The following is a 72,089-nucleotide window of genomic DNA, read 5'->3' on the forward strand; positions in this document are numbered from 1 at the left end:
AATGTTGAAGGGGAAGGAAGAGTGGTCAAGGAAAAGAACTGGTGAGGTTTAGAAAAAGGGAGTAGAGATGGGAAAATTTGGAAGGCTTCATGCAGCCATAGCCCCTTGTTTTGGTTGACTTTTCCAAATTTACTACTTTTACTAAATTCATCAGGCCATCTCCGTCACCCCTCTTCCTTCCCCTTCAACTCTTCTGCCAGGAGAGGGGCCACTGGCTCCCAAAACTTACAAACTGTAATACCCTCTATATGATTGTTCTCCTGCCAAAGGTTGCTGAGTAGACTTTTTATTTATTCAGTTGCATTATATTTTCAAAAACTGATTATTTTCTTCTAATAACTGCTGTGTTTTACTTCTTGTCGTCATTTACTAGGTGAATTTGAAATTAAAACTACATTGATTAGGCCATAATTTGAGGACTACTTTCTCTGAACAGGCTAAACTCTTCGAGCATAGTTTTTTCACTGCATTCTGAGGAATTTTGCCAGCTTCAGCCAATATTGGCTTTTTGTCCTGAAAGTGGATTCTTTGCTCATAATAGACAGCTGACTGCTCCTCTGGTTTGTTAATCATATGCGGTATGGCCTCCACGTATTTCCCTACCAGGTTTTTACAATTACCAGAGTTTGCAATGTAAGCTAATTTAACCATCTTCCCAGCATCATCTTCAACACTGATATGATGTGGACATCTGAATTATTTGCATAATGTCCCCGTTAACAAGATGCTGTTAATGTTTTGAGAGAAAATGTGTTTGTCGCTACATGTAGCTATATATATGTCCAATGTGTATTATGTATTTTGCTGCTGTGAGAGCAACTGTGTTGGTTTCTTCCATGCATTTGACATTATCCACATATTTACTTCAGGTTTATACAGATTTTGTCATAATTAAAAGTGAATAGTGACTTGTGTGAAAATACACTCCTGGAAAAAGAATTAGGTAAACCCTTTCAGAGGTTTCCAATTCACTCAAGATTTGTTGAAACATTCACACTCAAGATTTATTGTTGCAACAGTGTGTATGGAGTACATGAAATGACTAAATTTACAGGTTGGTAGCCGAAGTGGTACTGAGGTCTCAGATATCGGTCCATGCTGAAATTTCCATTTTAGTATGTGGTGCAGCCTCCAAATGTGTCAATGCGGATACTGACTCTGGCATCCAGTCCATCATACAGATGGTGAATATTGTACAGGAATACACTATGCTACACCTGCCAGACCTGTTCTTGTAGTTTTGTAAGAGCTGTTGGAACAAGAAATGACTTGTGCCATTCGTCAACCATCATCTCCAGCTCGGGCTCCATTGGGGACAGGTGTGGAGAAAGTGCTGTCCCAAGAATTTTCTTCAGGTCTTGCAGAGCATGTTGAGTTCCATGGGCACTGTTTGGGCTAGCGTTATCCTGTTTGAACAACACATCATTTTCATGGTGCAAGAATGGCAAAAAAACTGGGCTAACAACATTCTGCCCATACAGATCAATGGTTCACATCCCTTTCATAAATGCAAAGATAAACGAGAATTGTAGCTTATCGCAACCCCAAATGTAAGGACTGTGGTGGGACCAGTGTGCCTCGAATGAAATAAGTTTATGAGACATCGCTCACCAGGTCTGTCATACATGCAAATGAGCATCACTTGCTTGCAGGCAGAATCTGCTTTCATCATTGAAGTCTATCACACACCATGCTGTCTTCCAAATGATCCTCTGATAGCACGAACAGTGCAAGTCGATGCTGTGCCATGGGTGGAAGATAGGCTAGCCTGACTGCTAATAACCAATTTTCAACAGTTCGTGTTGGCACATATGGGCTCACAAGACCTCTTATCTGTGTGTGGTAGCTGTACGAACTGCCACTGTAGCCCTCACCATATGTCTGTCTATACAGCTGTCTGTGCGGGGTGTAGGTCCAGGATCTCTTTCATGTGAGTGACACACTGAGGGAGGTGGTGCAGTGGTTAGCATACTGGACTTACATTTGGGAGATAATGGTTCAAACCTGCGTCCAGCTATCCTGATTTAGGTTTTCCATTATTCACTTCAGGCAAATGCTGCGATGGTTCCTTTGAAAGGGTATGGCTAATTTTCTTCCCCATTCTTGCATAATCCAGTGGGACCAATGACCTCATTGTTTTGTCCCTTCCCCCAAATCAACCAACCGAGCAATGGGTGTGACAATACTCACATGACCACTGATAAGAGTGTCATTAGACAGCTGACACAACACATCTAGTCAGTCTCCTCTCTATGACATGCAACACACAAAGGCTCTGTAGTCAGATGTGCTTGACAAGTAAACGTGCTGCACTTCATACAAACTTTTATCATGGAGTTGCCTTTTTTTTCCTTCCACACACATGTAACACCCATTCTTCTTCATCTCTGATGGCTCTGGTGTGTCAATGACAGCTTCTGAAGGGAATTTCTTTCTTAGGTTGGAAATCATCTCAATGAGGACTGATACCTGAATTTCTATTCTTCAAGTGTTCATTTGCCAATGGAAATTCTTCAGATAAATACATTGAATTATGACATTTCTTTCTGGTTGCGAAAGTGAATACAAAATTTGGCAATTTGGCCCAGTTATGTTCAGCATAAGTGCAAAATGGCTAAGCAGGGATGGCTAGAGGACAAATGTAAGGATGTAGAGGTTTATCTCACTTGGGGTAAGATAGATACTGCCTACAGGAAAATTAAAGAGACCGTTGGAGGAAAAAGAACCACTTGTATGAATATCAAGAGCTCAGATGGAAACCCAGTTCTAAGCAAAGTAGGTAAAGCAGAAGGCTGGATGGAGTATATAGAGGGTCTATACAAGGACAATGTACTTGAGGACAATATTATTGAAATGCAATAGCATGTAAATGAAGATGAAATGGGAGATAAGATACTGCGTGAGGAGTTTGACAGAGCACTGAAAGACCTGAGTTGAAACAAGGCCCTGGGAGTAGATAACATTCCATTAGAACTACTGACAGCCTTGGGAGAGCCAGTCCTGACAAAACTCTACTATCTGGTGAGCAAGATGTATAAGACAGCCGAAATACCCTCAGACTTCAAGAAGAATAAATAAATTCCAGTCCCAAAGAAAGCATGTGCTGGCAGATGTGAAAATTACCAAACAATCAGTTTAAAAAGTCATGGATGCAAAATACTAACGCGAATTCTTTACAGACTAATGGAAAAACTGGTAGAAGCCAACGTCAGGGAAGATCAGATTGGATTCCACAGAAATATTGGAACACGTGAGGCAATACTGTCCCTACGACTTATCTTAGAAGAAAGATTAAGAAAAGGCAGACCTACCTTTCTAGCATTTGTAGACTTAGAGAAAGCTTTTGACAATGTTAATTGTAATACTCTCTTTCAAATTCTGAAGGTGGCAGGGGTAAAATACAGGGAGCGAAAGGCTACTTACAATTTGTACAGAAACCAGATGGCAGTTATAAGAGTCGAGGGACTTAAAAGGGAAGCAGTGGTTGGGAATGGATTGAGACAGGGTTGTTGCCTCTTCCCGATGTTATTCATTCTGTATATTGAGCAAGCAGTGAAGGAAACAAAAGAAAAATTCGGAGTACGTATTAAAATCCAAGGAGAAAAAATAAAAACTTTGAGGTTCACCGATGATGTTGTAATTCTGTCAGGGACAGCAAAGGACTTGGAAGAGCAGTTGAACAGAATGGACTGTGGTTTGAAAGGAGGATATAAGATGAACATCAACAAAAGCAAAATGAGGATAATGGAATGTAGTGGAATCGGGTGATGCTGAGCAAATTAGGTTAGGAAATTAGGTTAGGAAATGAGACACTTTAAGTAGTAAAGGAATTTTGCTATTTGGGGAGCAAAATAACTGATGATGGTCAAAGTAGAGAGGATATAATATGTAGACTGGCAATGGCAAGGAAAGTGTTTCTGAAGAAGAGAAATTTGTTAACATTGAGTGTCAGGAAGTCGTTTCTGAAAGTATTTGTATGGAGTGTAGCCATGTATGGAAGTGAAACATGGACGATAAATAGTTTGGACAAGAAGAGAATAGAAGCTTTCGAAATGTGGTGCTACAGAAGAATGCTGAAGATTAGATGGGTAGATCACATAACTAATGAGGAGGTACGGAGTAGAATAGGGGAGAAGAGGAGTTTGTGGCACAACTTGACAAGAAAAAGGGACTGGTTGGTAGGACATGTTCCGAGGAATCAAGTGATCACAAATTTAGTATTGGAGGGCAATGTAGAGGCTAAAAATCGTAGAGGGAGACCAAGAGATGAATACACTAAACAGATACTGAAGGATGTAGGTTGCAGTAGGTACTGGGAGATGAAGAAGCTTGCACAGGACAGAGTAGCACGGAGAGCTGCATCAAACCAGTCTCTGGACTGAAGACCACAACACGACACACATGTTCAGCATACTATAAACTAACACCATAGGCCAACTCCTAAATTTGGAAACAGCATAACCTATAATCATTTTATCCACAGTATCCATTCCTCCTTCAGTGTGATTGTAATTTAATAGTGATACCTGGATTTCCTGTTTCAGGGTTGATATCATGCATTGTGGACACGAGTATCAGTGAACAATTACTTTTTGTTGGGTACAAGACAAGAGATTTATTAGCTTGGAAGCCAAGTTTTGAAACTCCACAGGTTGATCTCTTAGATGTGAAATTCAGGAGGGATCTCTCTTTCCTTCTTGTGAAGAGTGCCTAGGATGGTCAATTTTTTTCTCTAACATGTCTTCCACTACTGGCAGCTTGTGTACATTTCATCGATTGTCACATAATCAGCAGGATTATATGATCACTTCAGGTTGATTGCAAAGGAATGTGGACACTTTCTGACAGCGGTTATGCTGTCAAGTTTTTCCTTTCATTTTGAGTGGAAATATTAGCAAACCTCATACAATGCATTACAAGCAGAAATCTGTTGTAGCTCATTAAGGCCGCATATTCAGTGGCTCAGTCTTAGAGTTAAAAATGACAGAGCAAGTGCTTGAGTGTCAGTCACCTCTGATCTCTCTGAAGATGGCTGGATGGTATTCAGCCAAAATATTACAAGAAGAAGAAGAAGAAGAACAAAAAGCAGAATTTATGTGGGTGAATGCCAAAAATTTAATGGAACAGTCTTTACACCATGACAATTTGAAGAACCGTGGACACCAGCTTGTCACAGATTGGGTATTTAGTTTTGCTTTGAATGGTGTTACTTCTTGCCCCTGGGTTATGCTTACTAGTGTTAGTGACTAGAGCATTCTTCCTTGCAAATGCTAAAAATGCAACAGTAGCTACACAAATGTGTTCACATGGTATTAGTAGGATCTACATAAAATAAATATTAGCAGAAATGAATGTACTGGGATCATCCTTCACTCCAATGAAACTTTTGAAGCAAATAAAACTGTCTAGATCATTAAAAATATGGTCTTTGTTCATTGTCTTCATGAGATATCTGCAATAACGATTAAAGGAACATAAAGAGTGATAGATGCTTGTTAACGACATTGAGCTCAAAAAATTTAAAAAGTAAAAATTATTTTAAAGGTTCACTCACAAAGAAACTTCGAACTTGTGAAGCATAATTCAGTGTCAATATTGAAATCTATGTCTAATCAGCACGTCACTTAATAACTGGTTGAAAGTTAATACAAAGATTTGAGTTCTAGCTTACAGGCAGCACTGATGTGGGAAACATTGCCTTCTAGTTTCACTTTTTTATTATTGTATTTTTCCTTCTTCTAGTTATAATTATTAAAAAGCAGAAATAAGTTAAATTACAAATATACACATTCAAATTATAAAACAGGGTTAAATTCAGTAAAATTTCTTACTAATGGGACAACTTTTTAGATATGACATGTAGTCCATGTACAGTGGACCCAAACTTACCAAGTAATCACTGAATCTGTTAATATTATCTACACATCAGGCACATGAAATGGCAGTATTTAATAATAATAATAATAATAATAATAATAAATAGAAGTAGTATTGTTACAATTAGGCTTGTATAATGGATAGAAAAACTGTGCCTTATGAACTAAAGCTTACCAAAGAATACACTAACAGATGTAGACTTGTAAAATAAATTATTTTCTTAATAGAAAAAAGAACCTCACTATTAAATTCAAATATTTTGAAGGCCACTCTATCTTGTGGATGAACCAGCAACTCACTTCCAAGTGTTGGTCATTTACTGTGCAACCAGCAGTGAATCCGCCAGACCAGCAGATCTGAGGTGAGGTGTGGCCCAGTCAGCAGCAGGAGAGCATGCCACAGTTGGCATACATTACACCAGCAATTCTGGATAAATGTCAAAAAACCATTTAGGGCTAAATTTATTTTGTTTCGTTAAGATTGTGGACCTGTGTTTTTTTGTGGTTCAAAATTTCTAGGTTCTCCCTTTGGGGCTCTACACCACACTTCCATGCTTTCATTTAGGTGACATAACTTATGCTTCTCCATTAGAAGTGCATTGTATATGCACTTCCTTTTCTATCATAGGATTACTCCCTAAAACTTGTCATGGGTCTGCTCCTCATTTGTCCTATATAAAACTTGTCTCAGCCATTTCAGTTTATTTTGTATACTCCTGAATTGCAGTATTTGTCTGGCTTTATCTCCATTTTTGTGGAATAACCTATTTCCCAGGGTAATATCATCTACCAAACGCTTTGGGGACATTTTTGTGTAGATATTACAGTGCGGGATTGCACACAATCTACAGAATTCTAGCCTTAATCAAATTTATGCTGCTGTGATGTTTGACATTCCTAACAGAGAATCATCCCACCCCAGAAACATATCGATCATTATAAGCAAGTATCCTGGTTACAATATGGTGTGTGATTTAAATATTATGTAATCACAGGAGATGGGGTCAAAAGTTCTCTCTGTTTCCGGAACACTAATGTAGTGCTTTATCGCTGATACTTTGCCATGAGGATGCCATCTGCTGAGTGCAGGAATTAGTGGATCGTGGAATGCTCGGTGCAGAATCCACAGAATCCAGACTGTTCTGGGACTAGGGTATTGTAGTCTGTAATGAATTACTGGATCAACTGTATCTCAGTATGTTCTAGTCCAATCTCATTCCTTATTTTCTCATTCAGAATTCTTGAACTTATGGGAAGAAGCAGATTGGGGTTTATGGATGGTGATGGCCTCAGGTGACTTAACCTCAGAGGAAATGGGATATGGTGGCCGAGCAATTCTAGGCGCTTCAGTCTGGAACTGCGCACCTGCTACAGTCACAGGTTGGAATCCTGCCTCGAGCATGGATGTGTCTGATGTCCTTAGATTAGTTAGGTTTAGGTAGTTCTATGTTCTAGGGGACTGATGACCTCAGATGTTGAGTCCCATAGTGCACAGAGCCATTTAAATTTGAATTTGAAACAGGACAAGTGAAGGTAGTGGTTGTATACTCCGGTAAGTAGTAACAACAGAATATGCTTTGCTCATGTAAATCATTTCTGATGCAAACCTCAAGTTGCTTAGCATTATCTGGTCGCCGGTGTTGCAGAAGTGCTTCCACTCCATCCTGTTCCTACGAGATCCCTAATCTGTGGGTGCAGGTCCCTGGCACCAGTTTCAGAAGAGCAAGCATACATGTGAGAGATGAACATATAAAACTCGATAGCAGAGTTGGTCATTGCAGTATTTTCTCCATGTATTGCCTTACCATGTTATTACATTTCTCTGAGTTCATAATGCAAGTTCATTTAAGCACACTCCCAGCATCATCTTCAACACTGGTTAGGTCTGGATAGTTAGATTAGGTACATAATGCATCTGTTGAGTTAATGTTTGTGTGTTTCTGTTAATATTTTGAGAGAAACTGTGTTCCTCCCTAAACATGGCTAGGTGTACATCTGACATGTATTTAGAATTTTCCTGCTGGAGCAATTGTATTTGGTCTCTCCATGTATTTAGCATTATCCTCCTGTTCAGTTAAGTTTTGTACAGGATGTATCATAAGGAGAAGTGAATGGTGAGCAAGAGTGAAAATATATGGTCTTGCCACTGCCTCATATGGAATACTGTCTGGCTTAGTGAAAATTTCCATTAAATGCAAACTTTCCTCATTTAATTGTGCTAAGATTTCATCCATGGGGTATTTGAACAGGAAGTTCAATACTACTTCATGACATTACTTGGCAATATCTGTTTCACACAATTACCTGTTAAAGGAAATGTACATGTGTTGGTCATGGATAATATTTGAGCCTAATTAGGTAATTTAAAAGTTTATCTTCAGAAATTTTATACTACTTAGTACAAATATATTTGACTTAAATCAGTGGCCATTCACAGCTACTTCTACAGTTACATCACTAAAGACTAACTTACTAGCTCGTGTTTGCAGGAATGTTTTCCTTTTTATTGCCACACACATTTGTTATGTATGAGGCGGAACTATGGGCCTCGTGGGAAAAGTGTGACCCGGTTGAGTCACGCAGTTTGACTCTTAGTCTGATTATGCGGTGTGGCCATTAATTGCAGCGTTGATCACATGGGCTTACATGAGGATCAATGAACTATACTTGATGGGATGTATCTGTAACTTAGGTGGTTAGAAAGTTAGTAGACAGGAATACAATTAAATACTTAGCTTTAATTCAGCATCAGCAGTGAACGTTGATCTTGACTTTGTACAATAATATTTAGAAGTGTAGTTATAGACTGAATAATTCTTTACAATTCCGATTGCTTCACGCATATAGATCAATTTTCAATGTGTAAACTGTAAGTGGCACCCGGCTAGGTCATAGCTACTGACTTAGCTGAAGGCTGTGTTAACTAGCGTATCTCTGCAAATGAGATCTCTAATAGGAATGGTTCACTTGTTACGGCTTCAAAGTTGGCTGTAGAACTGGCCAGTGAGCTAGCGTGTCTCTTAAGACCAGCTGAGTGGCGGCACTTTTTCTGCTAGCATTGAGAGTGGCAACTCGCGGGTCCAATGTGTTACTTTTCCATTCGCTGCTACATACCATTCTAGGCATATCTCTTCTTAAACTAATAGGTCGAGATCAACTCTCCAGTTTTTACTCATTGTGGTTTTTTCACTTCTTCTCCCTTATTTACAGTTACAAATTTTCTTCATTGGATATTTAGGCAGAATCCAATTCCTTGAAATAGTTCTTTTGTCTTGTTATGCTTGGTTGCTATTGAAACACTTGATAGATTTTCTCTTGTTTTTGTATCGAAATTCCTTTTTTCCTTTGGTCGTTTCACACTGGTCACTACATTCTAATGTTTTTGACCACAAGAATGTGTGAAGTTGGATTGCAACCTTCTCACTTCTTTTACATGCATGGACTTACTTGGCATGCTTAGCTGATCTTCTTGTCTGGATAGCTGGCTCTATGTCAGTCTCCAAAAACTTCTTCTCCAAAGAATGATGGTAGTTAATGGAATATATACAGGGTGATCCAACTGAAGTTTTGGATGAGATTATCTTGAAAACTATACATTGAGTAAAAGTAGTGGGTAAGAAGAGTTCATACGCTCAAAGGGGGACATCAAATGATACTAGACTTAACCTCCATCCCCTGCCCCATTGAGTGGGGCAGGGGGCAACTTTTAAATATTAAACAGAAACATCCATTTTTTATTCCAGATTTGAATTCTTCATAAAAAAGTAATCAAGTTTTGTCTGAATCAGTTTTTTAAACCATTGACAGATGGTACTGAAATAGAGAAAAAAGTAAAATTGGGGAAGAACTCTGATTTATCTAGAATCATCCAAGAAAGATGCGTAAAATCACTAAAGAATGTGTGCCAAATGTTTTGTTATGCCAAATTAACCTATTTTTGTACAAAACGTACTGTATCCTACTTTTAGCATTACCCAGGAACGACAACATGGATGTAGTGGAATGATGTTCCCATGGGTTGCTTCATTAGTGAGAGTCCCCTTGCCTCTCACATTTTGGGGTGCTTCATTAGTGTGAATCCCCTTACCTCTCACAATTTGGGGTGCTTAATTAATGAAATTAGCCACAAAGAAATTGTTGAAAATTATCCCCATTTGCTTCAATGCATAAAGTCAATTGTCTGCAAAAGTTGTACACAGTTTTGAGCAGCACATCCTGTGGTATGGCTGCACATGCTCTTTGAATGCGTTGCTCCATATCGTTTCAGGTTGTGGGCTGTCTTTCACAGACAATAATTTTTAAATAACCCCACAAGAAAAAATCAGGAGATGTTAGGTCTGGTGAACATGGAGGTCACTGAATTGGTCCGCTGCGTCCTATCCACTTACCAGGGTACTGTAAATTTAAAATGTTACACACATTTTTAGCATAATGGGGAGCTGCTTTGTCCTGTTGGAACCACATTCACTGCCTAGTTTCTAAATCAACATCTTCCATTAGCTCCAACAAATCATTGTAGAGAAGTTGTAAATAAGATTCCCTAGTGACATTTCACCCAAAAAATATGGTCCTATCAAGTAAACCATTTAAAGTTTCACACCAGACCATTAACCACCATCTGTGTTGATTGTCAATATTGGTCCTCTGTCAAACCACACTGGCACAGACCCATTGACAATCATGATGATTTAATTTTCCATTATCTAAAAAAATCATTGTCACCTCTTGTGATTTCCAAGGCCCATTGGCAGAAATGCACGTGTATTTGCATATATTTCAGCATTAATGCCTGTGTCAGTGTGATATGATAAGCATGATATTTATGTGCCTTCAAAATCCTCAAAACAGTCGATTTCGGTATTCCAGTTTGTCTCTGAATCGCATGACTACTAATTTCAGGATCCAGTTCAACACAGGCGAGAATGGTATGGGCAACAGCGTAATTTTCATTGTATTCACAATGACAAGTTGGATGGTGCACATATTCATTATTCGAAACTGCTCTCGACAAGCTTGAAATGTTTTTGCTTGGATGTCGTTTGTTTGGGAAACGATCGGCATACAATTGTGCAGCTGCATCATAATTGTTATGACATTCATCTAAAATTAACATCACATCAACAGTCTCTGAAGGAGGATAGTGAGCCATGTTTTGCTAAAGAATAATTTACTTTAGTCAGTTGATGTTTACGGTTCACAATCGGAAAGTGAAGTGACGTCAGATCACAATGAACCGACCTTTATACTGAGCAATAGTTCGCAGTTTGGCGATGGTAGCACCACAGTCGGGTGAGTAATGGTGTTGTGAAGAGTTCCCTAACGAAACTTTAATACCATTCCCCTTCCTCTATCAAAAATTTTTTTTGTAAAAAAAAAAGAAAAAAAAAGAAAGAAAAAATCTTAATTTGGTGTAATGAAAGAATTGGTGCACATTTTGCATCAATTTGATGCATCTTTATCTAATCATTCTAAATAAATTGGAGTTCTTTCCCAATTTTAAAGTTTCTTGATTCCAGTGCCATCTGTCAGTGGTTTAAAAAAATGTATCAGATGAAACTTGATTACTTTTTTATTGAGAATACGAATCTGCAATAAAAAATGGTGTTTCCATTTAAGATTTAAAAGTTGCCCCTCACGCAAGGGGGTGGGGGATGGGGGTCACATGTAGTATTATTTGATGGCCCCCTTTGAGCTTATGAACTCATCTTACCCACTATTTTTACTCAATGTATAGTTTTCGAGATAATCTCATCCCAAACTTCAGACGGACAGTTCAACTTTCATAAAGAAAAAAATAATCAGTTCACACATAAACATTAGACTTCTTGTAAGTCATCCATATCATCTCACATTAGACACAAATTAAGATACATTTACCACATAGTTGATTCAACAGCCACCGAAACAGTGAACAAGTCTTGCCTCTAGTACATCTGTGTTAAAAGTTGCTAAAAATCTTTTTTCAACTCATCTGTTTATTTCATCACTACAATAAAGTTACGAAACAGCTCAGAACAACACATAAGTTTCTTGGGGCTGGTGTGTTCTATCATTACAATTTCCTTGACATGACCGACAAGTGCTGTTGGTTCCATTTGACTGCCATGTCTACGGTCTTCTCACTACACACTTTAGACCTGCACACACAGACAGGTGACACACAGTAGATAGGCTCTCTCACACTTATATTTAAAATATCATGTATTCGAGAAGGTAGAAGGCCGAGTGGTTCTAGAAATTATGCGGAAATTCTCTAAACACTATTGGTGATATTAATGTAAAGTGCCTCATTCCACATCATTAAGAAACTAAGTAATTGCAGTTGATGTTGCTCTGCACTTGACAATTTAGAATTCAGCATTTTTCACTCTGTTACTGACTCCCCACTGCTCAATTTTGTGGCAAGATTTTGAAATTCTGTCCATTTTCACTTTCTCACTGTGCTCCTTTGTTTTTGCATGTTAAATTAAATCTTTCTTGTGCACATTGAGACCAGTATGAAGTACCCACAGAACAGTGACCCCCCCCCCTCCCCCCTCCCACCATCCCCGCTTGCAAATCTTATGGGTACCCCCACGTTGGCAACATTGATGAAAAGTGGTGGTAGAAAATAACCAGTGACTTTAATTGAGTTAGTGTTATATTTCAACCACTTTGTGCGGATGTTAGTTTGCCCAGTTTTTCACCCTTTTATTTAAGGGACTTCATCATTTTTATGCGCATTTGATGCACCTGTTTGAGTGGTGTTACAAATGTGAGAGAGAAGAAATTTAATTACCTTCAAAAGAAATATAGTGTTCCCATAGAAATTGTCAACTTGTGGTTTATGGAACACAAGAGCCCACACAATACTTGTCAATTTTGGAGTTCTTAAAAAATTTCAGGATAATATTTTCTAAAACTGTAAAAAAAAAATGTTTTCCTGTGATTCTCTTCACTTCATTAAATCTCTGAGCAATTTTGAGACTTGCTGCTAGATCAAATTCTGATTTCAGAAACTTGTTCATATCGATTAGCACTGGATGACTGTCAAGGTGTTTAATGTGTTAACAAATTATTTAGCAAAGTTTCTGGAAAATGTGGGTTCAAATCCCCCCCAGCTTTAATTGGAAAATAATCTGCCACTTTTCAAAGCTTTCAGGTGCTCATGAGGTGGGCTGCTTAATACATCATACATGTCTGCACCTCATCTCAGAATGAAAATTAAATGGAAGACAATTTATCACTATTTTCCTCTATGATCCCTTCTTCCCTTGAATTTTGTAATTCATGTCTTCCGACAACAATAAAAACACCATTGTAAAATTGTTTCCATAAATCAGCAAACTGACAATACAATTTTAGCTTGTTACAACAATATTACATAATTCAAGACATAAAGACTCTACAGTAGTACCTGTTGGCTGTAATACAACATTTTTAGAGACAGCTCTCAAATCATACTAAAAATGTTCTGAAAGCTAATACAAATTTTTGAGTTTTTGGATATTTGCTATATTTAAACAAAAAATAAGCATGCAGATTTAAATACTATACGTGGTGATCTCCAATGTCATCTGACATGAGCAATGAAAATTTTTCGCTGCCAGCAAAACTCAATCAGTGGCTACACTGCAACTAAGTTGTATGTTTTTACTCCAGGGGGCAAGCATTTAAAATATAAAGTTTAACCTATGCAATGTGGTTGGTTTCTTAGAAATTTAAATGTTCACTGTGACCTACCCTTTGGGATTACCTCATCTTCCCCTATATGAATAAAAGAATGCTTGCGCTGGGGAGGAAAAGTACCGTTAGTCACAAGGAGTGAGAAATTATGTAAACTGTAGTGCAGGAGTGGGCAAGAAACCTGCTTGTGTGAGGTACACTTGCACTTGAGCAGGCACCTGAGTGTGGCGTGCATACAGGGGTGCCAGGCAGCTGCTTTCTTCCTCCCCTCCCCTCCCCCCCCCCCCCCCATATTCTTCCCTGCCTTCTCCATGGTGTCTTTTATTTCCTAGCTGCATATCACTTGAGATCCAGCTTATTTAAGTACTGCAAGTCGACTTTGCAATGAAATTAATGTCGGAAACAAAATTTCTACATACAGACTAACTCCACAACAGTTATATAAATTTTCATCAACTACTTTGCTCTTAGCCACAATACATTAATTTTTATAACAGTAAAAAATCTGTCACAGAGTTATGTTGAGCCAAACATTGCCATTACTTTCACAGACTCATGATGAAGACAAGGAGGCTAATGCTGTGGAAAGTAGATCTATTAATTTCATTTGCAAATTGTGAGGAATGTCATCTACAGAAGTAGAAAAAGATCTCAAAGCAATTCGAAAGCTTGGGATAGATTTAGTATCTCCATAAACCACTTAAGTTCCTCTTTTATTGTACTAATTAGAGAAACATAGTCCTTGTCATTTTTTCATGGTCAGAAGATGGAATAGGTAGATGTGCTGCAGCCTTTGATGAAGGCTGTCTTTGCCACACTGCAGGCTTTCTTGTGACAGTGTCAATTACTCCTCACCAATCTCTAAATATGGTCCAGGGATTAATTTTTGACAGGGACGTCATCCTGTAAACTGATGAGGAACTCCCAGCTAATCTGGAGTGGTGTGGTGTTCATTTTATTCGACTTGTGGAGGAGGCTTGCAAAGACAACTGCACCAGTGTTGGCTCCCTTATTCTGCCTTCTGAGAGGGATACCCTCCCAGAGAAGATGTGACATGAAGCCATATGTCCCTCCATGTATGCGGTGCTTTCAGTGCTTGCATTTTGGGCATATGTCTTCTTCCTGCCATACAGGGGACCCTTTGTGTGGTGACTATGGCCATCCAGTCCATGAGGAATCTCTTGTATTCCAACACCTGTGTGTGTCAGTTGAGCTGACCACCACTCCCCTAGCTTGCCGGATTGCCAGTTTACAAAAGAGAAAAGAAGATCCAAGAATACTTGTCCCTGAATCACCTGTCATATGCTGAGGCCCGCCGAAAGTATGAGAGACTCCACCCATTGCCACTATCTTCAACTTTTGCCTCTGTTACTTCCTTTCCTCCTCCTCCCTTGTCCTTACCCCTTCTCCTTCCCGGTTTCCCCAAACCCCCCACCCCTTGCAGTTCCCACAGCCTCCCATCAGGGAGTGGCTCCCCCTGCTCAGTCAAAGAAGTGCCCAGTGCTCCATTCTTCAGCATCAGCTGATGATTGGGCTCCCTTCTGGGATTCCTCTCCCCAGTGTCTCTCAGGCCAGAAGACTCTGACCACCACTCAGCCACGAAGTGCACCATTTGTGCACCCCAAGGTCACCCATTCTCTTTCAGTTCCAGATCTTGCAGAAACCATTACACCCCCTGTGTCCTGCCCTTCTCCACCTCAGAAAAAGAAGAAGAAGAAACATAAATCCCAAGACAAGGCACCAACAGTGCCCCTGGAGGTGCCATCTTGCCTCTCGCAACATGAGTCTGACATCTTATTCATGGTTATCACCCCATCCTTGCAGGTGATGACTAGTGACTGACCTCCTCCCCAGCTTCTGCATGTCTACCTTGATAGTATCCCTTGCAATTCCACTGGATGATCATGTGGGAATAGTACATCACCTACCAGAAATGCAACATCTTGTCTCCTCCTATTCTGCATTCTGTCTTGTTCTTCAAGAAACACATTTCTGTGAGGGAGTGTGATCAACATTTCGTGGTTACCTGGTGTTCTGTTGGAACCATGCTGGCTCTGGGGTAGCATGTGGTGGGTTCTGCACATTGGTTCTCTCCGATCTCATTAGTGACTGCCAGATTTGTTTGCACTCAAACCACTATCGCTTCCAAGTTGGTACATAGGGGATCCAATCACCATTTTCAGTGTCTACCTACCTCCATCCAGGTAGGCCAATTCCTTATGTCTACCTTAATCCAGCAACTCCAACCACCATTTCTCCTCCTTGGGGACTTCAGTGCCCACCATCCACTGTAGGGGAGTGTTACTTCAATGGGTAGGGGTATCCTAATTGACCAACTTATCACGGACCTCGATTTGTGTCTCCTCAATGATGGTTCCTCTACTGACTTCAATGCCACCCATGGCACCTTCTCTGCTATCAATCTCACGATCTCCTCCCTTGCCCTGGTGGCTTCCCTACATTGGTCATCCCATGATGACCTTTGTGATAGTGACCACTTTCTGGTGATTCTATGGTTCCTCTGCTGATACCAGGCAGACAGGCCCCCATGTTGTGCATTCCACTGGGCCAATTAGCCTTTATTTATGTTTGCTGTGAACCCCCCTCTCAAATACCTATGATGCAGTCGTGCAAGGCGTCCCTGCCACTATTTTCTGCTGACACTGCTGTTAAACCACATTTGGCTCACTTGTGCTTTTCTGTCACAATGGCAAGACAGTATAGTTAGCCCTGTCCTTAAGCCCAGGAAAAACCTAGTGTCTCTAGTCAGACTAATTGGGTGGTAGCTGTCCAATGTACTTTGTAAACTGATCAAAAGGATGATCAGCTTCAGATTATGTTGGGTACTTGAATCTCAGGACCTTTTGTCCTTGTATCAGTGTGGCTTTTGGACAGAGCGACCTCCGAATGGTCATTTATCCAGATTGGAATCAGCCATTTCACAGACTTTTACTCACCGCTGGCACCTTACTGCCATCTTCTTTGAACTATATAAGGCATATGACATGGCTTGGCGCCATCACATTTTAGTTACCCTCCATAACTGGGGCTACCGTAGTCCCCTTCCAATTTTTATCCATAAGTTTTTATTTTACCAGCTCTTCTGGCTTTTGGTTGGCATTTCACTTAGTGCCCCCCAGATTCAGTAGAATGGTATCCCACAGGGTTCTGTGCTAAGTGTCACACTGTTCCTCATTGCCATCAATGTGCTTGTGACCTCTGTTGGGCTTCTGGTTACACCGGCATTGTACATCGACAATTTTTGTATCTGGTGCAGCTTCCACTCGGCACCTTGGAGCTGGCGCTTAGCAGATGCTTCCATCCGATGGGCCTCTGCATGGGCCACCACCCGTGGCTTCCAGTTTTCTTCCTCCAAAATGTGCATTGTGCATTTTAGTCATAGACCCACATTACACCCCGATCCAGAACTTTATTAATGTAACCAGTTCCTTGATGTTATAGCACAGTCCCATTTCTTGGACCTTATTTCTGATAACAAGCTGGCATGGCTGCCCCACACTCACCACCTAAAGACTACATGTATGTGGAAGCTTAATGTTCTCCACCTCCTGGCCCACACATGTTGGGGTGCTGACCATTCCACTCTTCTCCATCTTTACCATAATCTAGTCTGGACATGAGCAGAGCATGGTAGTCAGGCTTATGGCTCAGCAGCTGCTTCCACTTTAACTCCTTGACCCTGTCAATCATTGTGTGGTGCATATGGCTATTGTTGCCTTTTGCACTAATCCTGTTGATAGTCTCCTCACAGAAGTGGGGAGTTCCCTTCTACACATCCAAAGGTGCCAAACCCTTTTTCTTACACAATCACAGTTTGCCAATTCCCTGACCATCCTCTGTAACCTGGGCTCTTCGTCAATGAGGGATGTCTCCCTCCTGTCTTCTACTGGCTTCAAACACCATCTATTTCTGAGATCATGTAGTGTGTTCACAGCAGGGCATCTAGCTATTCAGAGAGCCCTCCTTTCTTTCTCAGGCCTCTTTCCACAGTGTTTTAATTTGTTCAGACTCCATGAGCAGCCTGCAGGCTATTGATCAATGTTACTCTTGTCAGCATTTGGTCTCTATTATTCATGACCTTCTCTCTGACCTTGAGTGTGCTGCCTCTTAAGTTTTCTTTCTCTGGATCCTAAGTCATGTGTGCATCCCAGGTAGTGAACTGGCTGACTGATTAGAGAAGCAGATACTTACCCCCATTTCATTTCCCGATTCCAGCTGTGGATATGTGGATCTACATTAAATCTCTCTTTCCTCAAAAGAGGAATGCCCTCTGGAGTGCTACTGCTATGAGTAAAAAGCTCTGTACGATCAAGGAGTCTACTGCAGTACGGCTCTCTTCCTTCCACTCCTCTCAGAAGGAGTCCACTGTTTTATGCCCTTTACACATTGGTTGTGCAAGGCTCACCCATTGTTTCCTCCTACATAATGACCCTTCCCCCACAATGTGGTTGTCGAACCAGACTGACTGTACTTAACACGAAGGGCCAAGAGATGGGGGGGACATTCCAACAATATGTGAGATACTGTCTTCCAGATTCCTTAAATGTAATATTAGCAGACGATCCATGGATGGTTGAACTGGTCCTCAGTTTCTTCCATGGAAGTGGTTTTTATTTCCAGATTTAAGGTTCTACTTTAGTCTTGGTGCTGGGGCAGGTTGGTTGTGGTTGGGACTTCTTTTACAGTTTTCTCGGTCTGTGACCCCACACAGTGCCCCCCCCCCCTCCTTCCCCTCCTTCCCCTTTTCCAAGTTTTTTGGTTTGATCTTACCTTTTATGTTTTAATGTATGTGTTTGATAATCATTATTTTATAATTTGATTCCCCTAACTGGATCCGTCCACTTTTAGCAGGCCCTCTTTCTTCTGTGACTCACTTTGGAATCACAGACTGATGACCTTGCCGTTTGATTGATTGATAAACTGAGAGGGGTTATGGGACCAATGTATTAATCTGGTGGAGATGCCACAATAGAAAAGTACTAAGGAGTGGGTCACACTAGTTTTATGTATTCAGTTTACCCATGAAGAAGACTATTTTTTGAAAATTCTCCCAATAAAAAACTGACCCTTCATCTCAACACACTATACAACTCTGACACTATAAAGTTAAAATTTTTTATTTTTTGACAACTTTTATTTCAGTCATCAGTTTCTTCCGTCATTGGCTATCTCCTTATCTCCAAATGCCAAAATAAAGAAAAGAACAACTTACATTGAGACCTGAACAAGTGCAAATATTTTCACTAGGTCTACTGTAGAGTTCCTAAAATGGTACCAACATACACATGATTCATAATAATGGGAGGCATTTGGTGAATGGGTGCATTGTCAACTAAGCAGCTTTATGTATGAAATTCCCTGATTTCCAATATTCTGAGTGTGCTTTTGCTTCCCTACATTTTGCACTAGATGTGCAGGTGCTTTATTACTTTCACTGTTAGTGAATAACTGCTTGAAATGTTGTTACAATATTTGTCTATTATAGAATTTTTACAGTCGAATATTGCTTTATACTGGACATGCATATCTTGTGCAATGAGTCATAAAAGCAGAAAACACCTGTTCACCAAACGCCACCCATAAATATAACCATATGCATTTAATACCAATTCACTAAGATTGAAAGTAGACCTAGGGAAAATATTTATACTTGTTTCTAGTTTTAATTTTGACTGGTTTCAGCCTGGAATGGCGATCTTAAGATGCTACATTAGAGGAGAGGAAAGTTGATATTATTTCATAAAGTGATTCTTTGAAACAAAAAAACAAATGTTAACAGTAAGTCGCGCCTCAAACAGATGTTTTGTTCAGAAACTCACAGTATTTTGACAAGTGCAGTGGGTAAACCTTCGTAAGACACAAACTAGAAGCGGTTTTGCATTGCAGGTGTCAGCAGGGGCCGTACTTTGCACCTGTGATGGTTTCCTGAGATGACTGAGACAGCAAGGTAGCACATCTGGAAGTGGTCAATGTCATCCCATACATTCTGTTGACATGGTGCACAGCAGTAGTCCCAGTTCAGTCTCTGCATATCTTTGGCATCCTACCAGCATGGTGTGTCGATGGCTGTTTGGCTATTCCTTTGCAAGGGTGGCCCATAATGGCTCTTCTGAGCACCCCCACCCTTTGCAAGCAGAGCATTGACCAAGGTGTATTGTCAGATTGTCATGTGGCCAAACATAGTGAGAAACCCCACTTATGTGTAGTGGATTTGGTGCATCAGTTGAAACCTATCTTGGGCTGCCAATCCCCCAACTGGGTTGACTTCAAATGCCTCCAAGAACTGACAGATGTGCATCTTCATCTTGTTAAAAGCACAGGTGGCAGTTGCGCTCCTGCACCACCTATAATGGTTTGAAGTCGTGCCGCTGGCTTATCGCCCATCAGCCCACCTACCTAAGCGTGCTCCTCGGGGATTTCTCCGAACTGCAGTGTTGCCTCCATTGTGTGCACTGTGCCAGTGACTGGTGGGTGCATTCGTGTGGCTAACAGTTCACCACTGGAATGGAGGAACCTCTGCACCGTCCTACTGACAGCTTTGCTCACAGCTGGCAGTCGAGCAGGTAGATTCTGCATACCTGGGTGTAATCTTCAGCCCCTTGAACTGTAGACAGACAATCTCTCTTGAGCATCAGCTGAACTCGTAGAAATTCTCCACATAACTGTACAGTTATAATGCGCACTACACAATATTCCTTACTGTTTTATAAAAAAGGAGAGGACAACATGTCTAATCTTGACATAGTTCGCACAACAATGGATCGCCCAGTGTTTATTCAGTGTGGGATTTAGAAATAAGAAAGTAATTCTCAAGTAAGAGTACATCAAACAACAAAGTATCAAATAAACTCACTTCACCAGTGTCATGTGGCTCAAAATGAAACAAAGTATCCTGTAGTAATTTGAAATTTATATACATGCAATTGGTGATAAGTGTTTAATATCTGACATAAGAATGATTATTTCTCTCACAAGAAGGGATAAGGACAGCACAGGGCTAGTATTCATGTCATTTACATGTGTGTGTTTCACCACTAACCTATGCTTTTAACAAGATAAAGACTTAACAAGATCAAGTTTTCACTCTGCAATGGAGATTAATTTTGGTAATGGTTTCCCCATGATACTCTTTTTCTCAGGAGTGCTCGTTCAGAAATTAATGCATGAGAATGTCTGAAGTTGTGGAAGGTACATTGAGGTGCTGGAAAAAGAAAAGCTGTGAGGACAGGCTGTGAGTCATAACCAGAAAACACAGTTGCTATGATCTGTTCTCAAAAAAAAAAAAAAAAAAAAAAAAAAAAAGAGGAAAAGAAAAGGCGCAGTTCTAGGTTAGAGTTCCATTATAACAAACAGTCTGAATCTGCCACCAAGTTCAGAAATAGCATGCACATTGCACTGTAGTGAAAATTTCATTCTGTAAATGTATGTAAATTAATCTATACATGTATTGACATCTCTGCTTAGAAATTACACAATCACCATTTGCCAGTTCCTTGACCATCCTGTGAATGGTGTCCTCTTTGCAAGTGAGGGCTGTCTCCCTGGTGGCAACCTCCCACAGGTGGGATTGCTGGTTGGCATGTGTCTCACTTCCCTTTGTCGTTCGTTGGGATCTCCATATCCACTCACTGGAATGGACCTTGTGCATTTCACTTATCTCCCCTCCCCCTTCCCTTTCAGCCCCCCCCCCCCCCCTTCCTATGATCCTTAGATGGTACCTAGACCACATATTAGGAGCAACCTGTTTCAGGGTCCTAAGGTCTCTGCTGCACCTATGGTTTTCTAGAATCTTTTAGGTGCCATCCATGCAGTTACAGGGTGCCTTCATCTTTTACACTGATGGTTCTAAGACAGTTGACAAGGTGGGATACACTTCCACATCTTGTACTGCCATTGAACAATATTTATTGCCAGGATCATGTGGTGTGTTCACAGCAGAGCTTTTAGCTATTCACAGGGCCCTCCTTTCCATTTCTCAGGCTTCCCTCCACAGTGTTTTAATTTGTTCAGACACAATGAGCAGCCTGCAGCCTATCAACTGTTGCTACTTTTGTCACCCTTTGATCTCTGCTATCCATGACCTTCTCACTGTCCTTGGCCATGCCACATGCTCAGTTTGCTTTTCTAACCAGACACTCAGCCAGTTAATTCCCTGGGATGCCCACATGACTTGGGACCCAGAGAAAGATGATACTTAACCCCATTCCTTTTCATGATTTCAGCTGCAGATATTTGGATCTAGATCAAAGCTCTTTGCCCGGAGCCGGCCGAAGTGGCCGTGCGGTTAAAGGCGCTGCAGTCTGGAACCGCAAGACCGCTACGGTCGCAGGTTCGAACCCTGCCTCGGGCATGGATGTTTGTGATGTCCTTAGGTTAGTTAGGTTTAACTAGTTTCAAGTTCTAGGGGACTAATGACCTCAGCAGTTGAGTCCCATAGTGCTCAGAGCCATTTGAACCATCTTTGCCCGGAAGTGGAATGACATCCGGTGTGCTACTGCTCCTGGTAATAAACTCCGCAAGGGCAAGGAATCTGCTGCAGTTTGGCTCTTTTCCTTGCACTCCTCTAGAAAGGAATCAACTGTTTTATACCCTCTATTCAATGGTCATAGTAGGATTACCCATTGTGGGGGTGATTCATTACTTAGGAAGAAACAATGTTGTTGGGGAGTCAGACTGAATGTCCCCCCTGCGGGTCCGGGGATTAGAATAGGCCCGAGGTATTCCTGCCTGTCGTAAGAGGTGACTAAAAGGAGTCCATCCCCCTCACGGGGGTAGTTAGCGCCTGCGTCCGGAGACGGACGGTTCCACGACCTATAATTGTGGTCTTTTTGGTTTTCCCGTTTCTTCCTTCCTTTGGTTGGTTCCTTTCTTTGCTCTTCTCCACCTCACTGTCTTCCTTACTCTTTCCCTTGACTTCTTCTCCTTGCCTCCTCATTGCCTTCTTCTCCTTGCCTTCTCATTGCCTTCTTCTCCTTGCCTTCTCATTGCCTTCTTCTCCTTGCCTTCTCTGGTCTAGGCCTCGGCGTTTGAGACAGTCTGTCCTCTTTCTCCCTCTCTCTCTTCTTTTTCCTCTTCTTCCTTCCTCCCTGTGCGTGCCTGAAGGCTGACCCACGCGTTCGCACGCGTAGCCGGTGACGGGGTAACGCGTAATTCCCCGCCCTGGGTAGACATGTAAGGCACGCACGTACCCCCTGGTAAAGGCCAGGCCCAGGGAGGGGTGATTGCCTGAGCTGATACCTTCTGACCATGCCGATTGGTCCCTCCGTCTGTTTCTCGGGAGGTGTGACCTGAGGTGTAAACATTCACCTAAGGCGAGAGAGCCCTCTGAGAGGGTCCCCACAAGGAAGGAGCGCGCCATCGGAGACGCTGGCAATCATGGGGGATTTCTCCGCAATGGATTCTACTCCATCTCTTTCGACTTCTGCCCAAAAACGGAAACGTGACCAGCCACCAGTGACAAAAGTACTACCGCCTGCCCCACAGTTCCTCGTCGTTTCTCGATCTGAGGACGGAAAGGATTTTTCTGCTGTCAACCCTTTCATTATCCAGAAGGGCGTAGATGCCATAGCCGGATCTGTCAAATCTTGTACCAGGTTGCGTAACGGTACCTTATTACTAGAAACTGAGAGCGCCTTTCAGGCACAAAAACTGTTTCGGGCCACACTCCTGTACACGTTCCCTGTCCGGGTGGAGGCTCACCGAACTTTGAATTCGTCTCGTATTGTGGTCTATACTAGATCCCTCGACGGATTGACTGATGAGGAGATTCAATCTTTCCTCGCTGAGCAGGGCATGACGGCTGTCCATAGGGTCATGAAAAAGGTCAACAATGACCTTGTACCGACCCGGACACTTTTCTTGACTTTTGATAGTGTTAAGCTGCCATCGCGCATCAAGGCGGGCTACGAGGTTATTTCTGTTCGCCCTGTGTCCCGACACCTACGCGCTGCTACCAGTGTCAGCGTTTCAATAACACTCGACAGTCTTGTTCCAATGCGGCTAAATGTGTCACTTGTGGCAGGGATGCCCATGAGGGTGACTGTCCACCTCCGTCTCCTCGTTGTGTGAACTGTCAGGGTGACCATGCCGCATCCTCCCGCGACTGTCTTGTCTATAAGGAAGAACGCTGTATCCAAGAAATTCGGGTCAAAGAAAAAGTGTCCACCTCGGCTGCTCGCAAGCTATTGGCTAGTAGGAAGCCCACGCTGCTCCCAGTGGGGAAATACAGTACTGTCCTCGCCTCTCCTCGGACTACCAGGGAGGTGGCAACCCAGACATGCGATCTGACCTTCAGCACCACGGTCGTCCATTCGGCCAGTGCTAAGATCGCGCGGTCGACGTCACTTCTTCCTCCCATCACCCCTCAGACACCAGCCCCTTCATCAGCTTCTGCTAAGACGAAGACCCCGAAGTCAGATGCACGGGCCTTCAAGAAGGAACCATCCCGTGCAGACTTCCTACGTCCCTCGACCTCCCAGCCTTCGACCGGTACCTCCACCAAACGACCTTCCAAGAAGGCTCATAGGAAGCACAGTTCTCCTTCTCCGCCACGGCGCATTTCTTCTCCTGTGCCACCCAGCCGTTGCCGCCCCAGGCCGTCATCCGTTTCGCCTGCCCGCACCACTGGTAGCTGAACATCTGGCCGTTCACTGGCGGCGGAAGCTTCCCCTCCCGGCCATGTTGCCGAGATGGCGGATGAACTTATGGACCCAATGGACGATGACTGTCCGCCTACTGATAGCGGTGGCAGTGCTCGCTCGAAGTCAGGCCCTCAGCGACCTTCGAGGTGACCCCTTCTTTCCTCTTCCTTTTCTTCTTACGATGGCACTTATTCACTGGAATATTCACAGCATTCGCTCCAATCGAGAGGACTTGAAGTTGCTGCTCCGCTTGCACCGTCCGCTCATCGTAGCCCTCCAGGAAACGAAGCTACGCCCATGCGATCAAATTGCCTTGGCACACTACACCTCTGTGCGTTTTGACCTACCCCCTGTGGTAGGTATCCCGGCTCATGGAGGGGTTATTTTGCTGGTCCAGGATGATATTTACTACGATCCCATCCTGTTGCACACCGGCCTGCAGGCAGTTGCCATCCGCATTACTCTCCCCACTTTTACATTTTCCATTTGTTCTGTTTACACTCCATCGTCGTCTGCCGTTACCAGGGCAGACATGATGCAACTTATTGCTCAGCTACCTGCACCATTTTTGTTAACTGGAGACTTCAATGCCCACCATCCCCTTTGGGGCTCTCCAGCATCCTGCCCGAGGGGCTCTCTGTTAGCAGACCTTTTCAACCAGCTCAATCTTGTCTGCCTCAATACTGGCGCCCCTACTTTTCTTTCGGACACATCTCACACCTATTCCCATTTAGACCTCTCTATATGTACTCCCCAACTTGCACGCCGGTTTGAGTGGTATGCACTTTCTGATACATATTCTAGCGACCACTTCCCGTGTGTTATCCATCTCCTGCAGCATACCCCCTCTCTGTGCTCATCTAGTTGGACCATCTCCGAAGCAGACTGGGGGCTCTTCTCTTCCAGGGCGACCTTCCAGAATCACACCTTCACAAGCTGCGATAGTCAGGTCACACACCTCACGGAAGTCATTCTCACTGCTGCTGAATATTCCATCCCTCACACTACTTCTTCTCCACGTCGCGTACCAGTCCCCTGGTGGACCGCAGCATGTAGAGGCGCTTTACGTGCTCATCGACGTGCTTTACGCACCTTTAAACGCCACCCTACAATGGCGAATTGTATCAATTATAAACGATTACATGCACAGTGTCATAGTATTATTAAAGAAAGCAAGAAAGCCAGCTGGGCTGCTTTTACAAGCACCTTCAACAGTTTTACTCCTTCTTCTGTTGTCTGGGATAGCCTGTGCCGGCTATCTGGCACTAAGGTCCACTCACCAGTTTCTGGCTTGACGGTCGCGAATGATGTCCTTGTGGCCCCTGAGGATGTCTCCAATGCCTTCAGCCGCTTTTTCACAGAGGTTTTGAGCTCCACTCATTACCACCCTGCCTTCCTCCCCCTAAAACAGGCAGAGGAGGCTAGGCCACCTAACTTCTGCTCCTCGAATCGTGAAAGTTATAATGCCCCATTCACCATGCGGGAACTCGAAAATGCTCTTGCCCGGTCATGGTCCTCCGCTCCAGGGCCAGATTCTATTCATATGCAGATGCTGAAGAACCTTTCTCCTGCGGGTAAAGGTTTCCTTCTTCGTACTTATAATCGCATCTGGATTGAGGGACATGTTCCCGCATGCTGGGGCGAGTCTATTGTTGTACCGATTCCTAAGCCGGGGAAGGACAAGCACTTGCCTTCTAGTTATCGACCCATTTCGCTTACCAGCTGTGTCTGTAAGGTGATGGAGCGAATAGTTAACTCTTGTTTGGTTTGGCTCCTCGAATCTCGATGCCTACTTACCAATGTACAATGTGGATTTTTTTGGCGCTGCTATGCTGTTAACCATCTGGTTACCTTGTCGACCTTCATTATGAATAACTTCTTGCGGAAGCGCCCGACCACGGCTGTGTTCTTTGATTTGGAGAAGGCTTACGACACCTGTTGGAGGGCGGACATTCTCCGCACCATGCATACATGGGGCCTTCGCGGTTGCCTCCCTCTTTTTATTCGTTCCTTTTTAATGGATCGACAGTTCAGGGTACGTGTGGGTTCTGTCCTGTCAGACACCTTTTGCCAGGAGAATAGGGTGCCACAGGGCTCAGTTTTGAGCGTCACTCTCTTCGCCATAGCGATCAGTCCAATAATGGATTGCCTCCCAGCTGATGTATCAGGCTCCCTTTTCGTGGACGATTTTACCATCTATTGCAGCACGCAGCGTACATGTTTCCTGGAGCGCTGTCTTCAGCGTTCTCTTGACCGTCTTTACTCCTGGAGTGTCGCCAGTGGCTTCCGTTTTTCTGCCGAAAAGACTGTCTGTATTAACTACTGGCGCTACAAAGAGTTTCCCCCACCCTCCCTATGACTCGGTCCCGTTGCTCTCCCATTCGTGGAGACAACAAAATTTTTAGGTCTTACATTTGACAGGAAACTTAGCTGGCCTCCACATGTGTCATATTTGGCTGCCCGTTGTACCCGTTCTCTAAATGTCCTCCGTGTTCCTAGTGGTATGCCGTGGGGAGCGGATTGAACCATCCTACTTCGTCTATATCGGTCGATCGTCTGCTCCAAACTGGATTATGGGGGCTTCGTATACTTCTCGGCACGGCCGTCCATCTTACGCCGCCTCAACTCCATACAACATCGGGGTTTACGTCTTGCGATCGGAGCATTTTATACTACTTCCGTTGAGAGTCTTCATGCTGAAGCCAGTGAATTGCCACTCACCTACCAGCGCGATACACTGCTTTGTCGTATGCCTGTCGGCTACTGTCAATGCCCGACCACCCGTCTTATCGTACCTTTTTTGACGACTCTCTCGACCATCAATATGGGTTGTATGTCTCTGCCCTGCTACCCCCTGGAGTCCGCTTTCGTCGCCTCCTTCACCACCTTGATTTTTCACTCCCTGCAACCTTTAGAGTCGGCGACAGCCACACGCCACCATGGCTCCAGGCTCGGGTTCACGTTCACCTTGACCTCAGCTCGCTCCCAAAGGAGGCTACCCCCGGTTCGGTACACCACTCCCGTTTTCTCGAACTTCATTCGAAGTTCATTAATATGACCTTCATTTACACAGATGGCTCTAAGACCAATGACGGAGTCGGGTGTTCTTTTATTGTCGGGGCACTAAGTTTCAAATACCAGCTCCATGGCCATTGTTTGGTCTTCACAGCTGAACTCATTGCCCTCCACCAAGCTGTTCTTTACATCTGCTGCCACCGACATTCTGCTTATGTCATCTGCTCCAATTCCCTGAGGGCCATCCAGAGCCTCAGTGATCCGTATCCGGTTCACCCTTTCGTGTACCGGATCCAATGGTTTCTTCAGCAGCTGGTGGACGACGGTTCTCCGGTTAGCTTTATGTGGGTTCCTGGCCATGTCGGTATCCCTGGGAAGGAAGCTGCAGATGCCGCGGCCAAGGCTGCAGTCCTCCAGCCTCGGACAGCTTCTTGTTGTGTCCCTTCATCAGATTGCAGCAGGGTCATTTGTCGGCGCATTTTATCGCTGTGGCATGCCGATTGGGCTGCACTTACGGACAACAAGCTTCGGGCCTTGAAACCTCTTCCCGCGGCTTGGACGTCCTCCTCCCACCCTTCTCGGTGGGAGGAGGTCGTTTTGGCTCAGTTACGAATTGGACACTGCTGATTCAGCCATCGCCATCTGCTGACGGCTGCGCCGGCACCGTTCTGCCCATGTGGGCAGTTGGTGACGGTCCACCACATTTTAACGTCCTGTCCCGATTTTAATACTCTGCGTCTTGATCTTGGCCTGCCATGTACTCTGGATGCCATTTTAGCAGATGACCCAGGAGCAGCTGCTCGCATTCTTTGTTTTATCAACTTGACAAACCTGTCCAAGGACATTTGATTATGCTGTTTCTTTTAATCCTATGGCTGTTACTACGTCCTATATAGTGTTGTCCCTTTTAGTTGCTGTTTTAACCTTGTGCCTCGCGGTGCATTCCTAACTTAGTATGGGCGCTAATGACCATTGTAGTTGTGTGCCCTAAAACGACAAAAAAAAAAAGAAGAGGTGCAGTTCATATAATAGCCCGTCCATAGTAACTCTGAAGTAGGTCTATTCCAGTTTCTGTTGATCTGCCTCAGCCAGACAGAGATCATCCATCTGATAACAACTTTCCTGTCATTTCTCTTTGTAGCTTCCTCAATCTAGCACCCATCCTCTTTTGTACATGTCTACAACACTCAAGTTTCTTTACCAAGGTATCACCATAAACATTGAACTCATTAATTTTATTGAAAGCTTTAGAGTCCCCATTGCCTAGGTACTTCATCTATATAACATTATAAATGGGAATCGACCTCAGAAATATTTTAAGAGCTCCACCACACTCCTCCATACCTCCTGTGTAACCATCATAATTCTTAGAACACTGATGTTCAATATGTCCTCCAGTGTTACCATGGCAGGTATGGCAGTACTTAGATAAGCACTCAACATCAACAACTTTTCCATTCTCTAGAGAAGTACCACTTGTCCTCTATGTTTTCATGTTCCGTCAAATGCAACAACAATGTCCCTGGTTCCAATAATATTTACAGTTTCTTCCACTGCACATTTCATAGATGCTTTTGACACAACAGTCAAGGCACCTAAAAGTGTTTTATGTACTTGTTGTTCCTAGTGCGAGGAGGGGGAAGGTCCATCAAACTACAAAACACTTGATAGCCTTTTTCCCTTTTCGTATTGCACACATGCATACACCAACTTCAAAATCACATTGAATTACACACAATGTTTGAAGTCATTTTCGAGATTTATTGCAGGATCTACACAGAAAAACTACTTTTGATGCTAAACCCTTCCTGCTAGTTTGTTGTTCAGTTATTTCCAGACAGCCTATACCATCACATTGCTTACATTTCACCACTTCCTTTATCAAAGCAGATAAGGTGCCCACATCAACAACAACAAATCCACTACAAACAGTGTCACTGTTAACACAAAAATTTGAATCAGCAGTAGGATTGGCAGGAGATGATACGTGCGTTACTTTCAATAGTGTGGCTTCCTTTGCTTGTGAACTGGTTACCATGGAATTTCCTTTTATTGAATTTCTTGATGCATGGCATAGTTTGCATTTATTGCACACTAAATGATATATACTTCCACAAATATATGTAGTACTTGGGCAACAAACATTCAGTAACACATGAACAAATTGCTTCAGCAAAACAAAAGTAAATACTAGCAAAGATAATCATTTATGGACACTAGAAACCTGCACTGTTACAACATATACAATGTATCATCACTGGAAACAGAAAGTTATCAGTTCTTTTCGAAATAATACTGGTTTCTGCAACAGAAATAAAGTAGGCATGACTTCATACATTATTGTAACTTTGAAATTTGCTATATATTGGTAATTTTTCATTTTAAACCCTATATATATATTGTATATATTGTGGAAAAATCGAAATTTTTTAAGTACCCTTTATCCTTAATGTGTTCACTTCAATTTTTTTAAAGCAGTGGCAATACGCAAATTGTTAACAGGAAATACTGAAAATGCATGGAGGTAGATTTCTGTAAAAGCTCCCGTCCTCCTCACCAAAATAGATGTTGCGACCATAATCCAGCATACTTGGACTTCCATGAAAGGCATTAAAATGTATTTATCAATCTATTTTTACCTCCCTCTATAAATCTTCTTTCACTTCAGTGACAGGTTTGCACTTGGTAGTGTTCGTTGTGACTTGTGACCCATTTCCAACAACTTCAGTTTCGGAGCAGCCCGTTTCCAAAACTTCAATTAGTTTACTGAATCACAACTTCTCATGTTATGCCTTGTGCCTGTGGAAATTCTGGCCATTGTTTTTGCACTCTGTCTCTGGCATATGTTGGAATTTTTGATTTTTAATCCCGTTGTTTTGCACAAAACCAAACTTTAAGAAAATGGTTTAAAATTCTTCACCTTTAGAGTAATTTTTGATTACACAAATGACACATATATGTGCTTAACATTTCATGTGTCTAACACATGTGTATATTTTGCCCTATTTGGTTTAATGTCTCTGAAATAGATGTTTGAACTGTTTGAACCCAACCAAGGCATACATCCAGTGCCCTCTTTTGATTGTCATGAAAGTTCCATTATCTACAATTATTTGAGGTGCATTATCAATGTTAGTCTGTACTTCAGTTAATGCTGCATTAATCTCATGCAGTAGAAACTCTTTATTTATTCCATTTGATGCTTCATCGCAGTGAGTGAATTGCCGGTGGATTTCAGTTCACACTAACACTCACCCACAACCTCTACTGACCTTTGCCACGTGCTCTTGCACATTGATGCTGTAAGGGATATTAGATTTGAAGATGTATAGGTACTTTTCCCTTCATTAGGTACAGTGGTACTTTGTAACGACGACACCACTTCCTAGCCACTTTACCCTTGCACGTAGCTGAAGTCATACAAATAACGGAGATCATTTTTGGACAACCATGTTGATAACGTGCTTAAACAGTATCTTTCCTAGAATTTGGCCTTTGGTGCAACTAATGCTTCAATGTTCAGTTGACGTGTTTTATTACTTGGTCCCACTTCTGTAGATCTTTGGCCCTGGTAAAGAGCTCTTGATGTGATGATGAGTCATTCGTTCCCTGACTGGTATGTACTTCTCATGTAGTTGGGAGATTAGCCACTTGTGTTTCTTTTTTAGTGCCACTCAGGGATCACATGTAGGGTCCTTTGAGGTTGACATGTGTGCTTGTGAAGCTGCATTGACCCCTGAAATAGTAACAAGTAACTGAAAAAAGGTTAATAAAAATATATTTTACGTTGGATAACTTGTTTATAAACATATTGTACAACATATTGATTCAAGGTAAAGTCAGGACATTTAGTTTTTAAAAGAGATTTACTATTCCATAAGAGTTTGAGCTCAGTGGCAAGGAGATCAAAAATGTTTACAGCAGCATACATAGCATCTCTCTGCAGCAGAGACAGTGTATGTAATTCTTTTTTCTAGTGCCACACCTGTGAATTTTTGAGTTCTGTCACCAAGGATCCAGTCTCCAGGAACATGATACATTAGAGAAAATCAGTGTTGAGAAGCAGTAGTCAGTTATCTCAGCTGGCTAAATTACTTGCAATGGGAGGTTGATGGACTCATTCTATATATGATTATTTTCACTGCTCAGTAGGGAGATGATAGGTGATAGAAATATGTCCTGGGGGAACTCTTCCTTAATCAAACTGATTATGTGCTGGTTATTCAGTGTCACTGAGTGTTTGTCTGGCTTTTCATGACTTTATGTAAATTACATAAAATTTATTGTGTTTAGCTTGGCAGGAAGGGAGTTAACAAACCTGCTACAGAATTTTGGTGAAATGTCATTGGAGATTGTGTTAGACAGATATTCTGTTACAATGATGGTGTCATCTGTAAACATGGTATATTTCCACTGGGCACCATTGACTACTGCAGGCAGATCTTAGCATAAACCAGAGACACTGAAGGACTCAGAAGGACAGAAGGTGTTACTTTACCCAAACACTGTTCTGGGTGTATTACTAAGTGACTAATCGGGTTCATGACAAACAGTGCCTGTTGCATGTAGCCTATATAAGTGCTTTCTTTAATTTTCAATATTTCGTACAGATGTGGGGTGAATTTAAATTCCTGCCATGATTTAGTACATGTAAAATGTTCAAATGTGTTTGAAATCTTGTAGGACTTAACTGCTAAGTCATCAGTCCCTAAGCTTACACACTACTTAACCTAAATTATCCTAAGGACAAACACACACCCATGCCCGAGGGAGGACTCGAACCTCCGCCGGGACCAGCCGCACAGTGCATGACTGCAGCGCCTTAGACCACTCGGCTAATCCCACGGGGCTTAGCACTTATAACAAAAGCTTAACCCTGTAGGATGAGTATTACAGTCAGAAACAGTGCATATATGTCTTGCAGCAGTGTAGCTCAAGTTGCACAAATTATACCCACTGCATATACCCCATGTTTCATAATGAGAGCACTATGTGATTTCCAAAAAACTTCAAACATAATTTCAAACCTCTCGTAAATGCTTAATGTCATAACATAGTTGTGCATTTCTAAAGCAGTCAGAAGTATGAAGTTGTTTTATACCTTGTAGTTTGAGTCTTTAAACATACTGAATATGATTTATACGGAAGATATTTATTATGCATCATAATTTGAGCGTATTTTTATAATAATGTGGCTCATCACTCATGCTAGAAATTCTCTTATGCAGATGTAACAATAATATACACACTAAATGATTACAAAGTATTATTAAAAATTTCAGTTATAGGTTACTCTTCTAAATGTACTTCACAGATAAGTAATGGATACATGTGTTTGCTGAAATGTATTCTGCCATTGTCCTAGTAATCTGAATATTAGTTGTCTGTTACACTGTTACATGCATTAGAACTTGAAGAAGCAGTTCATGGACAGTATTTTCTTTTACAAAATGATTATCATATATGGAGGCTGTGGATCTGCATATAATCAAATGTGGCTACAATAACTGCTGGTCAAGAAGGAATAACTGCAGATGTGAATTTGTTAATGACATTGTAAATATGTGATTGTCATTACTTTTTAAATTTTATGCTAAAGTATGTTTTTTATGAATAAATAATTTACAAACACACAGAGGAATTTATGGCAAGTTATATTCACTTTGTGTTTGGTAACCTGTGTGTACAGGGAATTACGATATTTTGCCATGGTTAAATTGTTACCTGCGCACATTTATATCATTACCACAATAGCAATATGTTTACCCAAAATTGTAGTATCTCTCAACTTTGATATTTCTGTATGATGATTTTCTACATAATGACAGTCTGCATTTGTAACACAATGTAGGAGGGCATTCAATAAGTAATGCAACATATTTCTATTCTCGGCCAATGTCACTTCGAAAAATTCTGCATTTAACATCTTCGGATATGATAAAGCTATAGGGGCTGAAGAAGGAATATTCCACAAAGTTGCAATAAGTGGCAGCACTATTTGTGCCTTAAAAATGGCGTCTATAACAGAGGTGTATTGCAAGCAGGGACCTGTTGAGTTTTCAGTGCAAAAGCAGACCATCACAGATATTCATAGGCACTTGCAGAATATCTACAGAGACCTGGTTGTGGAAAAAAGAAGTATGCCATTTGCACACAGTTGTGATTCTGCAATGTTGGAACATGCGAACACTCTGATTGTGATCTGGCAATCGCGAAGGATGGAACACCTTGCTGCTCAGCTGGACGTCTCTGTTGTTAGTGCAGACACACTCATCCACCAGTTAGGGTACTCAAAGGTGTGCCCCGCCAAACTGGAGACTGTAAAGACCAACAAATGACCACCTGTGCCAAACTGTCGGCACATTACAAGGGTTAAAGTGATAATTTTTGTCAAACATTGTCAGACGGTGAAACACTCTGAACTGAGAAACAAGACAGCAATCCACAGAGTGGCACCACATCACCTGCTCTGAAGAAAAAGTTCAAAGCTGCATCCTCAACCAGAGAAGTCATGGTGGTGGTCTTCTGGAATTTTGAAGTTGTTATTCTGTGTGATTACCTCCATCATGGTGTAGTGTTTTGCACTACCATCATGAAGTTGAAGAAACAACTTCAGCATGTACGTCACCACAAAAATGGAAATGAACTCTTCTTCTCCGTGACATTGCAAGACCTCACCAAATCTGCACACCTGAGAGGAGCACACATACTTCATTGGGACAAAGAGACAAAATCCAGATGGTGCGATGTCCAGACTGTTGGGTAGACAAGGAAGAACTGTCCATTCTGCACTCTGCAGAAAGCAGTGTGTGGATGATGGGGGCAGTTGTTGATGCAACAAGATGGTGCTGTCATCAATTAGTAGAATGGTGTCATGAGGCATACAAGCCCTCCCAGTAAGGTGGCGTAAGGCCATCAAATTGAACAGAAATTGTGCTGAAAACTCGGGTTTTGTATCAAAGATCATAGGAAATAATATGGTGTAATGGGATCCTGAATAAAGCCAACCTGCTTTCAGAAAAATTATTGCGTTACTTACTGAACACCCCTCATATAATTAAGTCAGCATTTTAGACAATCGAATGTTCCAGATTAGTAATATGGAATGTACTAACTTGTGTATTATGATTAGCTCAAACAATCTGAATAGCTACTTCAAGTGTAATAGATGTCAAGAAATTTCTTTTAACACTTAGTATTTAATATTATATCTCTCTGTAGTGACTACAGAGGCTTGTTAGATGTTACATTTCATTAATGTTTCTATGTTGCAAGTATTACAGTTTAAAAAATTTAATATCAGCAAGGTACCAGGTACTTGGAAGGAATATCTAACAGCATATATCAGTGCATAAAGTGCTGTTACATTTTTGAATCATTTAATGTTTCACTTTTGTATATTTACCCATTGTTAATTGTGTTATGTCCAAAGAATATACTTGTGATGTTAGAATACATGGTATTGTGTCAACTTGTTAGCTCAGCATAAACATGTGAATCTCACATATTAAATTTGACATTACTTTGGTTTTAAATATGGTCAGGTACCACTTGCCATAAACAGAACAGTCATATGTGTCTCACTATCTTCTTTTTAGAAACGTCTGACATTGCTTCCACTTACGTGTGTCAGACGTATTCTGTTTTCTTTTTTGTCGGTCTCTCTTGACCAACTCTTGATCTTTTCGACCCCGATGGTATTAGGTTACGAGGCCAGAGGGTGTCTTTCATTTTCCTTATTTAATCTTCTCTCTGATGGGGGAGGACCTGTTCGGGTATTGAAGAACAAGAACAAGAACAAGAGGAAGAGGAAGTAGTTGTGATACTACTTCGTATCTCCACAATGTGGCTGGAGAAACCTTTAGCCATGCTTGTATCAGAACAGTGATGACCATGCTGTGGAGGAGCATTATTAAATTTCTGTGAAGTTGTGCAAAAGGCTGGACATTCCTGATGCACACAAAAATAATTTGGAGGTGCCAGGTGTTTGGAGAAGACTGAAATGAAAATGAGGACAGGACTTTATAGTTGAGCATTGTTGAAAGTATATGAGGTACTGCTGTACTTCCTCACAAAAGAGTACCTCCTCAGTAAACAGTTTCCCAGATACTACCATAACTTCAGAATTACATGGATAAAAGAAATGATAAAGTCACTATTTTGGTCATTTATTTATGTAGTCATAAATACCATATGCTCTTGGGATATTTTCATTGGTGTTACATGCACTTAATGTAAACTATGGAATCTGTTGTAAAATTGCTACAGGGTTTTCTTGCTGTACCCAGGGCATGTCAGAATTCCTGTTACAGGTGTGTAAGAGTTGAAGAAGGGACTTTGTACATTTCCAGACATGGGTTCAGTAATGAAACCTGGTGGATAGAGTTTGCTCTGGAACCTCTCTGTAATAGGAATTGTGAAACACTCTGGATTTTTAGTGAGCAGATGGATGGCATGTGTCGAGTGTAGACTTACTGATGCTCAGTAGTCAGTTTCCTTTATATCTATTATGGACATCATTCCACTTGATACAAGTGTTATAAATATTACTACACAGATCGAAATTTTATATTAATTTTGTGTGTGAGTTCGTTTCTTGTCATGATGCCAACTGGTCAATTGGATTCCTTGGAAGCTTGTTGTTTGCAGTAAAGCTTATTTTGTTGCCAATGTAGTGAAGAAAGTTTTTGTAAGGGTTTTGTAAATTCTTGAAACTTTGTTTTGCAAGTAGTTCATTACCTGGCAGTGAAAAAAAAAAATGCTTGCACTTAGGAAGCTTTGCTTTAGTCTTACCTAATGGATATAAATCTGCAATAATACAAATACATCATTATTCTGTGATATCCATACGATTATCAGTTTAGATATTTTTGTGGAAATGTTACCCCAGTTTGGAGTTGTCAGTTATCGACTTCCATGTTTCCCTTATAAATTCAGTATTACAGTGATGAAGAATGTTATTGAAACACAATAGGTAATAGTACAATGGTTTGTTCATAAATATGTTCAGAGTGCATGTGCTGTTAATAAGAAAGTATACATGTCGCCTTTATTCTATTACAACAAACTTTTTTGTTGTTCACAAGTTACTGCAATAATTTCTTTGTATTCACAATATCAACACCATTGTGACATTGGTATGTACACCAATTATAGTGATATTTCCATGTTCCTGTCATTCATATGTGAAAATTTAGTACCTTACCGTCCAGATATTGTACAGGTACCAGTAAATTGCTAATTGTTTAGACTCTGATGCCCTGTTGTACACAAGAGTTAAACTTCTGACTGGTTTGCAAATAAGTTAATGAGCTAAATGTTCCACTTAAAGCATAAGTGCAATCATTTGCTAAACTTTTTCTTCCTTACATGCTTGAAGTTCATCAGAAGTCTGTAAGTGCACTCATCCTGAAATACTCAATAAATAAAGTGTGGGTATTTGCACACATGATCAGTTACACTGCCTTGGCAAGCACACTGTTTCCCACTGTACTACTTGCCAATACCTATTCGCTAAGATGTGTAGTCTTATGTTAAAAATGTCTTGTTGTGTTCAAGTCCATCAATAATTATTCAAAATATTTTTTGTAGTTCCTGGAAGGCATTAATTAGGCAACTTGCAACTGGTACCGGGTTCCTGGACATACAGCTGAATCTCCAGTAGCCCAGTGTAAGAGTTAACTTGAAGGTCAGTTACTCGAACAGCATTAGTTTAATAAGTGATGATGTCATTCATTGTTATGTAAGCAACTTCTGTGCCTAAAGTTAGTTTCGCAATACTGTCTGATTGTAAAGTGACTTTTTTAACATAATAAGCCTTGAGTTATTAATATTAGTGCATCTTCATTGGGGCTCTTGTCTATTTTTATTACACTAGCCATTGGCTACAGATTTTTCTCCATCAGATGCATGTATCCGTGCATGTCCACTCTATGCACATTTCTTACTTAATGTGTCAGAATTTTGGGTACATGAACATTGATTAGTGTAGATCTTGTTTGCATACATGGTTGTTAGGTGATCATAAATCATTAACTCAATCCATTAATTTATGGCTAATGATAGAAGCAGTTCCTAGTTGTGGAAGGTTCTTCATTCTCCTATATCTTTCCGTACGAGCTCTGATTTCCCTTATTTTATCTTGGTGATCAATCCTCCCTACGTAAGTCGGTGTCAACAAAATATTTTCACATTCGGAGAAGGAAGTTGGTTACTGGAATTTCGTGAGAAGATTCTATCGCAACGAAAAACTCCTATCTTTTAATGATGTCCATCCCAAATCTCATATCATTTCTGTGACACTCTCTCCCATATTTCACTATAATACAAAACCTGCTGCTTTTCTTTAAAGTTTTTCGATGTACTCAGTCAGTGCTATCTGGTGAGGATCCCACACTGTGCAACAGTATTCTAAAAGTGGGCGGACAAGCATAGTGTCGGCAGTCTTGTTAGTAGGTCTGTTACATTTTCTAAGTGTCTTGCCAATAAAACACAGTCTTTGGTTAGCCTTCCCTACATAATTTTCTGTGTGTTACAGGTGTTGGAGCAGCACCTTTTTTAGGATAGGTAAGACAGAAAGATGTCAAGTTCTACGAGAGGTCAGGATTGAAACAAATCTTCAGTTTAGGAAAGAAATTAAACAGCACAATTCTAGCACATTGGATCACCAATCACAGCTATCAATTATAAATTTTCACCAATCACCAGAAATTTTATCTCCACCAAGTTGTATCTCAGTCCTAGGTAATTCCATTGATGAATTAAAGTCACCCAACCCAGTTGACATAATCTGCCTCTCTGAACACCATGTGACCACTGGTATAGGAACTAGGCCTAAGCACAATGAGAAACTCAGACAGGAGAGTACTGCAAATGTTAGAATAAGGAAAGGTTCTCGCAAAAGTATAATTAAAAATAATGTAAGCATATTTCATCAAAATATTGGGAGTTTAAAGAATAAAGTAGATGAGCTTCTGGTTTGTTTAGAAGATTTAGAAGCTGAGAATGAAATAGATATACTATGCCTGTCTGAGCATCACATTGTTACTGATATGGATAAGGTAAATGTAAGTGGTTATAAGCTTTCTGCACATGTAATGAGAGAAAATATGGAGAAAGGAGGAGTTGCCATATATGTCAAAAGTTATCATTGTGCAAAAAGTATAGAAACAAAAAAGTTTTGTGTAGAGAAACATATAGAAGCATGTGGCTGTGAGCTTAAATTAAATAAAGGCACATTTATAATTGTAACTGTATATAGGTCCCCATCAGGAAATTTTCATCTATTTCTGAAAAATTTGGACTCCTTGTTGTGCTATCTGTCAGACAGGGGGAAGCAAATTTTTATTTGTGGGGACTTCAATGTAGATTCTCTGAAAGAGGGTAATAGGAAAAATGACCTTGAAGTATTACTCGGTTCTTTCAATTTGACACCCGTTATTGATTTTCCTACTCGGGTGGTAAAGGATAGCAGCTCACTGATAGATAACTTCTTTATAGACCAAGATAAGTTTAACCAGATAAATGCTCAGCCTGTTGAGAATGGTCTTTCTGATCATGGTGCACAGCTAGTTACAATATATGACATAGCTCCATTCAGCAATACTAAACAGTCCTCCAAAGTAGTACGTTCAGTCAACGATTTAACAATTGCATATTTCAGGGAAAGCCTACAGCAGTTAGACTGGGATGAGGTGTACCATGAACCTGATGCCAATTTAAAATATAATTTATTTCATGACATTTTTGTAAATGCATTTGAAAACTGCTTCCCCAAGAAAATAGTTAAATATACTCGTAAGAAACCTTGTAACAAACCATGGCTTACTAAGGGTATAAAAATATCTTGTAACCGGAAAAGGGAAATGTATCTGACAGCAAGAAAGAGTAGTGACCCAGAAACTATCAAAAATTATAAAAACTACTGTGTTATATTAAGAAAAGTTATTAAAAAATCCAGGAGTATGTGTATCATGTCTGAAATCAGCAACTCTGATAATAAAATTAAAACAATTTGGAATATTATTAAAAGAGAAACAGGTCAACCAAGAGCAGAGGAAGACAGTATTACTATCAAATTGAATGAAAACTTTACGAACAAAAAGTCAGAAGTTGAAAATATTTTTAATAATCATTTTCTAAATGTTGTGGATATAGTAGGATCCAGGTGTTCATTAGAAGATGCTAGGCTGTTAATGGAAGAGGCCATACCTATGCAATTTCATACAATTGAAATCTCACCCACTTCTCCCTCTGAAATTAGGAAAATAATAAACTTGCTTAAAAGCAAAAACTCACATGGAATTGATGGCATTTCCAGCAAAATACTAAAAGCTTGTTCTCAACAGATAAGTAAGATTCTCAGCCACCTGTGTAATAGCTCTCTGGAACAGGGCATTTTCCCTGATAGACTGAAATATGCTATTGTTATACCTTTGCATAAAAAGGGGGATAGATCTGATGTCAACAATTACCGTCCAATCTCCCTTCTAACAGCTTTCTCCAAAATTTTTGAGAAAGTAATGTATTCAAGAGTAGCTTCACATATCTGTAAAAATGAAGTACTAACAAAATGTCAGTTTGGTTTCCAGAAAGGTTTTTCAACAGAAAATGCCATATATGCTTTCACCAGTCAAATTTTGAATGATCTGAATAACCGAACACCTCCCATTGGGATTTTTTGTGATCTCTCAAAGGCTTTTGATTGTGTAAATCATGAAATTCTGCTAGACAAGCTCAAGTATTGTGGCATGAGTGGGACAGTGCACAAATGGTTTACTTCGTACCTAATTGGAAGAGTGCAGAAAGTTGAAATAAGTAGTTCTCGTAACATGCAAAGATCAGCACATTCCTCAAACTGGGGAACTATCAAGAATGGGGTTCCACAAGGGTCAGTCTTGGGTCCTTTGTTGTTCTTATTATATGTTAATGACTTGCCATTCTATATTCATGAAGAGGCAAAGTTAGTTCTCTTTGCTGATGATACAAGTATAGTAATCACACCTGAGAAACAAGAATTAACTGATGAAATTGTCAATACTGTCTTTCAGAAAATTACTAAGTGGTTCCTTGTAAACGGACTCTCACTGAATTTTGATAAGACACAGTACATACAGTTCCGTACAGTGAATGGTATGACGCCATTAATAAATATAGACCTTAATCAGAAGCATATAGCTAAGGTAGAATATTCCAAATTTTTAGGTATGTCCATTGATGAGAGATTAAATTGGAAGAAACACATTGATGATCTGCTGAAACGTTTGAGTTCAGCTACTTATGCAATAAGGGTCATTGCAAATTTTGGTGATAAACATCTTAGTAAATTAGCTTACTACGGCTATTTTCACTCATTGCTTTCATATGGCATCATATTTTGGGGTTATTCATCACTGAGGAATAAAGTATTTATTGCACAGAAGCGTGTAATCAGAATAATAGCTGGAGTCCACACAAGATCATCCTGCAGACATTTATTTAAGGATCTAGGGATATTCACAGTAGCTTCTCAGTATATATACTCTCTTATGAAATTTGTTATTAACAACCAAACCCAATTCAAAAGTAATAGCAGTGTGCATAGCTACAACACTAGGAGAAAGGACGATCTTCACTATTCAAGATTAAATCTAACTTTGGCACAGAAAGGGGTGAATTATACTGGCACTAAAGTCTTTGGTCACTTACCAAATAGTATCAAAAGTCTGACAGATAACCAACAAGTATTTAAGAAGAAATTAAAAGAATTTCTGAATGATAACTCCTTCTACTCCATAGAGGAATTTTTAGATATAAATTAAGAAAAAAAATATTAAAAAAATAAAAAAATAAAAATAAAAAAACACAAAAATAAATAAAGTTATTATATTAACTTAAGTATGTTGTTAAATTAACCTAATTATGTCATGTATTGAAAAATTCGACTCGTTCCACATCATTACGAAATATCGTATTCATGATCCATGGAACTAGTATTAATCTAATCTAATCTAATCTAATCTGTGTTCCTTCCAATTTAAATTGTTCATAATTGTAATACCTAGGTATTTAGTTGAATTTACAGCTTTTAGATTACACTGATTTATCGTGTAACTGAAGTTTAATGAGTTCCTTCTAGCACTCGTGTGGATAACCTCACACTTTTCATTATTCAGAGCCAACTGCCACTTTTCCAACCATTCTGATCCTCTTTTTCTAAATCGTTTTGCAGTTTGTTTTGATCTTCTGATGACTTTATTAGTCGATAAATGACAGCATCATCTGCAAACAACTGAAGACGGCCGCTCAGATTGTCTCCCAAATTGTTTGAATAGATAAGGAACAGCAAAGGGCTTACAACACTACCTTGGGGAATGCCAGAAATCACTTCTGTTTTACTCTAAGACTTTCCTACAATTACAATGAACTGTGACCTCTCTGGCGAAAATCACAGATCCAGTCACATAACTGAGATGATATTCCATAATCACACAATTTCACTACAAGCTGCTTGTGTAGTACCTACAGTGTCAAAAGCCTTATGGAAATCCAGAAATATGGAATCAATCTGAAATCCCTTGTCAATAGCACTCAGCACTTCATGTGAATAGAGAGCTAGTTGTGTTTCACAAGAATGATGATTTGGGGATTACAATATTCAGTCTTGCTACAACAGTCCTGTGTTCACTAATCCCTGAATCAGTTTTTATGCTCGTTATTAACTCAGGATTATTTCTTGCTAAGAGGTCAAGCGTGTTTTCACAACCGTTTACTATTCACGTGGGCTCATGAACTAATTGCTCGAGATCATTTTCAGAGAATGTGTTTAGCACAATTTCGGATGATATTTTATGCGTACCTCCAGAATTAAACATGTATTTTCACCAACATATCGAGGGTAAATTAAAGTCACCACCAACTATTATCATATGATTCGGGTATGTGTTTAAAATCAAACTCAAGTTTTCTTTGATCCTTTCAGAAACTGTGCCATCTGAATTGGGAGGTCGGTAAAAGGATACAATTATTATTTTATTCCATTTGCCAACAGTGACTTCTGCCCATACTAATTCACAGGATGTATCTACTTCAATTTCGTGACAAGTTAAACTACTTCAGACAGCAATAAACACGCCTCCGCCAACCATGTTTAGCCTATCCTTTTGGAACACCATTAGGTTCTTCACAAAAATTTTGGCTGAGCTTATATCAAGCTTTAGCCAGCTTTCAGGACCTATAACAATTTAAGCATCAATGCTTTCTATTAGCGCTTGGAGCTCTGGTACTTTCCCAACACAGCTACGACAATTTACAACTGTTATACCAGTGGTTCCTGTATCTACATTTTTGCTGTGTTCAGCCTGCACCCTTTGTAACTGAAGTGCTTTTTGTGTTTTCCCAAGACCCTCTAACGTAAAGAACTGCCCAGTCGACACCACACAGACCCTGCTACTTGTGTATCTGCCACCTGTACGTGGTGGGCACCTGACCTATTCAGCGGAACCCGAAACCCAACCACCCTTTGGCGCAAGTCGAGGAATCAGCAGCCTAGCCGTCTGAGCCTCTGATTCTGACCCTTCACTCAGCTCTGTACCAGAGGTCCGGAATTGCCCCTGACGGCTATGCTGCAAATGGTCAGCTCTGCTTTAATCTTGCAAGCAAGAATGGCAGCCTTTACCACTTCTGATAGCTGCTCGAAACCAAAGAGAATCTCTTTTGATCGAAAGTGACACGCGTAATTGGTACCAACTTGAGCAACCACCTGCAGTTGGCTGCATGCCGTGCTCTTCATGGCATCCGGGAGTACCCTTTCCACATCTGGAGTGACTCCACCCGGTATGCACACGGAATGCACACTGGATTTCTTACCATTCTTGTCATCCAAGTCCCTAAGGGGGCCCTATAATGCACCTAACCTTAGAGCTCCAAACTACCAATAATCTCAGCCTCTGTGATTGCCCAGATCTTGGAGGCTGAATGGTTTCCTCTGAAACAGGACAGGTGACAGCATCTGGCTCAGTGACAGTGTCAGCCACAGACAGAACCTGGAACCTGTTTGTCAGACAAACCGGAGAGGCATTATGTGTGGCCACCTGGGAAGCCTTTCACCATGTGCTTCGCCCCGGGGCAACCTCCCACTCGACAACAGGTGAGGGGTCAGCCTCAGTGCGAGCAGTAACTGGGTTGGCCACTGGTGAGGACTGATCAGAAGACTCTGACGTGCTGGACGTCCGTTGTGTCCCCACGGCCGGCCCACAACAGTGGTGCCCATCCACTGCAGCCTCAAGCTCTGTAACGGAATCCATCACAGCCTGAAGCTGAGAGCGAAGTGTCACCAACTCGGCTCACATCCGCATACAACAATCACAGTCCCTGTCCATACAAAAGACCATGGAAGACTAAACTATGCAGATAAACGAACTGTCAGCACATGCTGTGCAATTCTACTATAGAACCTGCCAAAAACACTAACTGAAGCTGAGAGCGAAGTGTCACCAACTCGACTCACATTCACACACAACAATCACAGTCCCTGTCCATACAAAAGACCATGGAAGACTAAACTATGCAGATAAACAAACTGTCAGCACATGCTGTGCAATTCTACTATAGAACCTGCCAAAAACACAAACTGTGTCTAGTAATATGCGTATGTTCAGAAACCTAACTACTGAAGCACTCAGGTCAAACTAAATAATTTGACCCTGATCTGGAACTTGTAATATGTCACAAAATCAGTTTACTTTCTGACGCAAATGAAAACACGAGAACTGTGGCTATTAGATGTTAAATTTACACGCAGAAAGTCAAGAAATTGAACTATTCAAGTAGACAGATGATATAATAAAATTCGCTCCTGGTTAGGAACTCGTAAATGACAAATGTGGTTACTTATCTGTTGCTGCATCTGTCGCAGTTAGCTACTGCTGCCTGAGTACTGCTATGACATGTTTGCGCACTTCTTTCATTGTTCCCCTCTATTACTGTGATTTAGTACATTTACAATTGAAAAGAAGGCAAAGTGCTGGAGTGTTTCTCTAGAATGTTTCTAAATACTTGTAATGTGGCTATTTAGAGAGACTGCTATACTCATTCATTTTCCGTGGTGGATTAAATGTACTAAGCTAGCAGTAGGAATAAATTGAATCGGTTCCAGTGTAGAAATTTTTGCTTCAGTCAGGATGGTGAAGTATCGGTGCCTCATGAAATTGGTTTTTAATTAACTCAAATGCTTCTTGATATTCCTTATTCCATTTCCAGTGGAGATGTACTTGTGAAGATAAAAAAATCGAGGATAAATACTGTGATAGAAATTGCACAAACTGAGAGATTTTCAGTTGATTACATCATTTTTGTGCAGGACAATTTCTCACTGGTTCCATTTTCATTGGATCAGGTTTGATTCCATGCAAAGAAATTACATGCTCAAGAAAACAAGCGATTTGGCAAATTCTTATTTACCCATCCACTAAACGCTTACATTACACGACATAGAATGTATAAATGTTCTCCCTAAAGGTAGTACTAATTAGAATAACATTATGTAGGTGATAAGTGTATCAATAATTCTTCTCTTAGAACTTCTGTGAGTGCTGTCATAAAGGCCACTGATGATACTGACAGCCCGAAGGCCATCCTTTTAAACTGCTAACACCTTCCATTCCACAGAAAGGCTGTGTTCTTCCTGCTATACCTTCATCCTCCAGTTGGTCACATTGTACAGTAAACTGCATCATTTCTCAATGGGCATCAGTTAGTAAATGCACACAGCCATCCCTTTTTGTTACAGTGTGGATTGCATTAGAACTTTCACTATCTGAGTGTTAAATAATCTGATTCTTCTACACACCCTTAATTGCTTTATTAACTATGGCTTTCTAGGGCAAGGGTACTGGGTACAATTTACTATGGAATGGCTCATGATTCTTAACTTGAGTTTTACAAGCACATCATCTGATTGGACAAGATGTTCTTAAAATAGATCGACATAACACCCTTATATTTTTACCTGTTCCTTCTGTTTAGCTTCAGGCATGTCCCCTAATGTTTGAGTCATACTTTGAGTGCTGGTCAGAGCATTTTAATCATCATTATTCTCCTGGAGCCCAGCATCTTCCCCCGACTTACTTAAAGATGCAGTTCCCAAACTCATATTTATGAATGGACTAACCTAATCGTCTCCCTTGACGAATCCTGAAACACTCTCCTCTTCATTTCTGTCTGACTAGTGGATGGAACAGAAGTGTGAAAGAATGCATTGACAAACCTATTCAGAATCAGTGAATTCTGAGAACCAAACTGATGTTAAGTCATACAAAAATGAATACACTCTGCTCATACATACTCTCCTAAACTCTGAACTTTAACAGTGCCTGGCCTTTAGTGGGTTTACTTTGATTGTTTACAGCAGTGTCAATACACAGATCATTAACAGTAAATATTGAAAATGCAAGGATGTAGATTTTCTGTAATAGCTCCCATCTTCCTCACACGAAAGACATTAAAATGTATTCATGATTCTATTTTTCCTCCCTCTATAAATCCTCTTTCACTTCAGTGACAGGTTTGCACTAGGTAGTGTTCATTGTAACTTCTGACCCATTTCTGACAATTTCAATTTCTGAGCGGCCTCCTTTGATAACTTCATTTAGTTTACTGAATAAAGACTTCACATATTAGGACTTTGACTTGTGGAATTTCTGGCCATTTGTTTTGCACTCTGTCTCTGGCATATGTTGGAAATTTTTATTTTTATTCCTGCTCTTTTTCACACAACCAAAGTTTTTTTTAAGAATGTGGTTAAAATTCTTCACAGTTGCAATAAATTTTGATTACACAAATGACCCATACATTTGCTTAACATTACATGTGGCTACCGCACGTGTCTACTTTGCCCTGTTTGGTTTAATGTTTGTGAAATAAATGTTTGAAAAGTTTGAACTGTTGGAACCCAAGCAAGGTGAACACCCTGTGCCCTTTTTTGATTCTCCTGAAAGTTCCATTATCTACATTTATTTGAGGTGCATTGTCAATGTTAGTCTCTATTTCATTCAATGCTGCATTAATCTTGTGCAGAAGAAGCTCTTTATTTATTCCTTTTGACCCTTTGTCACAGACTGTGGATTGCCAGTGGATTTCATATTCTCCAGTACACTCTAGCACTTGCCCACAACCTCTACTGACCTTTCTTGCCACACACGCTACTGCACATTGATGCTTGCTAGCCACTTTCCTCTTGCCCATAGCTGATCTCCATTACTTGTATGACTTTGTTGTTGGACAACCATGTTGATAACATGCTTAGACAGCATCTTCCCTAGAATTTGGCATTAGGTTCAACTAATGCCTTAGGTGTTTAGTTGACATGTTTTAATACTTGGTCTCACTTCTGCAGATGTTTGGACCTGGTAAAGGGCTTTTGATGTGTTGGTTTTGTAGTACCACCCAGGGATCATGTGAAGAGTCGTCTAAGATTGATATGTGTGCATGTGAAGCTGCATTGTCAGCTGAAATACTTTTATTAATCTTTTGTCAGTTATGCAACTTGTTAGGTATATCTTCTGTTGGATAAGTTGTTTCTAAACATATTGTACAACATAGTGATTAAAGGGACAATTATGGAATAGTAAATAACTATTCAAAGCTGAACTAAATAAGAAAACAAGATAAGGTTTTCAGCTCAGTGGGAAGGAGGTTGAAAATTTTTTACAGCAGCATACATAGCATCTCTCTGCAGCAGAGACACTGCACATAATTGTTTTGTTTACTGCCACACTTGTGAATTGTTGAGTTCTGTCACCAAGTATCCAGTCTCTAGGAACAAGATTTTCTGTGGTGGATTAAACGTAATAAGTGGACCAGTAGGAAGCTGTTTCATAGCCTCTCACAGCCAAACACCACTGACTTTTGTAACAGGGCTACTCACCACTTTATCACCCTTAAGGAAAACACAGTTGCAGTGAATGTTTGCAGATTATGTGGGTTGTTCTATTGTTGTATACAATCTTATTGGTGGATGTGGTCTGCCAGACTGCTGATTCAATTTGTAGATCAGTTAACAGCCCGTTGCAGCTTCTCGCTGTTTTCAACTTTTAGTAGACCTGTAGAACCATTAGCAAATAAGATATCTTTATATTCTTCTATACTTACATGCATTATGTTCAGCTGCTTCGCCTTTTGGTCACTTTACCTAGAGTGCCATCTGCTGATGACACTGTAACACACAGAAACGTAACATTGTTTAGGGATTCTAGGAGGAAATATGTTGACCTGGACTGAATTTCTGTTTATTGTGATGAATGGCAGCTTGTTTTACATGTACAAAAATGTAAGCGAATGTGGATGAATAGGAGAAACAAGCCATTAATGTTCAAATACAATACTGTGATGCTTGACACAATCTACATCCACATGACTGATCTGGAGTTCACAATAAACTGCGTGGCAGATTGTTTGTCTACCCATCTTCAAGCTATCTTTTCCATTCCACTCACGGACAGCATGAGCGAAAAATGAACACTTCAGTCACACCCTGTGAGCTCTAATTTATTTGGTGTTGGTGAAGATGATGATCATTTCTCGCTATGTAGGTGGGTGGCAACAAAATATTTTCACACTCTAGGAGAAAGCTGGTGATTGAAGTTGTAGTGGGCTGACCAGACAGCCAATCCACTATGACTTGTAGCCGAATAGCATGCGTTTAACTCACGCAGGCTGGCGTGAGGTCTGGAACAGATTAAAGTAGTTGATTCTAATAAATAAAGTACGGAGTTGATGTAATACTTAACTTTAATCCATAATTGGAGAACATCGCTCTTGTTGATACATTATATAATCTCAATATAAACTGGTCATGGCGCCTTGCTAGGTCGTAGCAAATGATGTAGCTGAAGGCTATGCTAACTATCACCTCGGCAAATGAGAGCGTATTTGTCAGTGTAGCTTCGCTAGCAAAGTCGGCTGTACAACTGGGGACGAGTGCTAGGATGTCTCTCCAGACCTGCCGTGTGGCGGCGCTCGGTCTGCAATCACTGACAGTGGCGACACACAGGTCCGACGTATACTATCGGACCGCGGCCGATTTAAAGGCTACCACCTAGCAAGTGTGGTGTCTGGCGGTGACACCACAGAAGTTTCATCAGAAGATCTGACTGCAATGAAAACGGGCTTGGTTTTAATGATTGACACCCCAATTCGTGTATTATATCCATGACCCTGTCTCCCCTAATTTCACTATAATACTAATAAAACGGCCCTTGTTTGAACTGATTGTTGTCCTATGCCAATAATATCTTGCACAGATCTCACAAAGCACAGCAATACTTCAGAAGATGGTGGATGTGCTTGATTATATGCAGTCTCTCTTGTAGACCTTTGGCACTCTCCAAGTGTTCTGCCAATAAATTGCAGTCATTGGTTTGGTTTCCTCACAGCATAGTCTATATGATCATTCTGATTTAATTCATCTGTAATTCTAATTTTAGGTATTAAGCTTAATTAGCAGCCTTTATTTTGATGTATGTGAAACCAAAATTTGGCGGGTATCCCCTCATACTCGTGTGGATGATCTCATTTCTCCTTATTGAGAGACAAATGCTACTCTTTGCACCATACAAATATCTTATCTAAAACATTTTGCAATTTGTATTGATCATCTGACAACTTTACACGACGGTAAATGACGGCATCAACTGCTAACAATCTAAGAGGACTGCTCAGATTGTTTCCTAATTCATTTGTGTAGATGAGGAACAGCAGAGGGCCTATAACGCTCTGGTGGAGATCACCAGATATTACTTCCATTTTACTTGATGGCTTTCCATAAATTATTATAGTCTATGACCTTTCTCACAGGAAATCATGAATCCAGTGCACAACTAAGATGTGATACAATTTTATTAGAAGTCACGTCTGAGGAATAGTGTTGAAAGCCTTCTGAAAATCGAAAATTATGGCATCATTTTGAGATCCCCCTGTCGATAGCACTCATTACTATATGGAACTAAAGTGCTAGTTGTATTGCGGTGCTCCATGAGAAAAATATTTTCCAAATCCATGCTGACTGTGTGTCAACAGGTTGTTTTCCTGGAGGAAATTCATGATGAACACACACAGTTTATGTTCAAAAATCCTGCACCAAATCTGCATAATTGATATAGGTCTGTAATTGAGCAAATTACTCCCATTCCTTTTCTTTGTATTGGTGCAAATTTTGCAGCTTATTCTTCAGGTGTGGATCTTACGAAGAGCAAATGGCTGTGTATGATTGCTAATCATGGAGTTATTGTATCAGCATGCTCTGAAACGAACCTGAGTGGTATACAACCTGGACTGGAGGCCTTGCTTTTATTGAGTGATGTAAGCTGCTTCTCAACATGGAGGACACCTATAACTAAGTTAGTAATGTTGGCAGTCATTCTTGTTTTGAATACTGGAATATTTACTTGGTTTTTGAAATTGTGTCAGCAAAGAAAACTATGCATCGTAACTCAGCTTTTGTGGCACTTCATCAGTAACATCACCGTTGTTATCATGCAGTGAAGGTATTGATTGCATGTTGGCACTGTTGTACTTTACATACAACCAGAATCACTTTCAATTCTGCCAGATTTAAGGACAGTTTCATTGTGGTAACTATTAAAAGCCTCTCTCACTGCAGTTTGCACTAAATTTCCAGTTTTTGTAAAACCTTTTTTGCCAGTTTTGGGATTTTACATTATTTTACATTTGGCATGCATTTCCTCATAGCTCCTGTAATAGTGTTCTGACCTGTTTTGTGTACTATGAAGGTTCTCTTATCATTTTATTTGATATATAGCCCACAACTGCCACCAATTCTATTTATTCAAATCCATAACATCTTGTCTAGGTCTACATAGTCAGATTAGAAGAAGTTGAGGCTGTCTCTTAAAAAGGGGTCAACCACAATTTTTATCTGCTTTTATATATGTATATAGCGTTTATATAGTGTTTATTTTTGTGTGCTTGGATCTTATGATATCTAGATTCACTACAATATATGTCTGGACGCTAACCCATGTATCAGTCATAATGCTCCCTATTTGCTCAGGATTATTTGTTGGTAATTGGTCTATTATGCTTTTGAAACAATTTATGCTTAAAGTGGGACCCTGAGCTAATAATTATTGTTGAAATACTTATCTGAGAAAGCCTTTGTTACGATCTGAGATGACATCTTATACTTACAATCAATTTGTGATGTCTATTTTAGCCAACATATGGAGGGTAGATTGAAGTCATCACCATCTGTAATTCTATGACTGGGGTACCAATTTGAAATGACTGAGCATGTCTTTGAGCTGTTCAGCAACTCTTCCAGGTGGTTGGTAAAATGAGCTAGTCATTAATTTGTTCAAGTTGTCAAATATAACCTATCCATACTAACTCACAGGGACTATCTACATAAATAAGTAAAAGGGAATGGTGATGAATTCAGATGACTGAAACAGAGGGGAAACATGATTAATTAAGGCTGTAATTGTATTGTGTCATAAGAAGGTAATGACAGAAGGTTGACGACATTTGAGAGGAGGAGCCATAATTCAGTTGGTTCGAGGTATTTTGTGGTTGACCGATGCTCAGAGCGCATCGAATGTCCCACCTTCACTGTGTCGAGTGTCTATCTTGTCTTTATGTCCTCAGTTGACTTACTCTTCTGATAATTCATAATGTAATTGGATACATAGAGAGTCTAATATATAGAAGGTCTTAAAGTTTACAAGCTCATGGAGCCAGTGGACCTTCCTTGTGGCAGAAATGTTGAAGGGGAAGGAAGAGTGGTCAAGGAAAAGAACTGGTGAGGTTTAGAAAAAAGGAGTAGAGATGGGAAAATTTGGAAGGCTTCATGCAGCCATAGCCCCTTGTTTTGGTTGACTTTTCCAAATTTACTACTTTTACTAAAATTCATCAGGCCATCTCCGTCACCCCTCTTCCTTCCCCTTCAACTCTTCTGCCAGGAGAGGGGCCACTGGCTCCCAAAACTTACAAACTGTAATACCCTCTATATGATTGTTCTCCTGCCAAAGGTTGCTGAGTAGACTTTTTATTTATTCAGTTGCATTATATTTTCAAAAACTGATTATTTTCTTCTAATAACTGCTGTGTTTTACTTCTTGTCGTCATTTACTAGGTGAATTTGAAATTAAAACTACATTGATTAGGCCATAATTTGAGGACTACTTTCTCTGAACAGGCTAAACTCTTCGAGCATAGTTTTTTCACTGCATTCTGAGGAATTTTGCCAGCTTCAGCCAATATTGGCTTTTTGTCCTGAAAGTGGATTCTTTGCTCATAATAGACAGCTGACTGCTCCTCTGGTTTGTTAATCATATGCGGTATGGCCTCCACGTATTTCCCTACCAGGTTTTTACAATTACCAGAGTTTGCAATGTAAGCTAATTTAACCATCTTCCCAGCATCATCTTCAACACTGATATGATGTGGACATCTGAATTATTTGCATAATGTCCCTGTTAACAAGATGCTGTTAATGTTTTGAGAGAAAATGTGTTTGTCGCTACACGTAGCTATATATATGCCCAATGTGTATTATGTATTTTGCTGCTGTGAGAGCAACTGTGTTGGTTTCTTCCATGCATTTGACATTATCCACATATTTACTTCAGGTTTATACAGATTTTGTCATAATTAAAAGTGAATAGTGACTTGTGTGAAAATACACTCCTGGAAAAAGAATTAGGTAAACCCTTTCAGAGGTTTCCAATTCACTCAAGATTTGTTGAAACATTCACACTCAAGATTTATTGTTGCAACAGTGTGTATGGAGTACATGAAATGACTAAATTTACAGGTTGGTAGCCGAAGTGGTACTGAGGTCTCAGATATCGGTCCGTGCTGAAATTTCCATTTTAGTATGTGGTGCAGCCTCCAAATGTGTCAATGCGGATACTGACTCTGGCATCCAGTCCATCATACAGATGGTGAATATTGTACAGGAATACACTATGCTACACCTGCCAGACCTGTTCTTGTAGTTTTGTAAGAGTTGTTGGAACAAGAAATGACTTGTGCCATTCGTCAACCATCATCTCCAGCTCGGGCTCCATTGGGGACAAGTGTGGAGAAAGTGCTGTCCCAAGAATTTTCTTCAGGTCTTGCAGAGCATGTTGAGTTCCATGGGCACTGTTTGGGCTAGCGTTATCCTGTTTGAACAACACACTATTTTCGTGGTGCAAGAATGGCAAAAAAACTGGGCTAACAACATTCTGCCCATACAGATCAATGGTTCACATCCCTTTCATAAATGCAAAGATAAACGAGAATTGTAGCTTATCGCAACCCCAAATGTAAGGACTGTGGTGGGACCAGTGTGCCTCGAATGAAATAAGTTTATGAGACATCGCTCACCAGGTCTGTCATACATGCAAATGAGCATCACTTGCTTGCAGGCAGAATCTGCTTTCATCATTGAAGTCTATCACACACCATGCTGTCTTCCAAATGATCCTCTGATAGCACGAACAGTGCAAGTCGATGCTGTGCCATGGGTGGAAGATAGGCTAGCCTGACTGCTAATAACCAATTTTCAACAGTTCGTGTTGGCACATATGGGCTCACAAGACCTCTTATCTGTGTGTGGTAGCTGTACGAACTGCCACTGTAGCCCTCACCATATGTCTGTCTATACAGCTGTCTGTGCGGTGTGTAGGTCCAGGATCTCTTTCATGTGAGTGACACACTGAGGGAGGTGGTGCAGTGGTTAGCATACTGGACTTACATTTGGGAGATAATGGTTCAAACCTGCGTCCAGCTATCCTGATTTAGGTTTTCCATTATTCACTTCAGGCAAATGCTGCGATGGCTCCTTTGAAAGGGTATGGCTAATTTTCTTCCCCATTCTTGCATAATCCAGTGGGACCAATGACCTCATTGTTTTGTCCCTTCCCCCAAATCAACCAACCGAGCAATGGGTGTGACAATACTCACATGACCTCTGATAAGAGTGTCATTAGACAGCTGACACAACACATCTAGTCAGTCTCCTCTCTATGACATCCAACACACAAAGGCTCTGTAGTCAGATGTGCTTGACAAGTAAACGTGCTGCACTTCATACAAACTTTTATCATGGAGTTGCCTTTTTTTTCCTTCCACACACATGTAACACCCATTCTTCTTCATCTCTGATGGCTCTGGTGTGTCAATGACAGCTTCTGAAGGGAATTTCTTTCTTAGGTTGGAAATCATCTCAATGAGGACTGATACCTGAATTTCTATTCTTCAAGTGTTCATTTGCCAATGGAAATTCTTCAGATAAATACATTGAATTATGACATTTCTTTCTGGTTGCGAAAGTGAATACAAAATTTGGCAATTTGGCCCAGTTATGTTCAGCATAAGTGCAAAATGGCTAAGCAGGGATGGCTAGAGGACAAATGTAAGGATGTAGAGGTTTATCTCACTTGGGGTAAGATAGATACTGCCTACAGGAAAATTAAAGAGACCGTTGGAGGAAAAAGAACCACTTGTATGAATATCAAGAGCTCAGATGGAAACCCAGTTCTAAGCAAAGTAGGGAAAGCAGAAGGCTGGATGGAGTATATAGAGGGTCTATACAAGGACAATGTACTTGAGGACAATATTATTGAAATGCAATAGCATGTAAATGAAGATGAAATGGGAGATAAGATACTGCGTGAGGAGTTTGACAGAGCACTGAAAGACCTGAGTTGAAACAAGGCCCTGGGAGTAGATAACATTCCATTAGAACTACTGACAGCCTTGGGAGAGCCAGTCCTGACAAAACTCTACTATCTGGTGAGCAAGATGTATAAGACAGCCGAAATACCCTCAGACTTCAAGAAGAATAAATAAATTCCAGTCCCAAAGAAAGCATGTGCTGGCAGATGTGAAAATTACCAAACAATCAGTTTAAAAAGTCATGGATGCAAAATACTAATGCGAATTCTTTACAGACTAATGGAAAAACTGGTAGAAGCCAACGTCAGGGAAGATCAGATTGGATTCCACAGAAATATTGGAACACGTGAGGCAATACTGTCCCTACGACTTATCTTAGAAGAAAGATTAAGAAAAGGCAGACCTACCTTTCTAGCATTTGTAGACTTAGAGAAAGCTTTTGACAATGTTAATTGTAATACTCTCTTTCATATTCTGAAGGTGGCAGGGGTAAAATACAGGGAGCGAAAGGCTACTTACAATTTGTACAGAAACCAGATGGCAGTTATAAGAGTCGAGGGACTTAAAAGGGAAGCAGTGGTTGGGAATGGATTGAGACAGGGTTGTTGCCTCTTCCCGATGTTATTCATTCTGTATATTGAGCAAGCAGTGAAGGAAACAAAAGAAAAATTCGGAGTAGGTATTAAAATCCAAGGAGAAAAAATAAAAACTTTGAGGTTCACCGATGATGATGTAATTCTGTCAGGGACAGCAAAGGACTTGGAAGAGCAGTTGAACGGAATGGACAGTGGTTTGAAAGGAGGATATAAGATGAACATCAACAAAAGCAAAATGAGGATAATGGAATGTAGTGGAATCGGGTGATGCTGAGCAAATTAGGTTAGGAAATTAGGTTAGGAAATGAGACACTTTAAGTAGTAAAGGAATTTTGCTATTTGGGGAGCAAAATAACTGATGATGGTCAAAGTAGAGAGGATATAATATGTAGACTGGCAATGGCAAGGAAAGTGTTTCTGAAGAAGAGAAATTTGTTAACATTGAGTGTCAGGAAGTCGTTTCTGAAAGTATTTGTATGGAGTGTAGCCATGTATGGAAGTGAAACATGGACGATAAATAGTTTGGACAAGAAGAGAATAGAAGCTTTCGAAATGTGGTGCTACAGAAGAATGCTGAAGATTAGATGGGTAGATCACATAACTAATGAGGAGGTACGGAGTAGAATAGGGGAGAAGAGGAGTTTGTGGCACAACTTGACAAGAAAAAGGGACTGGTTGGTAGGACATGTTCCGAGGAATCAAGTGATCACAAATTTAGTATTGGAGGGCAATGTAGAGGCTAAAAATCGTAGAGGGAGACCAAGAGATGAATACACTAAACAGATACTGAAGGATGTGGGTTGCAGTAGGTACTGGGAGATGAAGAAGCTTGCACAGGACAGAGTAGCACGGAGAGCTGCATCAAACCAGTCTCTGGACTGAAGACCACAACACAACACACATGTTCAGCATACTATAAACTAACACCATAGGCCAACTCCTAAATTTGGAAACAGCATAACCTATAATCATTTTATCCACAGTATCCATTCCTCCTTCAGTGTGATTGTAATTTAATAGTGATACCTGGATTTCCTGTTTCAGGGTTGATATCATGCATTGTGGACACGAGTATCAGTGAACAATTACTTTTTGTTGGGTACAAGACAAGAGATTTATTAGCTTGGAAGCCAAGTTTTGAAACTCCACAGGTTGATCTCTTAGATGTGAAATTCAGGAGGGATCTCTCTTTCCTTCTTGTGAAGAGTGCCTAGGATGGTCAATTTTTTTCTCTAACATGTCTTCCACTACTGGCAGCTTGTGTACATTTCATCGATTGTCACATAATCAGCAGGATTATATGATCACTTCAGGTTGATTGCAAAGGAATGTGGACACTTTCTGACAGCGGTTATGCTGTCAAGTTTTTCCTTTCATTTTGAGTGGAAATATTAGCAAACCTCATACAATGCATTACAAGCAGAAATCTGTTGTAGCTCATTAAGGCCGCATATTCAGTGGCTCAGTCTTAGAGTTAAAAATGACAGAGCAAGTGCTTGAGTGTCAGTCACCTCTGATCTCTCTGAAGATGGCTGGATGGTATTCAGCCAAAATATTACAAGAAGAAGAAGAAGAAGAACAAAAAGCAGAATTTATGTGGGTGAATGCCAAAAATTTAATGGAACAGTCTTAACACCATGACAATTTGAAGAACCGTGGACACCAGCTTGTCACAGATTGGGTATTTAGTTCTGCTTTGAATGGTGTTACTTCTTGCCCCTGGGTTATGCTTACTAGTGTTAGTGACTAGAGCATTCTTCCTTGCAAATGCTAAAAATGCAACAGTAGCGACCCAAATGTCTTCACATGGTATTAGTAGGATCTACATAGAATAAATATTAGCAGAAATGAATGTACTGAGATCATCCTTCACTCCAATGAAACTTTTGAAGCAAATAAAACTGTCTAGATCATTAAAAATATGGTCTTTGTTCATTGTCTTCATGAGATATCTGCAATAACGATTAAAGGAACATAAAGAGTGATAGATGCTTGTTAACGACATTGAGCTCAAAAAATTTAAAAAGTAAAAATTATTTTAAAGGTTCACTCACAAAGAAACTTCGAACTTGTGAAGCAAAATTCAGTGTCAATATTGAAATCTATGTCTAATCAGCACGTCACTTAATAACTGGTTGAAAGTTAATTCAAAGATTTGAGTTCCAGCTTACAGGCAGCACTGATGTGGGAAACATTGCCTTCAAGTTTCACTTTTTTATTATTGTATTTTTCCTTCTTCTAGTTATAATTATTAAAAAGCAGAAATAAGTTAAATTACAAATATACACATTCAAATTATAAAACAGGATTAAATTCAGTAAAATTTCTTACTAATGGGACAACTTTTTAAATATGACATGTAGTCCATGTGCAGTGGACCCAAACTTACCAAGTAATCACTGAATCTGTTAATATTATCTACACATCAGGCACATGAAATGGCAGTATTTAATAATAATAATAATAATAATAATAATAATAATAATAAATAGAAGTAGTATTGTTACAATTAGGCTTGTATAATGGATAGAAAAACTGTGCCTTATAAACTAAAGCCTACCAAGAATACACTAGAAGATGTAGACTTGTAAAATATATTATTTTCTTAATAGAAAAAAGAACCTCACTATTAAATTCAAATATTTTGAAGGTCACTCTATCTTGTGGATGAACCAGCAACTCACTTCCAAGTGTTGGTCATTTACTGTGCAACCAGCAGTGAATCCGCCAGACCAGCAGATCTGAGGTGAGGTGTGGCCCAGTCAGCAGCAGGAGAGCATGCCACAGTTGGCATACATTACACCAGCAATTCTGGAAAAATGTCAAAAAACCATTTAGGGCTAAATTTATTTTGTTTCGTTAAGATTGTGGACCTGTGTTTTTTTGTGGTTCAAAATTTCTAGGTTCACCCTTTGGGGCTCTACACCACACTTCCATGCTTTCATTTAGGTGACATAACTTATGCTTCTCCATTAGAAGTGCATTGTATATGCACTTCCTTTTCTATCATAGGATTACTCCCTAAAACTTGTCATGGGTCTGCTCCTCATTTGTCCTATATAAAACTTGTCTCAGCCATTTCAGTTTATTTTGTATACTCCTGAATTGCAGTATTTGTCTGGCTTTATTTCCATTTTTGTGGAATAACCTATTTCCCAGGGTAATATCATCTACCAAACGCTTTGGGGACATTTTTGTGTAGATATTACAGTGCGGGATTGCACACAATCTACAGAATTCTAGCCTTAATCAAATTTATGCTGCTGTGATGTTTGACATTCCTAACAGAGAATCATCCCACCCAAGAAACATATCGATCATTATAAGCAAGTATCCTGGTTACAATATGGTGTGTGATTTAAATATTATGTAATCACAGGAGATGGGGTCAAAAGTTCTCTCTGTTTCCGGAACACTAATGTAGTGCTTTATCGCTGATACTTTGCCATGAGGATGCCATCTGCTGAGTGCAGGAATTAGTGGATCGTGGAATGCTCGGTGCAGAATCCACAGAATCCAGACTGTTCTGGGACTAGGGTATTGTAGTCTGTAATGAATTACTGGATCAACTGTATCTCAGTATGTTCAAGAATTCTGAATGAGAAAATAAGGAATGAGATTGGACTAGAACTTATGGGAAGAAGCAGATTGGGGTTTATGGATGGTGATGGCCTCAGGTGACTTAACCTCAGAGGAAACGGGATATGGTGGCCGAGCAATTCTAGGCACTTCAGTCTGGAACTGCGCACCTGCTACAGTCACAGGTTGGAATCCTGCCTCGAGCATGGATGTGTCTGATGTCCTTAGATTAGTTAGGTTTAGGTAGTTCTATGTTCTAGGGGACTGATGACCTCAGATGTTGAGTCCCATAGAGCACAGAGCCATTTAAATTTGAATTTGAAACAGGACAAGTGAAGGTAGTGGTTGTATACTCCGGTAAGTAGTAACAACAGAATATGCTTTGCTCATGTAAATCATTTCTGATGCAAACCTCAAGTTGCTTAGCATTATCTGGTCGCCGGTGTTGCAGAAGTGCTTCCACTCCATCCTGTTCCTACGAGATCCCTAATCTGTGGGTGCAGGTCCCTGGCACCAGTTTCAGAAGAGCAAGCATACATGTGAGAGATGAACATATAAAACTCGATAGCAGAGTCGGTCATTGGGGGTTTTTACTCATATGCAGTATTTTCTCCATGTATTGCCTTACCATGTTATTACATTTCTCTGAGTTCATAATGCAAGTTCATTTAAGCACACTCCCAGCATCATCTTCGACACTGGTTAGGTCTGGATAGTTAGATTAGGTACATAATGCATCTGTTGAGTTAATGTTTGTGTGTTTCTGTTAATATTTTGAGAGAAACTGTGTTCCTCCCTAAACATGGCTAGGTGTACATCTGACATGTATTTAGAATTTTCCTGCTGGAGCAATTGTATTTGGTCTCTCCATGTATTTAGCATTATCCTCCTGTTCAGTTAAGTTTTGTACAGGATGTATCATAAGGAGAAGTGAATGGTGAGCAAGAGTGAAAATATATGGTCTTGCCACTGCCTCATATGGAATACTGTCTGGCTTAGTGAAAATTTCCATTAAATGCAAACTTTCCTTATTTAATTGTGCTAAGATTTCATCCATGGGGTATTTGAACAGGAAGTTCAATACTACTTCATGACATTACTTGGCAATATCTGTTTCACACAATTACCTGTTAAAGGAAATGTACATGTGTTGGTCATGGATAATATTTGAGCCTAATTAGGTAATTTAAAAGTTTATCTTCAGAAATTTTATACTACTTAGTACAAATATATTTGACTTAAATCAGTGGCCATTTACAGCTACTTCTACAGTTACATCACTAAAGACTAATTTACTAGCTCATGTTTGCAGGAATGTTTTCCTTTTTATTGCCACACACATTTGTTATGTATGAGGCGGAACTATGGGCCTCGTGGGAAAAGGGTGACCCGGTTGAGTCACACAGTTTGACTCTTAGTCTGATTATGCCGTGTGGCCATTAATTGCAGTGTTGATCACGTGGGCTCACATGAGGATCAATGAACTATACTTGATGGGATGTATCTGTAACTTAGGTGGTTAGAAAGTTAGTAGACAGGAATACAATTAAATACTTAGCTTTAATTCAGCATCAGCAGTGAACGTTGATCTTGACTTTGTACAATAATATTTAGAAGTGTAGTTATAGACTGAATAATTCTTTACAATTCTGATTGCTTCACGCATATAGATCAATTTTCAATGTGTAAACTGTAAGTGGCACCCGGCTAGGTCATAGCTACTGACTTAGCTGAAGGCTGTGCTAACTAGCGTATCTCTGCAAATGAGATCTCTAGTAGGAATGGTTCACTTGTTATGGCTTCAAAGTTGGCTGTAGAACTGGCCAGTGAGCTAGCCTGTCTCTTAAGACCAGCTGAGTGGCGGCACTTTTTCTGCTAGCATCGAGAGTGGCAACTTGCGGGTCCAATGTGTACTGACAGACTGCGGCCGATTTGAAACCTACAACCTAGCAAGTGTGGTGCCTTGTGGTGTCACCACAACATTCATCTGTCATTTTTCACTACTTTCTCCCTGCATATTTCTGTTAACGTTATAAGAGCAACTGCATTGTTCTCTCCACATGTTTGGGTGTAAGACATTAGTTTGGTTGTTACTTTTCCATTCGCTGCTACAGACCATTCTAGGCATTCCCCCTGCGGGTCCAGGGATTAGAATAGACCCGAGGTATTCGTGCCTGTCGTAAGAGGCGACTAAAAGGAGTCCATCCCCCTCACGGGGGTAGTTAGCGCCTGCGTCCGGAGACGGACAGTTCCACGACCTATAATTGTGGCCTTTTTGGTTTTTCACTTCTCGTTTCTTCCTTCCTTTTGTTGGTTCCTTTCTTTGCTCTTCTCCACCTCACTGTCTTCCTTACTCTTTCCCTTGACTTCTCCTTGCCTTCTCATTGCCTTCTTCTCCTTGCCTTCTCATTGCCTTCTTCTCCTTGCCTTCTCATTGCCTTCTTCTCCTTGCCTTCTCATTACCTTCTTCTCCTTGCCTTCTCGTTGCCTTCTTCTCCTTGCCTTCTCATTGCCTTCTTCTCCTTGCCTTCTCTGGTCTCCACCTCGGTGTTTGAGACAGCCTGTCCTCTTTCTCCCTCTCTCTCTTCTTTTTCCTCTTCTTCCTTCCTCCCTGTGCGTGCCTGAAGGCCGACCCATGCGTTCGCATGCGTAGCCGGTGACGGGGTAACACGTACTTCCCCGCCCTGGGTAGACATGTAAGGCACGTGCGTACCCCCTGGTAAAGGCCAGGCCCGGGGAGGGGTGATTGCCTGAGCTGATACCTTCTGACCATGCCGATTGGTCTCTCCGGCTGTTTCTCGGGAGGTGTGACCTGAGGTGTAAACATTCACCTAAGGCGGGAGAGCCCTCTGAGAGGGTCCCCACAAGGAAGAAGCGCGCCATCGGAGATGCTGGCAATCATGGGGGATTCCTCCGCAATGGATTCTACTCCATCTCTTTCGACTTCTGCCCAAAAACGGAAACGTGACCAGCCACCAGTGACAAAAGTACTACCGCCTGCCCCACAGTTCCTCGTTGTTTCTCGATCCGAGGACGGAAAGGATTTTTCTGCTGTCAACCCTTTCATTATCCAGAAGGGCGTAGATGCCATAGCCGGATCTGTCAAATCTTGTACCAGGTTGCGTAACGGTACCTTATTACTAGAAACTGAGAGCGCCTTTCAGCCACAAAAACTGCTTCGGGCCACACTCCTGTACACGTTCCCTGTCCGGGTGGAGGCTCACCGAACTTTGAATTCGTCTCGTAGTGTGGTCTATACTAGATCCCTTGACGGATTGACTGATGAGGAGATTCAATCTTTCCTCGCTGAGCAGGGCATGACGGCTGTCCATAGGGTCATGAAAAAGGTCAACAGTGACCTTGTACCGACCCGGACACTTTTCTTGACTTTTGATAGTGTTAAGCTGCCATTGCGCATCAAGGCGGGCTACGAGGTTATTTCTGTTCGCCCCTATGTCCCGACACCTACGCGCTGCTACCAGTGTCAGCGTTTCAATAACACTCGACAGTCTTGTTCCAATGCGGCTAAATGTGTCACTTGTGGCAGGGATGCCCATGAGGGTGACTGTCCACCTCCGTCTCCTCATTGTGTGAACTGTCAGGGTGACCATGCCACATCCTCCCGCGACTGTCCTGTCTATAAGGAAGAACGCTGTATCCAAGAAATTCGGGTCAAAGAGAAAGTGTCCACCTCGGCTGCTCGCAAGCTATTGGCTAGTAGGAAGCCCGCGCTGCTCCCAGCGGGGAACTACAGTACTGTCCTCGCCTCTCCTCGGACTACCAGGGTGGTGGCAACCCAGACATGCAACCTGACCTTCAGCACCACGGTCGTCCGTTCGGCCAGTGCTAAGATCGCGCGGTCGACGTCTCCTCTTCCTCCCATCACCCCACAGACACCAGCCCCTTCATCACCTTCTGCTAAGACGAAGACCCCGAAGTCAGATGCACGGGCCTTCAAGAAGGAACCATCCCGTGCAGACTTCCTACGTACCTCGACCTCCCAGCCTTCGACCGGTACTTCCACCAAACGTCCTTCCAAAAAGGCTCATAGGAAGCACAGTTCTCCTTCTCCGCCACGGCGCATTTCTTATCCTGCGCCACCCAGTGGTTGCCGCCCCAGGCCGTAATCCATTTCGCCTGGCCACACCGCTGGTAGCTGTACATCTGGCCGTTCACCGGCGGAGGAAGGTCCCCGTCCCGGCCATCCTCCCGAGATGGCCGATGAACCTATAGACCCAATGGACTATGACTGTCCGCCTACTGATAGCGGCGGCAGTGCTCGCTCGAAGCCATGTCCTCAGCGGCCTTCGAGGTGACCCCTTCTTTCATCTTCCTTTTTTTACGATGGCACTTATTCACTGGAATATTCGCAGCATTCGCTCCAACCGAGAGGGCTTGAAGTTGCTGCTCCGCTTGCACCGTCCGCTCGTCGTAGCCCTCCAGGAAACAAAGCTACGCCCATGCGATCAAATTGCCTTGGCACACTACACCTCTGTGCGTTTTAACCTACCCCCTGTGGTAGGTATCCCAGCTCATGGAGGGGTTATGTTGCTGGTCCAGGATGATATTTACTACGATCCCATCTCGTTGCACACCGGCCTGCAGGCAGTTGCCATCCGCATTACTCTCCCCACTTTTACGTTTTCCTTTTGTACCGTTTACACTCCATCGTCATCTGCCGTTACCAGGGCAGACATGATGCAACTTATTGCTCAGCTACCTGCACCATTTTTGTTAACTGGAGACTTCAATGCCCACCATCCCCTTTGGGGCTCTCCAGCATCCTGCCCGAGGGGCTCCTTGTTAGCAGACCTTTCCAACCAGCTCAATCTTGTCTGCCTCAATACTGGCGCCCCTACTTTTCTTTCGGACACATCTCACACCTATTCCCATTTAGACCTCTCTATATGTACTCCCCAACTTGCACGCCGGTTTGAGTGGTATGCACTTTCTGATACATATTCGAGCGACCACTTCCCGTGTGTTATCCATCTCCTGCAGCATACCCCCTCTCCGTGCTCCTCTAGTTGGACCATCTCCAAGGCAGACTGGGGGCTCTTCTCTTCCAGGGCGACCTTTCAGGATCAAACCTTCACAAGTTGCGATCGTCAGGTCGCACACCTCACGGAAGTCATTCTCACTGCTGCTGAATATTCCATCCATCACCCTACTTCTTCTCCACGTCACGTACCGGTCCCCTGGTGGACCGCAGCATGTAGAGACGCTTTACATGCTCGTCGACGTGCTTTACGCACATTTAAACGCCACCCTACAGTGGCGAATTGTATCAATTATAAACAATTACGTGCTCAGTGTCATCGTATTATCAAAGAAGGCAAGAAAGCCAGCTGGGCTGCTTTCACAAGCACCTTCAACAGTTTTACTCCTTCTTCTGTTGTCTGGGGTAGCCTGCGCCAGCTATCTGGCACTAAGGTCCACTCACCAGTTTCTGGCTTGAAGGTCGTGAATGACGTCCTTGTGGCCCCTGAGGCTGTCTCCAATGCCTTCGGCCGCTTTTTCACAGAGGTTTCGAGCTCCGCTCATTACCACCCTGCCTTCCTCCCCCGCAAACAGGCAGAGGAGGCTAGGCCACCTAACTTCCCCATTCACCATGCGGGAACTCGAAAACGCACTTGGCCGATCACGGTCCTCCGCTCCAGGGCCAGATTCTATTCATATTCAGATGCTGAAGAACCTTTCTCCTGCGGGTAAAGGTTTTCTTCTTCGTACATACAATCGCATCTGGATTGAGGGACATGTTCCCGCATGCTGGCGCGAGTCTATTGTTGTCCCGATTCCTAAGCCGGGGAAGGACAAGCACTTGCCTTCCAGTTATCGACCTATCTCGCTTACCAGCTGTGTCTGTAAAGTGATGGAGCGAATGGTTAACTCTCGATTGGTTTGGCTGCTCGAGTCTCGACGCCTACTTACCAATGTACAATGTGGATTTCGTAGGCGCCGCTCTGCTGTTGACCATCTGGTTACCTTGTCGACCTTCAATATGAATAACTTCTTGTGGAAGTGCCCGACCGCGGCTGTGTTCTTTGATTTGGAGAAGGCCTACGACACCTGTTGGAGGGCGGGCATTCTCCGCACCATGCATACATGGGGCCTTCGCGGTTGCCTCCCTCGTTTTATTCGTTCCTTTTTAATGGATCGACAGTTCAGGGTACGAGTGGGTTCTGTCCTGTCCGACACCTTTCGCCAGGAGAATGGGGTGCCACAGGGCTCAGTTTTGAGCGTCGCTCTCTTCGCCATCGCGATCAATCCAATAATGGATTGCCTCCCAGCTGATGTATCAGGCTCCCTTTTTGTGGACGATTTTACCATCTATTGCAGCGCGCAGTGTACACGTGTCCTGGCGCGCTGTCTTTAGCGTTCTCTTGACCGTCTTTACTCCTGGAGTGTCGCCAATGGCTTCCGTTTTTCAGCCGAGAAGACAGTCTGTATTAACTTCTGGTGCTACAAAGAGTTTCTCCCACCGTCCTTACGACTCGGTCCCGTTGCTCTCCCAATCGTGGAGACAACCAAATTTTTAGGCCTTACATTTGACAGGAAACTTAGCTGGTCTCCACATGTGTCATATTTGTCCGCCCGTTGTATCCGTTCTTTAAATGTCCTCCGTGTTCTCGTGGTATGTCGTGGGGAGCAAATCGAACCGTCCTACTTCGTCTATATGGGTCGATCGTCCGCTCCAAGCTGGATTATGGGAGCTTCGTATACTCCTCTGCACGGCCATCCATCTTACGCCGCCTCAACTCCATACAACATCGGGGTTTACGACTTGCGATCGGCGCGTTTTATACTAGTCCCGTCGAGAGTCTTCATGCTGGCACTGGTGAGTTGCCACTCACGTACCGGCGCGATATACTGCTTTGTCGGCATGCCTGTCGGCTACTGGCAATGCCTGACCACCCGTCTTATCGTTCCTTTTTTGATGACTCTCTCGACCGTCAATACGGGTTGTATGTCTCTGCCTTGCTACCCCCATGAGTTCGCTTTCGTCGCCTCCTTCAACACCTTAATGTTTCACTCCCTGCAACCTTTCGAGTGGGCGAGAGCCATACGCCACCTTGGCTCCAGGCTCAGGTTCGCGTCCTCCTTGACCTCAGCTCGCTCCCGAAGGAGGTTACACCCGGTCCAGTCTACCACTCCCGTTTTGTCAAACTTCGAAGTTCATTAATATGACCTTCATTTATACAGATGGCTCTAAGACCAATGACAGGGTCGGGTGTTCTTTTATTGTCGGGGCACAAAGTTTCAAATACCAGCTCCATGGCCATTGTTCGGTCTTCACAGCTGAGCTCTTTGCCCTCTACCAGGCTGTTCTTTACATCTGCCACCACCGACATTCTGCATATGTCATCTGCTCTGATTCCCTGAGCGCTATCCAGAGCCTCAGTGATCCGTACCCGGTTCACCCTTTCATGCACCGGATCCAACGCTCTCTTCAGCAGTTGGTGGACGTCGGTTCTCCGGTTAGCTTTATGTGGGTTCCTGGCCATGTTGGTATCCCTGGGAACGAAGCTGCAGATGCCGCGGCCAAGGCTGCGGTCCTCCAGCCTCAGACAGCTTCTTGTTGTGTCCCTTCGTCAGATTTTAGCAGGGTCATTTGTGGCGCATTTTATCGCTGTGGCATGCCGATTGGGCTGCACTTACAGACAACAAGCTTCGGGCCTTGAAACCTCTTCCTGTGGCTTGGACGTCCTCCTCACGCCCTTCTCGGCGGGAGGAGGTAGTTTTGGCCCGGTTTCAAATTGGACACTGCCAGTTCAGCCATCGCCATCTGCTGACGGCTGCGCCGGCACCGTTCTGTCCATGTGGGCAATCGCTGACGGTCCACCACATTTTAACGTCCTGTCCGGATTTTAACACACTGCGTCTTGATCTTGGCCTGCCATGTACTCTAGAAGCCCTTTTATTGGATGACCCACGAGCAGCTGCTCGCGTTCTTCATTTTATCAATTTGACAACCCTCTCTAAGCACATTTGATTATGCTGTTTTCCTTTTTCTTAATCCTATGCCTCAGTCTGTCTTTTATCGTGTTTTCCGTTTCGTTGCTGTTTTAAACTTCTGACTCGCGGTGCATTCCTAACATACTCTGGGCGCTAATGACCGTTGAAGTTGTGCGCCCTAAAACCACAAAAAAAAAAAAAAAAGCCTGAATGTATCCCACATATTGGTGGAATGTCCCCTTCTTGTTCTTTCTTTGTGCCAAGTATCATCTTCCAGATACCTTAAATTTATTATTAGCAGATGATTCACAGGTAGTTGAACTGGTCCTCAGTTTCTTCCATGGAAGTGATTTTTGTTTCCAGATATAAGGTTTTGTTTCACGCCTGGAGCAGGGGCAGACTGTTTGCAGTTGTGACCTCTCTTCATGCACTCTCGGTGTGGGACCCCATGACCACTCCCCTATGGAATGACTGCCCTCTTTTCTAGTTTTTAGATTTGGTCTCACCTTTTATGCCTTGTTCTGCAAGCATTTAATCTTAATTATTTTACAATTTGATTCTCCTGACTGGATCTGTCCACTTTTAGTGGACCCTTTTTCTTCTGTGAATAACTTCAGAATTTTGGGACAGAGGACCTCACCATTTGGTCCCATAAACCCTCTCAATCAATCAATCAATCCCCTACCAGGAAACGCTCTGGGCTAGATCAATGCAATACTAACTAATACCACAGTTTACCTCACCAACACACGATCACTGCTCATAGATCCTTTGTACCACTGCTATGTTGTTATCTGCTTGCCTACCCTTCCTGAAGCTTGAGGTAGATGTCTATAGTCACAAGATAAATACCTGGGCTTCCCTTGAACACATATGGTTAAAAAAAATATTTATACAACCAAATAGTTAGTAACATGCCTGAATATGTAGTTGCTTTTAACTCCTTTTTCATCTTAGTGTTCCATGGTTATGATACGTGCACATTTGAACTTAGTTCTTGCACCCTAAAACACAACAGAACAGACAAATCTGATATCAGGACTTTCAGCATGACTTCAAAAAATGTGCCTTGTTCATGTGGCCCAGTCAGGTTAACCAAAGTGCTTAAAAACTGTTTGTGGGACATCCAGTATAAAAGATAAAGAGCAGTGGGACTAATATCGATACATGAGGAAAGCAATTATGGAGAAATTTCTGGCTCCTGATTTTCTCTTCCATGATGACCTGGAATCCTAAATTCAGTCATGTTTTGAAGCTATGTAATGTTTTGGCTTAGATTACATCCATCAGTCTATAGAGAAGGCCTTGTCTCCAGACAGTACCATAGGCTGCTAATAGATTGATGCAAGCCAAAGATGTTTTCATCTTCTGAAAGCCCATTTCAATGTGTGCTGTGAGGGCCAGGACTTAAACCACACAGATTCGTTTTGGGTGAATGCCAGCTTGTTCTACAGTGTTGTTTGACCAGTCTTGCAAAACAGTACAAGTTCTAGAAGTTTATGGATGACACTAAGCAATGCAGTGGGACAAAGCATTGCTTGGCTTTGGGAGAGCAGTCACCTTGGTATGTTTTAAGTTCTTGGGGACTGTTTCTCATCTGCAGTAATGAGGTGACCAATTTTGCTAACCATGTTCAAATTTATTTGCCAGACTTGATGAGAAATTTTGGGAGTATGTGAACTGAGCCAAGAGATTAAGTCTGCAATCTCTTCAAGGGTTATGTCACAAATATTTAGTGTCCTAGACGACTGCTGCTTTTCTATCTTTGAGCTCATGTTTAGTCTCTCAGTGATGTGCTTTTTCAGATGTTTTGACCATGAGTGAAGCGGAGAAAATGTTCTCAGTTGATGAGGCTGGCTACAGCTCAACCTAATTTTACAGCAAGGACCATGCTTTCTGGTGATACTTAAATATGGATGAAAACTACTGAGATGATAGGATTTTACTTTGTGCAGTATCCAGGTGCTGTGTCAGTTAATCAGTGAACTGTAACCACCACTTTGAAAACCATTGTTGCATTCCTCACATTTCTCATCCCAGCCTTAAATATATCCTTTCTGATATCCTCAGAACAAACACTTGTTAGTTGTTCTGGTAACTACATGTACAAAATTGTGGCAGATATGAGCAGGATGAGGAATCCAGTCCAGATATTTATCCAGGAAAGCATTCCAGTCAGCTTTTTTTTTAGGTACATTCTGGATTGAGGAATTAAGGTCATATTAAATAGATGCATGTTAGTCACAGGTTTGTTTTGAATGTTGATATTCTGGTTACTAAGAGATTATCAATTGTCATTTTTATATGTGAGTTTAAATACTGTTGGTCTATCACTAGGAGATAGAGTATCTGAGGATGCTAGAAAATGAAGTGCCATATGGAGTAGTGACAGCAGCAGAGGCAGCCAAAAACATGTGCACCATGTATGGAGATAATGCCACTGGAGAGAGCACGGCAAGCAAATGGTTTTCTCATTTTGAGGAGGATCGTTCTGACATCTGTGACTTTTCATATACAGATAGACTTTTGGGGGTTGAAGAGTGTTTAAACACATCCCCCCCCCCCCCCCCCCCCCCCCCCCCCCCCCCAGTGATACACGATTGTGGAATGATCACAGTTCATTACAGTTGCCAGTTTCATGTACACTGAAGTGTAACATATGCATGCATGAGAAAGGTTCAAAAATGGAGTGTATGGGTACTGTATGATCTAAACCAAAATAGCAAAGACCAGGAGTGGGCATATGTAGAAAACACTGACCATTACTGTTCTGTCTTGCTAATGGTGTTTTTATACCAACATAAGGAAAAAAAAGGAATGGTTTAGTGCAAACAAAGCAACTCCCAGCACAAAGACATGCACACATCCACAAAAGATATTGTCCATCTGGTAGAACAAGGACAGTGTGGTGTACAATGAATTGCAGATGCAATTCAATGACAATGACCAGGAAGACTGCATGAAGTGATGACAACCCAACTCCTGTACAGTGTTTTTTCGCAGCCTAGCAGCATACAGGCAGTATCAAGTCATTTAGCCCTCACTTCTTTTACCTGATACTGCACCCTCAGGTTTCTCCCTCAGGGGCTCACCACTCTTTGGTGTGTATGTGCTTGGCTACCATAGGTCCCCAGCCTTTGCAGCATCTTTACCCTTCTGTGTTGGATATCCTTCCTGTTGCTATTCCTTTTTGCTTCCCTTGGAGAACATGTCTGGGATGTTTCTAGGGATGTGTTCTGCAGTTTCAGTAGCTGATATGTTTCACCACTGTTTTTAGTTCCTTTTTTTCTTCCTTCGATCACCTTCTCCTGTCCTTCCTCTGCTTCGGTGTTTGAGACTCATTTTCTTCTTCTTCCTCCCTGTGTGATCCTGAAGGCATCTGTCATATAACGGATGACTGGGTAGTGTGTAATTCCCAGACCTGGGTTGACAGGTTTCACATGCACCCCCTGGTACAGACCAGGCCCAGGGAGGGTTTATTGCCTGAGTTGCTACCTTCCTAAATTGCCAATTGGTCTCTCTGTCAGGTGATGAAGAGGTGTGACCTGAGGTCTGAACAATCACCTAAAGCAGGTGAGCCCCAGACTGAGGGAGGGAGCCACCAGTTAGATGAAGCATACCTTTGGATATGGTGGCAGTCATCTTCACAGTTTGCATCTACTAAATGTAAATGGAATGAAGCTCCTGATTCATAGACACTTCCAGATACACCATGGTTCTTCATGATTTCATGTACTGAAGATGGCCAATCCTTTGCCTCAGTAAATCAGTTTCTTATTCAGATAGGTATTGATGCAGTTGCCGGCCCTGCAAAATCCTGCTCTCATTTATGCAATGCCACTTTGGTTTTGGAAACTATGTGTAGTTCTGCAAGTCTTAAGCACAACTACTTGCTGCTTCGCTTCTCCACAGGTATCCTGTTCATGTTGAAGCCTATTGAACTCTGAATACTTCCCATGGTGTCATTTACACTAGTCTGCCTGATGCAGAAATCCAAACACTGGAATGTCTTGTCAACGCCGAGCCAAATGTGTAACCTGTGGTAGGGATGCGTACGAGGGCAATTGCCCCTTCTCCTCCTCCTCCTCCTCCTCCTCCTCCTCCTCCTCCTGGTTGTATCAACTTCAATGGTGACCATTGCTGCCTCCTCTCAAAATTGTCTCGTGCATCTCGATGAATAGGCTGTCCAGGAGGTCCAGGTAAAGGAAGAAGTTCCTTACCTGGTTATTGCAAGTTATTGGCTAGTCTCAAACCACGTGTTCTACCATCTGCTAATTACAGTACTGTTCTTGCTATGTCTCGCTCCATCAAGGACATGGCCACAAAGACCTGTGACATCAAACTTGGCACTGAGGTTATGAAATCACCCATCATCCTGGCAGCATTGCCGTCTCCTCATACAACTGTGCAACAAGCCACCAAACATCGACCTACTGGGGTGAAGTCATGTATTACACAACGGGCAGGCCAGGAAGGACTGAATGAATATACACAAAGACCTACTACATCCCTTCAGCCAACAAACATCAGTCTTCCTGTGCCAACCGGGAAGTCTACAAGAAGTCAAAGGCAGATGGTCTTCTCCTTCACCAAGTCTGATATCTACTTAGACAGTGTTGCCAGTTGATACCCTGGCCCGGCTGCCTGTGCTTCTCCGGTGTGCACCACCAACCATTTTTCTGCACTGGATTCCGCAGGCTCACAGAAGGAGCCTTCTGACACTTCTCCAGACCTCGTGGAGCATGATCCTCCTGCCTCTGTGCCTTGTAGCAGCAAGTCTTCGAAGGCTGACACTCGGCAGCCACCAAAGTGACACCCTTTCATTTTTTTATCCTCATAATAACTTTCCTTCAATGAAATGTTTGTGGTCTTCTATCCAACAAAGAGGATTTATGGCTGCTCTTAGAATCACAATGTCCTCTTGTTCTCTGCCTCCAGAAAAAAAATAATAGCGTCCCCATGACCAATTTGAGTGCTCGCATTTCCTTTCCCCATAGGATGGCATTCCATCGCATGGGGGAGTCATGCTGCTCATGCGGTATGACATTCAGAGTCAACCCATCTCCCTGACTACCTGCCTTCAAGCTGTTGTAGTTCACCTTTTCTTTCCTCACTTGATCTTTTCTCTTCATACCATTTACATCCCTGTGTCATTTGACGTCACCAGGACAGACTTCCTACTGCTTATTGGGTAGCTACCTCACCTCTTTCTGCTCCTTGGTGACTTCAGTGTACACAATGCCCTTTGGGGTTAACCCAGAACCTGTCAGACAGGTGCCCCGTTAGCCGACCTTCTCAGTCAGCGTAACCTCTTCTGCCATAACGCAAGAGTCTTTTCAGACTCTACACACACATATTTCCATTTTTACCTATCCTCCTGCCCTACCCATCTGCCCATCAACCTGAGTGGTCTGCTCTCTGACACATACTCGAGTGACAATTCCCCCTGTACTATTCGTTTACTGACTCTTACCCCACTTACGTTCACACCCAGACAGCAGCTTGCTAAAGCTGACTGGAGGCTTTACTCCACTCTGGCAACCTTCAATAGACAGCGTTTTCCCAGCTGTGATGACTAGGTAGAATATCTTAGTATGTTAAACCTACCGCCACAGAATGTTCTGTTCCTTGCACTTCCTCTTTACCACGCTGTGTCCTGGTCCCTAGGTGGACTCAGGCATGCCGCGACGCCAATTACACACGGGGACACACTCTTCACATTTTTACCGTCATCCTACAATGACAAACTGTGTTCACTATAAAAAGTTAGGTGTACAGTGTCATCCTGGTTTCGGGATAGTGTAAAACGTGCTGGATTTCATTCACTAGTTCTTTTAACAGTTCCACTCTCTCTTCCATCATGTTGACCAAGCTCTGATAGCTCTGTGGTACCAATAGCCATAGTCCAGTTTCCGGCCTGACAGTAGCATACGATGTCATCATGCACCCTATTGTAATCTCCAACGCCTTGTGCCACAATTTTGCTGAGATTTCGAGCTCCTTCGACTATCACCCTGCCTTCCTCCATCGAAAATGAGCAAAGGCAGCTCGTTCAATACTCTTCTCTTCTCAGAATCTGGAGT

The sequence above is a fragment of the Schistocerca serialis genome, unplaced genomic scaffold (genome assembly GCF_023864345.2).
Source record: "Schistocerca serialis cubense isolate TAMUIC-IGC-003099 unplaced genomic scaffold, iqSchSeri2.2 HiC_scaffold_1362, whole genome shotgun sequence".
Taxonomy (NCBI): domain Eukaryota; kingdom Metazoa; phylum Arthropoda; class Insecta; order Orthoptera; family Acrididae; genus Schistocerca; species Schistocerca serialis.